The sequence below is a fragment of the Bubalus bubalis genome, chromosome X, assembly GCF_019923935.1.
Source record: "Bubalus bubalis isolate 160015118507 breed Murrah chromosome X, NDDB_SH_1, whole genome shotgun sequence".
NCBI classification, from domain to species: domain Eukaryota; kingdom Metazoa; phylum Chordata; class Mammalia; order Artiodactyla; family Bovidae; genus Bubalus; species Bubalus bubalis.
The window spans coordinates 122,300,052-122,372,140 of NC_059181.1; the positions used below are offsets into that span (position 1 = coordinate 122,300,052).

The following is a 72,089-nucleotide window of genomic DNA, read 5'->3' on the forward strand; positions in this document are numbered from 1 at the left end:
GCCCATATTCTCTGCAGATGTCTCTGCTGATAGCCCTATTCTGGAACCAGGTCTCTGAGTAAATTCTTTTAGGCACTTAGAGAGGAGGTTTTGAGTATTTGGGGCCTTGATTATTTTCAGCTCAAACCCCTGACACCTCACAACCGTATAACACCTCACAGCCAACTTCCTAGCCACCAAGCTCATGCGTCACTCCCTGCTGAGAAACTGAACGAAGCTCTGCTAAGCACCTTACCCTGGACTTGAGGGGCAAGCACCCACTTTCTTCCTAGGGAAGCAAGAAAAATAGTGCAGGTTTGATATTAATGCCAAATTCACACCAAATCCCTTACAGCAAAAGAAAATTCTTGCCTTTCCAAGCCTCAGACACTGATCCAATTATTTCAAGACCCATTAGAATTCATTGAATTCAACCCAATGGAAGAATTCAGACCTTTCTGTGAGGTTTCTTGGAATGATTTTGACTATCCTAGAACACCAGACCAGCTACCAACAGGGTGTGTGTGTATTTGTGTGTGTGTGTGTGTGTGTGTGTGTGCTCAGTCATGGCCAACTCTTTTGACTCCATGGACTGTAGCCTTCCAGGCTCCTCTGTCTGTTGGATTTCCTAGGCAAGAATACTGGAGTGGATTGCCATCTCCTTCTCCAGGGGATCTTCCCAATCCAGGGATCGAACCCATGTCCCCTGTATTGGCAGGCAGGTTCTTTACCTCTAGCACTACCTGGGAAGCCCCGCCAACAAGATAGAATTACAGAATACAATGTGTTTGAGACCAAATCCCAGTCACAGTAGGCCTACTTTTCAGGCGCTAGTGGAATGTTCTGGAAAAGAACTTTAAATAATCAAAGCAATGCCTCACACACAATGGATGCTTCCTACCTATGTGCCAAGCACAGGATAAGGCCATCCTCACAGACTAATTCATAAGGCCTCATGTAAAGACCTCAACTGGGGGCACCCTCATCTAAATTGTCAGCATGCTGGGGCTATTGCCAATCCAGTGACATCAGACTGTGGTTTGGATCAAAAGTTTCTGCTTCATTATGTGTCAGAATGATGTCATGGCTCTCTAAGAATTCACAGTTGGGGGAAAAAATCTCTCAGGGACTATTCTTTTTTTGCCAAAATGGTGCCATTCAGAGTTGTAGGAGATGTGGCTTCCCCAACCAGGTGCCCAAGTCACCTTGGCTCACTCCTTTGAGAAGCAAGGCAGGAAGACATCCCGTGGGCTCAGCTTTGCCCCTCTCTGACATCCGTTCAGAGAGTTGAAATCCGTTGGCTTTTCAGGGCAGTGGGTGACACTACCCACGGCCCTTACGTATCTTCAATAGGTTGACATTTCGCATCATTTGCATAAATCAAAGTGACGGAGGTGCATGAAGTTGCTGAGTTGGGGAGATGATCATAGAGAAGAGAAAAAGACATTTCATGTTCTTACTGATGAGTGAAATAAGTAAATTTTGAAAAGGAAATGAGAAGCTTTGTGGGAGGAACCTTCTCAGGGAGAGAGCTGCAGTGGTAACTCTGTCTTGTACCCCAGTAATAAACTGCTGGAGAAATGTTTCAAAACCACCCATTATGTGCACCCTAAAACTCAACATGTAGAATTCACATTCTCCCTGGAAACGAGAGTCTTGATTAGGTAAATCCTGATCTCAGAATACAAACTCTCTGTGTCACATGGAAAATTGAATCTGGTTTCCTCTAAATGAAACTTGAGTCTTGGTCCCCTATGGCTGTTGATCTTTATCCTTTCCTGCAAAAATAAAAAGTAGGTTTTTTTTCCCTTACTGTTGGTGTGCAGAAACGGCCTAAATCAGCTTCCAAGCTGCTTTGTTCAAAAGGAGTTTCAGTAGAAGTAACCTAAATGTCCACAGACAGAGGAAGGATGAAGGAGATGGGGTACATCTATACAATGGAATATTACTCAGCCACAAAAAAGAACAAGATAAATGTCATTTGCCGCCATATGGATGAACCTAAAGATTATCACACTGAGTGAAGTAACTCAGAGAAAGACACATATCCCATGATATCGCTTATATGTGGAATCTAAGAAAAATGATACAAACAGACTTATTTACAAAACAGAAATAGAGTTGCAGATGTAGAAAACTAACTTATCCTTCCAGGCTGTAAGGGGAGGGGGATAAATTGGGAGACTGAGATTAACATACACACATGACTATATATAAAAATAAATAACTACTAAAGACCCACTGCATAGCACAGGGAACTCTACTCAATACTCTGTAATGTCCTATATGGGAATAGACTCTTAAGTAAGTATATGTATACATCTAACTGATTCACTTTGCTGTACACCTGAACCTAACACAACTTTGTAAATCAACTATATTCCAATAAAAATTAAAGAAAAAAAAAAGGAGTTTCAAGAGTTCAGTGAGTGTCCCAGTTCTCAAGTGTTTCTTATGCGCACAATAAATCATTGTGAAATACAAAAAAAAAAAAAAAAAAAAGAGTTCAGTGAGTGGCTAGAAGAGGCAAGCAAGCAAGCAAACAAACAAAAACCCCAAGCGGTGCAGCAATTTGGGTCAGAAGTTGAAAAACACAATTGTTAGGCCTCATTCAGGAAGGAAGATCTTTTTCATGTTAATCAACTACTAATTATAAAATAGGCAAGAGCAGGCGCTGTGAGGGACTGAAAAGGCGGGGGCTGGGGCGGCGCTACTTCATAATTTAGTCACCCTGGACTGGAGAGTGGGCGTTGTAAGATTTGGCACCAAACCCCAGCGAGTCACTCTGTAGCGTGGGTTTCTCTCACTTTGGGCTTTCAGTTTGGATACCACGGGGTGGGGGAACTAAAGTCATTGTAAGACCAAATTATCACTTTGCTGATGTCCACTGCCCAGAACCAAGTCAAAGGGAGGGGATTTGTAGTCTAGGAAGTAAATGGAAGAAAAGTGATCTCAACGCTGCTTTTGTGTTAGAATTGCTTGGAGGGCTTTAAAAACTCTTGGTGTCCAGGCTGCACTGTGAATGAATTAAATCAGATTCTCTGGGAGGAAGATTCAGGAATCAGTTTTTTTAAGTTAATTAATTAATTAATATTAAGTTACTGTTGATTGATTGTTTCATTTATTTATAGGTATTGGTATTTTTAACAACAAAAACCTCCCTAGGTTGGCTTCCCTGGTGGCTCAGTGTAAAGAATCCACCTGCCAATGCAGGAGACAGGTGATTTCAAGGTGCGGTCAAGATTGAAAATCAAGAATTAAATAGCAATAAAGCATAGCTAAAATAATCAAGTATTCTAATATGTTCAGAGTCTGTATTTTCTCTTATAGTTGGCATGCAACATGTGCGATTAGCGTTGTTGCCTCATATTAGCATTGAGATACGTGTAAACTGAATACCTAATCAAGGGGCCAAGTATGGGGACTGACTTTGAGCAGACAGTAGGCTGGCAAAGCTGATGCCCTCCTCAGAGAGATGGGCCCCTGTGAACTCACGGGCTTGGCACTTGGTGTAGTTGGCCAATCAGTTGCTACCAAGTGATCAAGGTGGAGCAGAGATCCGAGAACCAGACATGCAGGTGGATCTGGGATTCTGAGGAAACAGCATGGAGAGGCATTAAATATGGAAGCCCCCAGACTTCCCTGGGGGTCCAGTGGTTAAGACTCTGCATTTCCAATGCAGGGGGTGAAGGTTCCATCCCTGGTCAGGGAACTAAGATTCCACATGCTGTGTGGTACGGCCAAAAACAAAAGAGAAACAAAAACCTATGGAGGCCCCCCGAGATGGGGTGGTGCACTGGAACAGCATCAGAGAGGAAAGGAGCTTCATTCTGCCCCACGCTATAGAGTTCTTGATTTAGGCACAGGCAGTAACCATCCTCCTCTTTGGTGGGGGTATTAGAGTTTGAGGGGATCTGCTAAGGCATCTGCTTCCTGGTAGGTCTGAGTTAGTTTCATGTTCAACGTGTTTGAGTCAAGAGCCACCTGTCAGATGGAGGACAAACTTTTGAGGTGCCTAAGACTTTCCTGGCTAGGAGAGCTGTGTGCTGCAGTAATGGGACTGGTACACCAGGCCATTCCTCCATGGCTGAAGTCCTTGTAGCCTTCAGGGTCTGCTTGTGAAGATGGCACCCAATAAATATTGTATTGCAGCTCATTTGAGGACATTCAAGGGCTTCCCTGGAGAAGGCAATGGCACCCCACTCCAGTACTCTTGCCTGGAAAATCCATGGACGGAGGAGCCTGGTGGGCTGCAGTCCATGGGATTGCTAAGAGTCAGACACAACTGAGGGACTTCCTTTTCACTTTTCACTTTCATGCATTGGAGAAGGAAATGGCAACCCACTCCAGTGTTCTTGCCTGGAGAATCCCAGGGACGGCAGAGCCTGGTGGGCTGCCGTCTCTGGGGTCGCACAGAGTCGGACACGACTGAAGCGACTTCGCAGCAGCAGCAGCAAGGGCTTCCCTGATAGCTCAGTTGGTAAAGAATCCGCCTGCAATGCAGGAGACCCCAGTTCGATTCCTGGGTCAGGAAGATCCACTGGAGAAGGGATAGGCTACCCACTCGAGTATTCTTGGGCTTCCCTTGTGGCTCAGCTGATAAAGAATCCACCTGCAATGCGAGAGACCTGGATTCGATCCCTGGGTTGGGAAGATCCCCTGAAGAAGGGAAAGGCTACCCACTCCAGTATTCTGGCCTGGAGAACTCCATGGACTCTATAGCCCATGGGGTCACAAAGAGTCGGACACAACTGAGCGACTTTCACTTTCGCTCACCTAACAACTCTTGATAGAGTGCCTGATAAATTTCAAGTGCTGGTGAGAGAGGACTTAGTGAGCTAAGCGGGGGTTGGGGTTGGGGATGGGGATGGGGTGTGTCCCAGCCTTTTGGGGGGAAAACTACTTCAACAGGGCTCAGAAAGCTCACAAAACAGGAGAGGCATGATACAGAAAGAGTTCCTAGAGGTACTGAATCTTAAAGAAGGACTAAGTGCTCCCTAGATGAAAAGAGCTGGGAAAGACATTCTAGGCAGACAAGACAGAGAAGGAAAAGCATGTTTCTATTGAAGACCATGTGCAGATCAGTATGGCTGGGGTGTTAAGTGTTTAGATGTGTGAACTGAAGGAGAGGGAGGGACCAAGAATGACTCCCAAAGAGGGACTTCCCTGGTGGTCTAGATCCCACATGCCCCAACTAAAAAAAGATCCTGTGTGCCACACCAAAGATCAAAGATCATGTGTGCCAAATAAATAAATGCTTTTTTTTTTTAAGAAAAAAAAAAAAGAATGACTCCCAAAGAAATTGACCATCACACATTGCTGGTGGGGTAGTAAAATGGCAGAGGGCATGGAGAGTGACTACTAATGAATACGAGTGTCATTAAATGATGCAGAGAAAACAGGTGGCAGAACACATTTAAGAGGGACTGGTGCCTATGGGACCTCCAGGTACGTATGTCCAGTAGCCAGGAAGGTGGTGTGTCTCAGGCTCCTAGGAGATGGCGACTTTGGAGTCATCAACTTGGTCATCAATGGTCACTGATGTTATGGGAAAGGATGCCATCACTTAGGAAGAAAGTGTAGTGTGTGAGGGCTCTGGGCCAAGGAAAAATCCCTGGAGAATACTGACATTTAGGGGATAGTAGAGAAAGAAGAGTTCATGCAGGAGCCAAAAGAAGAGCCTCAGGAAGATTTGAGGAGAAGCAGCCAAGTGGGAGGAGGGATTGTCATGAGATCCCAGGGCATTAAGATAAAAGATCCAATTTAAATACTATTATATAATTAAGTCTTTGCCCACATTCCTAGTACCATTCTATACCGACCCTGCTTTGCATGTATGGGTAAGATGAATTTCGTGCAATGATCAATTCTCTGTAATTAAAAAGTTCCCTTTAACAAGAGAATTTTTTCCAACAGGAACATTTTTTAATCCCCTCCCCAACCCTTTGCTACAAAATGCATTTACAGGCAGACCTTGGATATATTGTGGGTTTGACTGCAGACCATGATAATAAATCAAATCTCACAATAAAATGGGTCATGTGAATTTCTTGGTTTCCTGGCAGATGTAAAATTTATATTTACACTCTACCATAGTCTATTAAGTGTTCAATAACTGTATATCTGAAAAAACAATGTATATGCCTTAATTTTAAAGTACCTTGTTGCTAAAAATTGCTAACCATCATCTGAGCCTTCAGTGAGTCAGAGTATTAACATCAGAGACCACTGATCACAGTTCACCATAACAAATAGAATAACAATTAAAAAGTTTGAAATATTTCCAGAATTAACGAAATGTGACACTGAGACATGATGTGAGCAAATGCTGTTGGGAAAATGGTGCCGACAGACTTGTTCGATGCAGGCTGGTCACAAACTTTCAATTTGTAAAAAACCCAGTATCTTCAAAGCACAATAAAGTGAAGCCCAACGAATAGAGTTCTGCCTGTATTCTCCTATTGCATATACAGTACATATTATAACGTCCTCTTTGGATAACTGTCCTGCTAATAAGAGACATTTCTAATTATTAAAATGTATACCAATAAATAAGCCACAAAGATATATTGTACACCACACGAAATACAGCCAATATTTATAATAACTTTATTTTTCTTAATATATATATTTTATTGAAGTATAGTTTACTTACAGTGTTTCAGGTGCACAGCAAGGTGATTCAGTTATACATATACACATACATTATTTTTCAGATTATTTTCCATTATAGGTTATTATTATTAAGAAGATCTTCCCTGGTGGCTCAGATGGTAAAGCGTCCGCCCACAATGCAGGAGACCTGGGTTTGATCCCTGTGTTGGGAAGATTCCCTGGAGAAGGAAATGGCACCCCACTCCAGTATTCTTGCCTGGAGAATCCCATGGACAGAGGACCCTGATAGGCTACAGTCCATGGGGTCACAAAGAGTCAGACACGACTGAGGGAATTCACTTTCACTTTCACTTTCATAGGTTATTAACAAGATATTGACTATAGTTCCCTGTGCTATACAGTAATCTTTGTTGCTTGTTGCATATCAATTTTTTTAAATTAGAAATCTAGCATTCTTTTCATACCAAGTCAAACAACTGGAATCAAAACATCACAAATGTTTTAGCTAGGTAAAAATTCATAAGTTTTCTAAAATGCATATTATACGTACTTTTTATATATGTATATACAAAGGCTTTTGTACTACACTTAGAAAGAACATCAAAAAAAGCGAAACTGGAAAACATAAGTAAATGAAATTGGAACACTGAATATGAAATAGAAACAGTGAGACAAACTAGATAAAAGTAAAAGATCCTCATATAGTCCAGTTGTTTTTAAACATGGCTGCTGATTAGAAACATGTGCAGCTTTGAAGAAAAAAAGACATACTTGGGCATTTATATTTTATTTTATATTCCAAGATAATTCTGATACACATCTGGATTTGAAAAAGTGATTACAGATTTTTCTATTAAATGGTAGTTTTGGTGGTCTAGAATATAATAACGTTAAGTGGAGTAAAATGTATAAAAATTTTGAATCACTATGTTGTACACCTGAAACTAACATTATATTGTAACTTAACTAAACCTCAGTAACAATTTTTAAAAAATACACAACAAATAAGCATCTTAGTCTCTCAAAACATGATTTAATTAAACTGCTAATGTATAAGCCATATGTCTGGTCACTGATATGAGTGGTGTGACTCCAGAGGCTTATCAACACATCACTTGCAGATGAGATTGGTTTTCACAAGAACATTATAAGTTTCTCTTTGACAAGTCCCGGTCCCTGGGACAGTTTCCCTGCTGCCCCTACCCCTAGAAAGGCAGAGATCACCTCTCGAGAGCAGAATTAGTTCCTCCACACTCAGCAGCCCTGTTATTCCTGTAGGTAATCTTGGAAATAAGAGGAAGAGGCGTGGTCCCCAGAAAACTGAACAGTGACCTGTCACTGTGGACCTGGCACACATGCCCTAAGTTGCCTGACTCACGTTTTGACAGTGATATTGAACGCTGACATTTATTAAGTGCTAACTCTATGGCTGGCATAAGCCTTTAATCATCTCAGTTCAGTCGCTCAGCCGTGTCCGCCTCTTTGTGACCCCATGAATCACAGCACACCAGGCCTCCTTGTCCATCACCAACTCCTGGAGTTCACCCAAACTCATGTCCATCGAGTCGACAATGCCATCCAGCCATCTCATCCTCTGTCGTCCCCTTCTCCTCCTGCCCCCAATCCCTCCCAGCATCAGGGTCTTTTCCAATGAGTCAACTCTTCGCATGAGGTGGCCAAAGTATTGGAGTTTCAGCTTCAGCATCAGTCCTTCCGAAGAACACCCAGGACTGGTCTCCTTTAGGATGGACTGGTTGGACCTTCTTGCAGGCCAAGGGACTCTCAAGAGTCTTCTCCAACACCACAGTTCAAAAACATCAATTCTTTGGTGCTCAGCTTTCTTCACAGTCCAACTCTCACATCCATACATGACCACTGGAAAAACCATAGCCTTGACTAGACGGACCTTTGTGGGCAAAGTAATGTCTCTGCTTTTGAATATGCTATCTAGGTTGGTCATAACTTTCCTTCCAAGGAGTAAGCATCTTTTAATTTCATGGCTGCAATCACCATCTGCAGTGATTTTGGAGCCCCCCCAAAATAAAGTCTGACACTGTTTCCACTATTTCCCCATCTATTTCCCATGAAGTGATGGGACCTGATGCCATGATCTTCGTTTTCTGAATGTTGAGCTTTAAGCCAACTTTTTCACTCTCCTCTTTCACTTTCATCAAGAGGCTTTTTATTTCCTCTTCACTTTCTGCCATAAGGGTGCTGTCATCTACATATCTGACGTTATTGATATTTCTCCCATCAATCTTGATTCCAGCTTGTGCTTCTTCGAGCCCAGTGTATCTCATGAGGTACTCTGCATTTAAGTTAAATAAGCAGGGTGACAATATACAGCCTTGACATATTCCTTTTCCTATTTGGAACCAGTCTGTTGTTCCATGTCCAGTTCTAACTGTTGCTTCCTGACCTGCATATAGGTTTCTCAAGAGGCAGGTCAGGTGGTCTGGTATGCCCATCTCTTTCAGAATTTTCCACAGTTTATTGTGATCCACACAGTCAAAGGCTTTGGCATAGTCAATAAAGCAGAAATAGATGTTTTTCTGGAACTCTCTTGCTTTTTCCATGATCCAGCAGATTTTGGAAATTTGATCACTGGTTCCTCTGCCTATTCTAAAACCAGCTTGAACATTTGGAAGTTCACAGTTCACATATTGCTGAAACCTGGCTTGCAGAATTTGGAGCATTACTTTACTAGCGTGTGAGATGAGTGCAATTGTGCAGTAGTTTGAGCATTCTTTGGCATTGCCTTTCTTTGGGATTGGAATGAAAACTGACCTTTTCCAGTCCTGTGGCCACTGCTGAGTTTTCCAAATGTGCTGGCATATTGAGTGCAGCACTTTCACAGCATCATCTTTCAGGATTTGAAGTAGCTCAACTGGAATTCCATCACCTCCACTAGCTTTGCTCGTAGTGATGTTTTCTAAGGCCCACTTGACTTCACATTCCAGGACGTCTGGCTCTAGGTCAGTGATCACACCATCGGGATTATCTGGGTCGTGAAGATCTTTTTTGTACAGTTCTTCTGTGTATTCTTGCCACCTCTTCTTAATATCTTCTGCTTCTCTTAGGTCCATACCATTTCTGTCCTTTATCGAGCCCATCTTTGCATGAAGTGTTCCCTTGGTATCTCTAATTTTCTTGAAGAGATCTCTAGTCTTTCTCATTCTATTGTTTCCCTCTATTTCTTTGCATTGATCAGTGAGGAAGGCTTATCGCTCCATCATTTAGTGTTGAAAAATAACCTTATAAATAGGGTTATCCTTCCCATTTCAAAGATAGGGGAAACAAGGCAAAGAGAAGTAAAGTGACTTGCCTGCTGCTGTCTAGCTAGAGCCTAGTAAGACTGGCAGCACTTGGCCTTAACTGTGATCTACTGCCTTTCAGGAGGGGCTTCCCTGGTAGCTCAGTGGTAAAGAATCTGTATCAATGCAGGAGATGCAGGTTCGATCCCTGGGTTGGGAAGACCCCTGGAGTAGGAAATGGCAACCCACTCCAGTATTCTTGCCTGGAAAATCCCTTAGACAGAGGACTCTGGCGGGTTACAGCCCATAGGGTCACAAAATGTGACACAACTGAGTGTGCATGTGTGCACACACACACACACACACACATCTGCCTCTCAGGAAGCAGAAGCACGAAGCAGCGCCGTGCAGGAGTAAAGTGAGTGAATTTGAGGTCAGCTGGTTAAGTCCAAGCTCTGTATCCTAACAGCTGGCTGTGCTACATTTGGCAACTTACGCACCCTCTCTGAGCCTCGGTTTTCTAATCTATACCAGGAGGATATGAATACTCGCTCTGCGAACCTCACCCGTTTGTTGGGATGATCAAATGAGATGTATTCTAAACGAAGGCTTAAAACGACAAAGCTCTGTGCAAACGCGAGTAGGTGATTCTATTATTTTCACAGAACCTCACTTGGCAGTGGACGCAGAGTAGGAGCCTAGCACCGCTGATGAGGGGATCTCAGCGATCCCAGTCCATGCTCTGGCGACATGATCTGCACTTTATTGTAACTCTGCTTGGGAATCTGTCCGAGACTTGTTCGGGACTTGTCAACTCTGTCTCCACAGCATCTGGCTCAGTCCCTGGCCCTGAGAGAAGCCTAGGACATGGTACTAGTTTGTGGGGGTAACAGTGGGAGCGGCAAGAGGAGGAGAGGCCCTAACAGCAGCACTTTGAAGGAGTCCCTTTCTGGGCGGCTACAGCACCAACCTGTGGCCAGCAGAGGGCAGCAGAGACCCTTCCGAAGCCCAGACCGTCTCAGCGCAAGCCCTGGTACCCCGCCAGGAATCCGTGCATCTCGGACCTTGCTTGAAATTTAGCCTCTCTCTAGGGAGGCCTGGTGTGCTGCAGTCCATGGGGTCGCAAAGAGTCGGACGCGACTGAGCGACTAGATTGAACTGAACCAAGGGGTGGAAATTGCGCTCCGTTTGACTAAAATGTTTTCCGACCCTTTAGCAGTTTGCGAATTTCGGCCTGAAACTAGGGCAACAGGAGTCGTTTTAGTCACCACGGCCATCCCCAACGTTCGCTGAGCCACCGCATCCATGAGTTCTGAAACTCTCCGTGGAGAGACAGCGGTGCTGCCCGCTTCCTTGCCACAGAGCTCCATGCATTTGACAAAAGGTATTATCAAATTTGGAAAGAGTTCCTGGCTTTTGAAGACTGAGAACTGAAAACTTCTGTTTTGGTTTGGTTTTTTAATAGTGTATTCAAAGTCCCTTAGAGAGAGCTGCCATCTACTTATTATTTTGATGTTCTATAGTTAATAGAAAGGCTCATAAGTCCGCATTGGGAGTCACTTAAAGTGGTTGAATGGATGGTAATTATTTTAGCTAACAATGGAAAGAAGAGCCCAGCATACTGGTAAAGTGGCCTGCTTCTGCTAATTGATGGGCCAGCCTTATTATTTTTTCCATTTGACACCAAAAGGCTGCTGGGACTAATGGCCTTTCAAGAGAAGGCAAAAGCTTTCTATTTATTTACCTTATTCTCTGGCTTTTACAGGGTCCCATTTTAATACCCCTTAATTACTCTATAGCAGTTGAGTGAAGGGGTTAAGAGTAATGGGCTTTGGAGTCAGACAAAACCAGGCTTGAATCCTGGCTCTAACAGCTGCCTGGTCTGGGCCACTTAAGCTACCACTATGGGCTTTAATTTCCTTATCTGTAAAATGGCAACACTAATTCCTGCCTGGAAGGGTTACTGTAAAGATTCAATGAGATGATGCAGCTAAAGCACTTAGCCCAGAGCAGGGACCGATGAGTGCTCAGTAAATCATAGCCCTTGTTATTACTCAAATATTGTAAGAATGCTAAAACACATCCATACGCAATTATGAATTCACATTGAGGATAGTAAGTGGCCATGATAAAATGCTCAAATCAAACCCTCATAAAGTAATGAGGTTCAGAGGGATGAGGTAATGCCCCCAAAGTTGGTCAGAAACTGCTAGAGATGGACCTTAAGTCCTGTCTGAGGCTAGAACTAAGTTTTCCATGTCAACTTTCTTCTGGAATGGCAATCAACTCTTCCCTCCAGCCTGAGATGTCTCAGAGCCCTGGTGTAAGGGGCTGCCCTGAGTCCCCTTGGACATCCATCCTAGAGCCCATGGCTCTAATTGAGGCTGACTCCCAGGAAGCCGAGTTATTTGCCTAAAGTCACACAGTTGGCTGAGCAAGGAGACCTGGAGAAAGAGTGGGAAATCCATTGTTCCTTAGCCTTGGCCCTGTAGTTCTGGAACATAGAGTATAATTAATATTCAAGGCATCCAGTCATTCATAAATATGGCACCGGGGATACAGTGATGATCAGGACAGACCCAGTTCACTGTCTAGTGGGGAAGAAAGACAGGGGACAGTCACCTGGGATAAACATGGGGTGGCCAGTGCTCTGATGGCTCCCAGGGAGCCGTGGGAGCTCAGAGGACAGCTAATCCAGACTTAGGTGGAGGTGAGGGTGCGGCCAAGAGCAACATCAACTGGCCAGTGACACAGTGCTATTTGCATTCATTTTTTGACCAAACATTTACTGAATGAGGTCCCTGTGCCAGGCACTGTGCTAGACACGATAAAATACAGAGATTACTCAGGCCTGGGTATTGCCTTTCTGAAAATTGGCGCTTTCCATTAGGAAGTACGTGGTATGGTGCTTTTCAGTTTATACAGAATTATCAACTCCCTCACCTTCAGGAAACAGGTAACAATAAGTCTGAAAAATTTATTGGTTGGATTTCTGCCTGGTTAAAACATCTGTTGATTATTTGTTCTTTTTGCATCACAAAATGAGCTATTTGTGAGCAGGAAAGTGCACCCGAATTTCTGGAACTTCCTGCACAGTTATAGATTGTGATATTAACTAGTGGAGCCTTGAACACTGACCTTTGCCTTTTGAGGATGAAATCAAACTCAACATCAGTGATATTAAAGCAGACATGTTAGCACTGGGATTTGTCTTTTGGTTTTGGCTTCCATTTTTTAAATTCTAGTTTTATTCCATTTAGAACCATGACATTTTGCACCATAGGTTTGTTCTGAGTATATAAATTTTTTAACTGTATATAAATGGAATCTTGCTACTTCTTTTGGAATTCCAAAGTATTTCTCTTTTTGGTAAAAAAGGCAATATACTCTCAGGGTACCAAACTCATCTGACCTAGAGTTGGAAATGCTTCTAATTTTAATAATTCTAGAAGTTACTGACATTAAGTTAGTTAGAGTGGACAGATTACCATTGCAGCTAGGTTTGGGGATACAAAATCTTAGCAAAAGGGGTGGGAAATTCTGAAAAATGTATTTCAATTATCTTCCTCAAAGTCCCTTTTCTGTCATTAGTAACTTGGATGCAAACTAACAGAAAATGAGAGTGTTATGCTATTTTGGCCTATGTTATTTCAATGTATTTCACTTTCCAACTTCACAAAGAATATATTCAGAGTGTTTCCAATGAAATCCTCTGCTGTTGCCTTCACAACATGACCAAATCATAACCAAAAAACTAGGTTTTTGTGCCATCTTGCAGGATCTTACTTCCCTGACCAGGGATCAAATACGGGGCCCCAGCAATGAAAGCTTGAGTTCTAACCACTGGACCACCAGGGAATGCCCTATAAATATATTCTAAGTGAATGATTCTTTAAGAAAATCTCTGTGGATGCAGGTCATTGTAGATTGTTTCATAGAGAGATTTTAGGTGCAAGGAAATGGTCAGCTCCTGCATTCTGGTATTATGATGAGCTCTGTGGCTTGGTTTTCACCTTATCTGGAGAATTACAGATTCGGATCTGCAATCTGAAGATTCCAAATCTGCATTGACTATGGGGTTCGGGAGACAGCAACAAGTGTGCCCTGTTAGAGCATCAGTTCTCTCTTTCTTCTTTCTGGGACATCGTTTAAAAGCTCCCATGACTAAGAAAAATATTTTTTAGACTTTAAAATGTGATAGAAAGCCCATCACATGAAATTATCATCTTAACTGTTCTAAGTGTACAGTTCAGTGGTGTTAAGTATAGTCACAATGTTGTATTGCATATCTCCAGAACTTTCTATCTTGCAAAACTGAAATTGTGTCCATTAAACAACTCCCCATTCCTTCTCCCATCTCTAACAGGTTTTGTCAAGGGACCATCACCAATCCTTTATGGGTCAGTGTTCTCACTAAAGGGAGTAATTGTTGCAGAAACTGTTCTCTCCCTCTCCCTGCCCACTACTTGGGAACAAAAGAAAGATTCTGAAGTAGTGATGTTTTATCTTTTGTTAACTCAGATCTCAAAGCTGAGTTCTGTTTCCCACCATCATTGCCCACAAGAGCTAGGAGCAGAAGTTTTGAGACCTTGAAATGCAGGGGTTTTGTAAAAATAAAAAGTTAAAATTAATTCTTTTTAAAAAAATTGAAATGGCAACCCACCCCAGTATTCTTGCCTGAGAAATCCCATAGACAGAGGAGCCTGGTGAGTTACAGTCCATGGGGTCACAAGAGTTGGACATAACTTAGCCACTAAGCAATAACCAAGGGAAAAGTTGCAGAGATCCCCCTGGGCTAATAGAGCATTTTCCTTAAAAAGGGGAGAGCTGGTTTGGAATTCCAGCTCTGAAGAATTTCAGGCTGTGTGACTACTACAGACTGAATGTGTAGCCCCAAATTTATATGTTTTGACCTAACCCCCAATGTGGTATTAGGAGATGAAGCCTTTGAGAGATTAGGAGGTCATGAGGGTGGAGCACTCATGAATGAGATCAGTGCCCTTATGTAAGAGACCCCAGAAAACACCCTCACCCCTTCCCTTACCTGACAACACACCAAAAAGATGACTGTTCAACGCAGAGTACATCATGAGAAACGCTGGGCTGGAAGAAGCACAAGCTGGAATCAAGACTGCTCAGAGAAATATCAATAACCTCAGATATGCAGATGACACCACCCTTATGGCAGAAAGTGAAGAGGAACTAAAAAGCCTCTTGATGAAAGTGAAAGAGGAGAGTGAAAAAGTTGGCTTTAAAGCTCAACATTCAGAAAACTAAGATCATGGCATCTGGTCCCATCACTTCATGGGAAATAGATGGGGAAATAGTGGAAACAGTGTCAGACTTTATTTTGGGGGGCTCCAAAATCACTGCAGATGGTGATTGCAGCCATGAAATTAAAAGATGCTTACTCCTTGGAAGGAAAGTTATGACCAACCTAGATAGCATATTCAAAAGCAGAGAGATTACTTTGCCAACAAAGGTCTATCTAGTCAAGGCTGTGGTTTTCCCAGTGGTCATGTATGGATGTGAGAGTTGGACTGTGAAGAAGGCTGAGTGCCGAAGAATTGATGCTTTTGAACTGTGGTGATGGAGAAGACTCTTGAGAGTCCCTTGGACTGCAAGAAGGTCCAACCAGTCCATTCTAAAGGAGATCAGTCCTGGGTGTTCATTGGAAGGACTGATGCTAAAGCTGAAACTCCAATACTTTGGCCACCTCATGCGAAGAGTTGACTCATTGGAAAAGACCCTGATGCTGGGAGGGATTGGGGGCAGGAGGAGAAGGGGACGACAGAGGATGAGATGGCTGGATGGCATCACTGACTTGATGGACATGAATTTGAGTGAACTCTGGGAGTTGGTGATGGACAGGGAGGCCTGGCATGCTGCGATTCATGGGGTCGCAAAGAGTTGGACACGACTGAGCAAATGAACTGAACTGAACCAGGAAGCAGGTTCCCACCAGACACCAAATCTACCTGTACCTTGATCTTGGACTTCCCAGCTGTGAGAAATAACTGTTAAGCAACCTGTACGTGAGTGCTCAGTTGTGTCCGACTCTTTGTGACCCCATGGACTGTAGCCCACCAGGCTCCTCTGTCCATGAGATTCTCCAGGCAAGAATACTGGAGTGGGTTGCCATTTCCTACCCCAGGGGATCTTCACATTTTGAAAAAACAAATGGGTTACAAAATTATTTTCAATTATGTCAAACTAGAGAAACAGTTAAGGAAAGGGCAGAGATTATTGTTTATATGGGAGAAAGATGTGATCCAAAGATAGCTACTTAGTTTTATCTCTCGACGGGTTACTTTGTTTTCTGTGTTACACTTGATTTTTAGAATGGTAAACTGCTTCTACACAAGTCTCAACTGGCTTGGCAAACATCCTTATTTGGAATTCTTGAAAGAGTTTTTGCTTCCTGAAAAAAGGAAATTGTTACCTTCTGTTGCTTTTTTATTGGAGGTATCATTCAAGTGAGTTTCCAGCCCATTGGAAACAATTCCCATTCTTTCAGATCATAAAGTTCAGGAATGGGTGTGTTTGTGGGGGAGGGGTCGCAGCCAGTGAGTCAGAGTGGATCAAGCCATTTGTCAGTTTCTCAAAACTGTAGAGAAAAATGTGTTTATGGACTCTAGCCCTATTGGGCCCGACTTTCCAGTTTCAAACCTTGATCCACCTGATTCCACCCCTTCCCCAGCTAGCTAGCATCTCCTAAGATTATCAACTGGGAGTGTAGATTAAGCCCCACAGATAATACATGGGGCCAGCTTGTCTATGTGTATGCAGTCAGCAAGAGTGAAATGCCAAAGGTAGTCAAAGAAATGCTTTTCAAGTTAGCTTTTTGGAAGTGAGGGGGAAAGTAAGAAAGGATGGTTCTAGACAGATGATCTGGGCAGGGATTTACTTGTATCAGAAGAGCTGGGGTCTTTCAGAGACAGGAGGCCTTTTCTTTCCTCTTTGTTAATATGGGAAAATTGACTACTGCTTTCAGCTTTATACGAGAGAACTTCCAAGCTGAGGGATTTTGGGGGAAATAACATCAGATTACCCAGCTTACACCAAATGCCAGCCCTCTTGGATTCATTTCTTTTTTTCCCCTAAATAGCATAATTAAGAGTTCAATTCTGATGGTACATGTTACCTTCTAACAGACGACTCTTTCTACAGTGACCAAGATAAACACCCTTGTATAATGATGCATCGCAAGTGCTAGAGTCAGCCTCCACCCAGAATTTTCCCAACCATCACCTAAAAAAGAACAGCACTTTCGAAGGAAAATAACTTTGAAGGAAAATGTACTGGCTTTTTTTTTCTCTTAGTAAATCTCAGAAACGCATGTAACACATTGGAAAAACTGATTGAGACAAGAGAATTACTCTATTACTACCAAGGTTACTGATTCACTCATGTAAAAGCTGTGGTCTATTTACATGGCAGATGGGAGAACTAAATATCTAAGAGCCACCTTGATGGTAACCCTTGGTAAGTATTATGGAGAGAAAAGAGCCCTGAGATCAGACCTGGGATCCAGCCTGGGCTACGTGACCTTGGGCAGGTCATTGGCCAACTCTGAGCCTTGGTACCCACACATATTACGTAAAGGTAATCATGTCAATCGCAGAGTTGCTATCAAGTTTGCATGAGATCATGGATGTGAAAGAATTTAGAATTAAAAATAGCTTAATCCAGAATTTTCGCTTCATTATTAACCCTTTGAGCTATGGGAACAGGGAGTGTATGTGTGGGGAATGCTGAGGGCAGGGATACCGGGATTGTCAGAGCTAAGTACCAAGCTCATGCTGGACTGTGAGCTGTCTACCAGATTGGAGAGATGGAAGAATTTGGAGAAATTGGTCATTTCATCCAGAACAATCAGCAGGGAGGTCCTGCTGCCTGGTCTTGGACCCATGTGGGTTTCCACCCGGGTAGCTCCAGTGGTTCTCTGCTGAAAAGAAAGTTACTGTTTTCTCGATGTCACTGACAGGGGAAGAGTTACAGGAAAGACCCCGTGGTGACGGCAGTCAGGCGGGCCCCTGTGTAAGGCTGTCAGGTGCAGACGAGCACACGTGGGGTGCGGAGACCCAAGGTCCTCCTTGGAGTGAGGGCAGCCAAGAAGTCCTGGAGCTCATCTAAGAATGCTCTGGATACAGAACTTACTCTAGGCCTGGCTTGGGATGGGACAGTTTGCTTACTAATTTGCGAGTTACTTGTCAGATTGCTCAGTGATTAGAATCACTTTTTGGGAATTGAGTGATCAAATTTTCCAAGTGACAGTATTTCATTCATCAAGGCCAGCCAGAGACCTCTTCAGCTTCCCTTCAAACTTCAAGGATGCAGGAACCGTCCTGCCTCCCAGCCACTCTCTGTGGGTCTTGCCAATGCCATTAACAGGGAAGCTGGGCATCATCTGGTTAAGGCTAGAAAGTGTCAGGCTGTTTCTGGAATCTCTCTATTCAGTTGGAAGAGTGGGACAACCCCATCGGGTACCACGTGGTCAGTGTTGATGTGGGCAACCGTGCTGATGGAGGGCAAGTTGGCCAATTGCTAAGAAGGAGGGCAGTGAACAGAGGGTGAAATTTGTCATTTTATTGGGAACAATCTACAGGTTTGCTCCCCACCACTAAACAGCTCTTTTAACCATCTTATATGCTCAAGACTCACTTAACAAGTTAAAAAAAAATGCTGCGGGGCATAGGTGCCAAGAAAAAGTATAGAATTTCAGGGAGAACAGAAACTTGCTTTGAACCCAGTGCTCTTTGGTGGCAACAAGAAAAAAGGACGGTGATGTCTCCAGACCTTCTGGATTCACAGCAGAAAACCAGAAGCAGGTTCGGAAAAAGGAATTCTCTTCTTCAAACCCATGTTCAGTAAAAGAACAGATCTCTTCTTCTCTCTGGGGACTGGCTTCCTGAAAAATAGAATAAGCTTGATGAGGTAGCAGCTGGCTTGGTGCCCAAGGAACCCAGGTTTGAGTCTTGACCTCACCACTCCTAGCTGTGTGACCTCAGGCAAGTTACCTAGCCTATCTGAGCCCCCTTTCCTCATCTGGTAAATGGGAATACTAATGATACCTATCGCCTACATGAGTTAAACACACATAAAGCCCTTAGAACAGTGCCTGGCACAGATAGGCTCAGGAATATTTGTTAAAGAGGTAGTGTCCTTATATGGAGTAGAGTAGAATTATCGTGTGGTCACGCTGCAGCTAGCTTACTGGGTAAGACCAAGGACAGAAAACTGACCCTGGCACTTACCTTGACTCTGGGTAAGTTACTTAACCTCCCTAAAACTCCATGTTCCCATCTGTGAATGAGGATAAAACCGCACCCGTGGTGTAGTGAGCTATGGGTTCTTCTTTTACCTCATTTCTGTGGTTCTTGCCATTCTCTGCACCTTCTAATGACCTTTGGCTCATGGCGCCTCAGTCAGCCATTCGCCATGGTCACACACTAGACCTTGTCATCACGTACACAGGTGACACCCCACCATCTCAATTTCAAACCACCATCTCCCAATGTCATCAGCTTAAGCAGTCTTATCACCACATTTTTACATAATCTCATCCTCCAATCCATCAACCTCTACTACCCGGCACCTTCCATCTGCCTCCATTTCCTTCTTTGAGCAGCTTAGATACCATGATCCCGTGTTATGGTCCCTCATTCATCATGATCACTTGTCAAAATCTCAACCCTGGATGAGCCAGAGTTTGGCTTCTCTGTGCATTACATTAACCCAACAGCCCTGGTGAAAAAAAAAAAAATCACACAAGTCAGCCAACTGTTTCCACTTAAACTCATGATGTCAGCCTTTATAGCTGATTCAAAATCATTTGATTAGTATGTTTCCAACTCCCCACAACAAGCCTGCAAATCTAGTGGCATCTGTGTCCTTATTCCCCATCTTTTGTCTGCTTTCAATGGTAGAATGTCCCCTCCTCCTAAAAAATGCCAATGCCTCCCAACATCCTTGCAATTGTCTCTAGCCATGAAGTTATTGTCATCATCTTGTCATCCATCTCTTCATCTCTGTATAGGCTCTATTTTTTTTTTTTTCTTTCTGGTCACCTGAGTTTGTTTTTTTTTTTTTGAGGGGGGGGAGGCTAATTACTTTTCTGTATAGGCTCTAATATTTGCCCTCTTTAAAAAATAAGTAAATAAATAAAAGACCCTCTCCACCCCACTAATCTCTATAGCTGCTAGCTTACTTTTATTCACCTCCTTCAAGGCTAAGCTTCTCTAAGAAGCTACTGCCATTTACTATCTCCACTTTCTCAACTGCCATTCCCTCCTCAACCCACCCCATCCAGCTTTCATCCACATGCTATTAACGAAAACTGCTCTTAACTACGTTATCAAAATCTCTGATGCCACATCCAATTTCTCTGGCCTTCTCTTATCTGATCTCTCGGAAGCCTTTGACACAGGTGATCACTCTCTGTGTTTGGAAACTTTCTCTTCTAAGTTCGTGTAACACCACACTCTCTGGCGCTTCTCCCACCCAGGGGCTGCTCCTTCTCTGTATCGTCTGCTCGGTTCTCACGTCCCCCAACTTCTAAATATTGGCACACTCCAGGACTCTGTCCTCTGCCCTTTTCTCTGCCTGGGTGATCATTCAGTGGCTTGCAGTGTCGTTTTCATACCGAACAATCTCAAAACTTTACTCAGGCTCCCCCCACTTCTGAACTCCACTTACATACAACTGTTGGAGAGGGCCATCCGCTTGCATGTCTTACCATCACCTACAGTGAATGTGGCCAAGGCAAAGTTGTGTTCTCCTACAATCTGCCTACTCCACACATGTACCAGTATCTACAGAGTTGCTCATGCAGGCAAAGGAAAACCTAAACACCCCACATATTAATAGATCTCAAACACATTCACTTCATCCAGCGTCCACGACTGCCATCTGATTGGGGCCACCATCTTGTGCTTCTGGCCTCCTAACTAGTTCTTTCTCCAATGCATCCTCTGCACAATAGCTCTGTGGCCTTATTAAATGCAAATCGGATCTCACTTCAAACCCTGCCATGCCTCACTGAGTCACTTAGAAGAGAAAATCAACCTCCCACCATGATCCAGAAGGTGCCGTGTCACCTGGCCAGTTGACCTTTCCAGGGCTCCCTCTGCCCACACTCATGTTTCTCCCAGTCCTCACTCACTTCTGGTCTGGGCAGGGCAGCCTCCCCCATCTCCATCCCAGCTCTTCCTAAAGCTCCCAGTATCCCTCAGTCCATTTGGGTCCCTGCTCACACATCACTTCATCATAGAAGCCACCCTTGACCCCCTTTATCCAAAGCTGACCTCTGTTTTGCTCTGTTTCAACACTTGGTATGTTTCCTTCAGACTTACCATAACTTGCAAACATTTTATTTTGTCCTTTTTTTTTTTGGTGGAATCTACCTTCCCCACTAGACTAATAACTGTGAGAGCAGGGACCAAGAGAGTTTTATACACCATTATATATATATATATATATATATATATATATATGTGCACCATGTCTGGCAATATTTTCTGTAGACATTGAAGGAATGTACAATAAACCACTGTCTATTTCTACAGGTTAAAAAAATCAAATTCACTAAATATTTTGGCACCAGTTTTGGGGAATCCCTCCAACTATGCTTCCAGCAGATTGCTCGTCTCTTCATATGATCTCTGGCTCATGTGGGTTCTTCATATGATCTCTGGCTCATGTGGGTGTGTGGTACCCACTCGAGAGGACTAGACCATATTGGAGGGGCAGGAGGGAGTCTGTCTTCCTTCAACAAATATTTACCTGGGGCCTAACAGAGGAAATCTTTCAGACTACCAAAATCTTCCTGACAGTTTCATCTAGCTCACTTCAAAATCAGGTCAATATATGGTAACTCCCTGGTGGCCCCATGGTTAGGATTCAGCGTTTTCCCTGCAAGGGCCCAGGTTCAATCCCTGGTTGGGGAACTAAGATCCTGCAAGCCATTTGACATGGCCAAAACAAAACAAAAACCCCAAATCAGGTTAATATAAAATATATCAAACATAAAAAGAGGCTACTGAGTTCCATGCCAAAACCATTCAACCAGGAAGTGATGGCGCAGAATCTGGGTGTTTCACAAGCTCCCGTCTGGTTTTCAGCATCAGGCAAGATGGGGAAATGGGCGCTGTGCTCTCTTAAGAATGTGGGCTTTGAGGGGTGTTCCTGGTCCTTTTTTCATGTAGGAAGTCACCCTCTTCCCACTCTCCGTGTCCTGCTGCCTCCCTCTGCCCAGAGCCACGGTGGCAGAATAGCCAACAGGGGGCTGTTGGCATAGCCAGGTACCCATTCCACACTTCCTGTCAACTATTCTCCACATGGCCCTTTCTCAGGATAATACTGCTCCTTTGCATGCTTTCCAAGTTTCTGCACCCCCTCATCTTACTCAGGATACTGTCCTGGTCCACAGATGGACAGTGAGCCCATATACAGTGAAGCAATCATACCGGTTGCTATTCTTCACTGCTGTACACTTGATTTAAGTTGGAATTGTTTTTGATGATTTATGTTTAATGTAATTTATGATATTGATGATTATGACACTGTGAGAGCAGAGAAATAATTGTACCCCTGCCACTTGCTGTATGATCTTAAGCCAAGTCCTTTCACCTGTTTGAGACTCAGTTTACTCATCTATAAAATGGGTATATTCATTTCTTCACTCATTCAACCTCTATTTACTGCATGCCTCATGTAAGGCACCTAAGATGTCTTCATACATGAATCATAAGGTCATTGTGGGGACTGAGCTCATAGCTACCACCAATACATGGTGTTGCTGTTAATTTGGGCCTATGAGCAATTGAAAGCATCAGGCTTTTGGTAATTCTGAAGCTTACAATTTTTTAAATGTATAAGCTAACAAGTACTTAAGCGACTTGATAATCCTGATTTCATACATTAGAAAGTGAGCAGAGCTCATCCCTTCAGGAAGACTTCCATGAAGCCTGATGAAACTGCTAAGGCTCTTGGATCAGCCCTAAATCTATCTTGTCACGTGGGCACAACCAGTTCCTCATGGAGGGTGATTTGTGACTTGCTTGTTTCACACAACAGCATCAAAAAAATTTAATTTGTACTCTATCGGCAGATAGCTTTTTACCATTTCCTTTTTTGATGTTCTTTTATTGTTTCCAGCATCTGCTCACTCTTTCATTAGACACGTATGTTCTGACCTCCATGCCAGGCACTGCCACAGGTGCCAGGATGGGTTAGTACGCCTCTCAAAGACTTGGCCCTCAAGGACTGGACATTTTAGGGAGGTCTATATATTTTGCTCACCCCCACTCCACACCAAACTGTAAAGTGCCAGAGATCCGAGGCTGCGGTGGCAGCTCTTCCCTTGATGCCTCAGACACAGAGTGAGCACAGCTGCAGGCACACGGATGCCCTCCCTAAAGGCACTTTGTGCCGCCTTACTGTGTGCTGACTTACTAGAGTCTCATTTCCACTAGAATTTACATGTCAATACATATATGTAAATTAATCCTTATCACAAATCTGATGAGGTGGGCGTTATTTTAATCCTCCTTTTATAAATAAAGCTACTGAGGTATGGAGAGGTGAACAAATGTGGTTAAAGTTCCTGAAGCTAGTAACTAATGAAGGTGGATTCAAACCTGAGCCATGAAGGTCCTCATGTCAAACCAGAGATTGTCCTCATTGGGCAGTTCTTACTGACACCACTTTCAACTTGAATGTGGAGCCCAGAGTCCTAGCCTTTGGTATCAGGTGGCATTTTCTGACTGCAGAGTCCTGGGGTGGCCCTATGTTCTAGGCTGAAAACTGAACATCCGGGAAAGAGCAGGCTAACCTTCATGAATTTGTTCATTTTCCTGCATCACCTTGGTTACCTTGCTAAATCCAGCTCAGATAAAAGAACTTAATAGAATTGCTTTTACAGCCAAATTAGAAAACGGGCAAAACATTTTACAAGATACTAAGTGCATGGGCTCTTTGAGACCTAAAGGTAACTAATTCTAAGGGTAAAAACACTAAATAACAGAAATGAGGGTCATTTCAATTGCTGGAGATCCTGATTTTTCTGCTCTAAGTTTGTTCTCAGGATGCAGAGATAAGTATCAAAGACAGAAGCAGACACTCACTTTCAACTGCAAAGCTGGCACCGGCAGGTCCACCATCAGGGGGGAAATAGATTTTCTTAACTAGGAAAGAAGAAAATATGATTGGGAATGAAATCAGCGACTGGGTTAGAAAGTACAACAGTACCCCCTCAAGGAACCCCAAATCATGTGCTCCTCAATTTTGACGTTTGACATGTTTTATCAGATGCTACAAAAACAGAGACACTTCTGTTTTGTATGCCCTTGGGGTTTTGTTCCCATATTGTGGGCAGTGTTTCTGATCAAGGGTTGCTGACTTCCTCAACAGATCCTGGACTGTCAGCCACTGATTTATCCAGTGGATATCAGCATTAGTTGGAGAGTGTAAAGAGTTGGCAACAGTTGAGACTTTGGTGATGAATATTTGTTTGAAAATGCATCTAGAACTTTCGGGACTATGATAATGCCTGCATTGTGGCTTTGCTATGATGTGCCTGGCATATACTAGATGCTTGCTAAATCTTTGCTAAATTTGATTTGAACTGCATGGCTTGTTTTGTTTGGGACGCGATGATTTGAGCTGTTCTAACCATCCATCGAGACAGGGTTCCGCTGTGTGTGTGCACAAGGATATACACACAGTTGGCCTCATTTTTCCCTCTGAATCCAGCAGGAACAGATTTTTGAAAAAGAGTACAAGAGTGGGAATTCTCATAGGTTTCCCAAGCTTGACATTTTTATGATTTACTCTTTAAGTATATTGCTAATCAAACTCTGCAAATGATGGAATGGTGTTTTAACAGAAAATTTGTTTTTGACATTAGCATGGAACACAGCATCTGACTTTAGGCCTCGGTGTAACATAAATATACTTAGTTCAGAAGTAAAAGCAGCTTCTGGCAATTTCTTTCAGGCACAAACCAGGGAGCTGTAAAAGAAAACTCATCCAATGTGCAGAAAGCCAAAGATGGGGACTCAGCCCCAAGAAACTATGAAGCATCTACTATTACCAATATTTCATGTGAAGGGCAAATCTTGTAGGAGAGTCACTTGTTTTTTTTGGTCCAAGTAAGGATTTAGGCCAATCCTTTCCCATCCTTTTACAAAGAAGGGAGTCTTGTTTCTCGATGAGTGTTTTGCATTTGCTGCTGCTGCTGCTAAGTCGCTTCAGTAGTGTTTGACTGTGTGACCCCAGAGACAGCAGCCCACCAGGCTCCCCCGTCCCTGGGATTCTCCAGGCAAGATTTTGCATCTAGTAGGTGCTAATTAAATGTCAGATGAGTGAGTAAATGGAATAAAACAGTGAATAAGCGTTAAGGAGGTTTTCACTTCAGGGAGGAGTAGGGGTCAGAGAGCAAAAGCCCCAGACAGCCAGGCACCATGACGGTCTCCAGGCAGCAAGGGGGCGGCCTCCACTGTCACTTTGAATTTTAATGTGTGGAGCAGATGGTTGGTATAGACAGCCCTTGTTTCTACCCAGGAGTCTGGCATTATTGCAAGTTGCCAACCTGTTTGGAGGATAGTTTTGAGCCTGTAGGTGTATCACTGAGTTCTGTTTTACACATGGGTTATCTGGCAGTTCACAGTGAGGTGAATGCAAGACCCTAAGATTTTAGGCAGCAGCCCATCATTTTTCTAGGCCAAGTCCGAGTCAGCAGACCAGGGTGAATATTCTGGGCCAACTGCATCTGGCTGGCTATCTATGCAACCCTTTAGTCATTAAATAGTGACTATTGATACAGCCTAGTGAAGATAGATGTTTTGTCCCTCAGAAGCCCCACAGCTGGAGAGGCAGCAATTAGTCTTCCCATCCCATCTCATGCCAACGCATTCTCAACCACAACCAATCAGAAGCAACCCTCCAACCGTACTTGGAGGCATTTCCTTACAGTGGGCTGAGCTGGGAGGCAGGTTGAAGAGCAATCCTGTGCTTCCGGCAGAGTTGCTATCCTCCCACGAGGCAGATTCCTGAGGATGGGTTAGGCATCTCTCTGGCTGGAGGAGACTTAGGAGGGGCTCATACTTCCCCTCAGGCTGGGGCTCCGGAACCAACTGCCCAGTGGAAAGAGCATGAGGGTAGCCAGGCTCTGGGAAGCTGGGACTGGCAAGGGAGGAGAAATGCCACAGCTCGCCAGGCTGAACAGAGGGGCCCCCAGTCAGGGACAGTGGGTATTGATCCACAGGCATGAGACCAGATCCATTAAAGCTGCAGCTGGCGGCGCCATTTGCAAAAGATACTTCCGGCTGTGGCTTTGTCCACGGAGCAGAGAAACGCCACTGATTTGGAGGCATGTCACTATCTGGGAAGGAAAGATTTAGAAGACAGGTTTGTTTATTGTTTTCAAAATGGAATTAGCTTTTTTTATGGTTAACACAGGGGCTTCCCAGGTGGCTCAGTTGTAAAGAATCCATCTGCCAATGCAGGAGATTCAGGAGATAGATGTCTGGGTTGGGAAGTCCCCTGAAGGAGGAAATGGCAACCCACTCCAGTATTCTTGCTGAAAAATCCCATGGACTTACAGTCCAAAGGGTTGCAAAGAGTCAGACATGACTGAGCCACTGAGCACGCACATACCTACTATGTATGGTTAATATAATGTATTTTTTAATGTGAAAAATGTAGAGAAGGTTAAAAAAATCACTCTAAGCATAATATCAGAGACTATCAGTGTCTATCTTTAGGTGTACTTCTTTCCAGGATGTTTCTATATATGTACACATTGTTTGCTCTCATGTTATTAAAACATCACAAACATCCTGTTATAGCAACAAACAGAACCAACAGCAGCTTTTCAAATCACTGCATAGCATGCCATCAGAAGGCAGTAACATGACTAACAAACACAATAGTTGGGCAGCTCAGTTATTCCATTTTTTCAATTAACAACATTGGGATAAGCATCTTCATATATACATCTCTATATACTTGTCCAACTAGCCCCTCAAGGAAACTTTTCTAGAAGTAGAATTACTTGATTAAAGGTGATTTATGTTGTTTGTTGCCATTGTTTGACTTTTATTTTATAGCTGGTGTTTTGAATACACTGAAGAGAAGAACCCTCCGTAAAGTTTTGTGAAGCCTTTCCTCTTCAATGTATTCCAAACACTGGTTTGCCGGTATCATACAAGTCTGGGGTTGAAATTTCATTTTCAAGAAAGGTCTGTGCCATGGGGATGTTAAGAGACTGGACCAAGTTAGCAAAGCAGATTAGCCAAGTAGAGATCGGAGCTGGAGGGGATCAGTGATGGGTAGGAAAGTGGTTGCTTCATGTGCTCAGTCATGTCTGACTCTTTGTGACCCTGTGGACTGTGGCCCACCAGGCTCCTCTGTCCATGGGGATTTCTCCAGGCAAGAATACTGGAGTGGTTTGCCATGCCCTCCTCCAGGGGATCTTCCCAACCCAGGAATCGAACCCAGGTTTCCCACATTGCAGGCTGATTCTTTACCATCTGAGCCACCAGGGAAGCCCAGTTTCTTGGAATTCTTCCTCTAAAAGCAAAATGTTCAAGGTCAAGTGGTGACTCAGGTTCTTCTTGTAAAATTCTTGTGGACTAGCTAATGGGGATGGAATCTCCTGTGGTCTCAGAGACACTTCAAATTGTGCCTCTAACAGCAGCTGAATTGGAGTTCTCAAAGAGTCTTGGGCAGCTTGACATGGACGGATGTTTTCCCCATTCTCAACACCCACTCAGACAAGAAGGGAGGCGGGAGAGAGCCCTGGCAGATGGTGCTTAAAGCCTGGAGGTTCTCATCTATCCAAGATAATGAAGGGGGCGTGGGTGTGGAGACAAAGGGAGACTGGAGAGCTGGAGAGGCTGTCTGGCCCCCTTGCCTTCCTCGTGCACCTCACCCAGCGCTCCTGAATGTTCAGTTTGCCTGGATCTTTTCTGATAGGTCTGCCCAGTGATGTTGGAGTGTCTCACCCACCAGCACAGCTTTTCATGTAATATAGATGGTAAGGGCAAAACAAGCCCTAACCTACAGAGCACAGATATTCTGCTCAACTTTTCATATTGTTCATGAGCGATGGGCAACGGTTGGCTTCTTTTAATGAGGTCAAGGGCAATGAAACAATTACCAAGATTTGTTCCTGAGGATGACTGCTACTTTTGAAAACTGGTATCTGCTGGGTAGTAGCAATTGGAGGCAGTTATCTATGTGGGGTAGTAGCAATTCAGGGCCACTGTGTAGCACAAATAGAATGATTAAGCTGACTTAGGCTAATCACTGTTCCTGCTTCATATTGAATGAGGGTACTGCATGTCCTAAGCACAAATGAGAAACAATGTTTAGCCTCTGACAACTGGGCAGTTTCCATCTGAACTGGCCTTCCAGATCTCATACATAGGACCAAGGTTTGGAAGGCTTGAAATGTGGAAGGCAGGGCCCCAGCGTGTTTTGAATATTTTCTTTAACTGCTTCCCTTCCAGAATTGTCTGACTGAAAGGTTAAGGGGAGTGGATGGATGTGCCTGTCCAAGGTCCCACTTGGTCGGTCACTGAGTGCACCAGAGCACAGTTTGGATGGGAGTATGTGGGAAGACATAGAGTCCCAATCCTGAATTCACAGTAACCCAATTGTAGGCCTTGGGGGGCCCAGAAAAAGTCATGGGTATGGTGTCCCATGGAGTGGACACCCTGGACTTTGGTGGTCTCTTTCTCAGGCTTCTTGGACAAACTGCTCCAGTAACCACACCCATCTAGTCGGAGAACCACTGGACTGGCTCATGGTGACCAGTGAAAATAAGTGGCCCTAGTGACACTTCCTTAACCGAGTTTCCCCTCTTAGAGCCCCAGGCAAGACTCCACTGCCTTCTCAAACCCCAGCCTACACTAATGAATGGAGAGCAAGCAAGGAACAATTTGGGGACATTTAGGGAAGGCTAGGTTTCTCATATTCTATTTTTTTCCTTCAGATGTGAGTCCATACTAGGCAGTGTTTACGAAATATTAACCACCCCATATCTTATGATGTCTTACAGTGGATGCAGCTTTAGTCTTTTTTAAAATTGAAATAGAATTGGCTTACAATATTATTTTAGTTTCAGGTGTACAACAGAGTAAGTATTTTTAGAGATTATACTCCATTTATAGTTATTCTAAAATATTAACTATAGTCCCTGAACTACACATTACATCCTTGTAACTTCTGTCCATAGTAGCTTGTACTTCTTAATCCCCTTCCCCTATTTTGCTCCTCCCCGCACCGCCCCCCCCCCGAGGCTGGATCTTTCTTTCAGTAGGAATACCAAAGGCTTCCAACCCCTGGACTTCTACTCTGAGCATCTAGCCCCTGCCTCTTAGTTCCATCCATGCCTCTAGCATTCACGAAGCTCCTGGTTCTAAGACCAGGTCTTGTTCAGAGAGCACAAGTCCCCATTTCCTCCCTATCCCTTTAGGACGAAAATGTCAAGCTACTCTCCCACCTGTTAAGCAAACCCAGAGACATCACCCATGCCCACCCATAGATGCTTGAGAGCCCAGAACCTTCTAGAAAGCACCTCTAGGCATCAAGGAGTTTGCTTCTACCCCAGAGGAGCCTCCCTACACTCTGTCTTTGCATGGTGGCCCTGACACCCTGTTCCAGGCTGGCTTCTGGACACACCAACTTCAATGTCAACCCCTCAGAGAAGCTTCCCCTTAACAGCCAATGACACCGAGCATGTCCCCTCCCATGGATGGAAGGGGACAATCCATGTGAAAGGTTTAACATGGTGCCCAGGACCTTATAGGCACTCAAGAAGTGAGAGCTGCTGCTGTGGTTAATATTATTAATTATTATTTTAGTTTAGAAATGCAGCGTAGGCTCACATTCACAGGTTTCTCTCCTGGCTTGCAACACTCTACAGGATCAACCAGGAAAAAGCCAAATGGTAACGCAGGGGGCCTGAGGAAGTCTCTCTGCCCTCACTCATCACAGAAGGGAGGGGAGGAAAGGCCAGAGCCAAGGAGCCTGGGAAGCAGCGGTGCTTCAGGGCTGATATGGAGGATGGAGTAGATACTGGCTATAAAAGAGAGCTTTCCGGGATTTCCCTGCTGGTCCAGTGGCTAAGACCCGCGTTCCCAATGCAGGGGTCCAGGGTTCCATCCCTCGTCAGGGAACTAGATCCCACATGCCACAACTAAAGATCTTGCCTGCTGCAACAAAGATTGAAGATCTGTGTGTCAACTAAAACCCGGTGGAGCCAAATAAATAAAAATTAAGGGAGATTTCAGAAGCCTTTGCTCCGTGTGTCAATTCCCAGAAATAATCCATCAAAGGTGGGCAGGAAAGATTGTAAATCTAGAGGCGCTTTTGTTTACTATGCATTACTATAGCATTCTGGATGCATCTCAGGTGAGCTTCACAAGGGTCCAGATGAGAAAATAGAGACTCAAAGTGGTTAATGTAACTCGCCTAAGGCCACAGAACTAGCAGGTGGAGAGCTGGCTGAGTCTCAGCTTCACGCTTGGCCAGCTCTGCCTCCTATTATCTTGAGAATGCACCCACTCCCGCAGCTGGAAAGTTGGCAGATGAGCATAACGGGCATAACATTTCTGGCAGCAATTTATCAGCAGATATCAAAACCCTAAAATCTGACAGGACTTTTTGATGTAGTCATTCTACCCACAACAATATATTTTAAGAATATAATCAATGATGCATGTAAAAGTTGAGCTGCAAGGATTTCAATGTGATATTTACATATAGTGAAAGATTGGCAACAATCTAAATGTCCAAAAATTTTAACAGATTTGAAATAGCTATAAAAAAGGATACTCTTGAGGCATAAAATGATGTCTTAGTAGAACATGAAATGGCAGTAAAGATATATATGGTTTATTACCCGTTAAAAAGCCAAGTGACATTTGGTTGTAAAACTTAGTATGGGCGCCTAGATGTGCAGGTGGTTTTGTGTCTTGAATGCTTCTCTGTGTTTTGTAAAGTTTCAAAACTTAACACAGTATTTTTGTGATTAGAAAAAGTTAGTTTTGCTTTTTTCCCCCCCGAAAAAATTAGTTTTAAAGTAAAAACTTAAGAACCCACTTGACTCAGTGAACCTGAGTCACAGCTGTGAATGGCCAGTGCATAACTGCCTGGTTGCCTTCCATCTATCTTTCCTTCCTTCCTTCTTTGTCCCCTGCCTCCACCTTTAATATAAATGCTGCTTTATGATGAAGTGGAAGCCGAGAACCCTCTTAACACACACACACACACACACATCTTGCCCCTTGAAGTTCCCAACTTTGGCCTGACCTATGTGCACACACTGACATTCCCCTCTCTGCCATTTTGGCTGGTGGCACTTGTCTCTGATGTACTCCAGAAACAAAGAAAATATTATTTGTATTAGCTGAGGTTGAAATAACAGTAGAGACAGAGAGACAGCTTGTGGGGGACAGCTCTGTTTCAGGGCATCCTGTGTGTGTGTGTGTTGGGGGGGAGAGTTTCCTATTCAGTCTCACTCCCTCCTTCACAACCACCTGTCTAGGTCCTTTGCTGATTAGCCAGGTTCCCTTTCCCAACTGAAAATGGAGATGAAATACAGAACATGTGCTTGTATTTTGAAAAGGGCTAAGAGCTCTGTGCATGCGTGTTCAATTATGTCCGACTTTTTTGCTACCCCATGGGTTGTATGTAGCTCACCAGGCTCCACTGTTTGTGGGATTTTCCAGGTAAGAATACTGGAGTGGGTTGACATTTCCCCCTCCAAGGGATCTTCCTGACCCAGGGACCGAACCCAGATCTCCTGCACCGGCAGGTGGATTCTTTCCCACTGAGCCACCTGGAAAGCCCAGTAAGAGCTCAGTATCTAGAATCGAATGATCTGGTTATGAACAGCTGCCCCTTATGAGCTGTAGGATCTTGAACAAGTCACTTGATTCTCTGAGCTTCAGTTTTCTTATCAGGAAATGAGCATGGTGAGAGTTAACTAAAAGGTTACTGTGAAGATTCACTAAGATAATTCATGTGCCAGCCCCTGGGAAAGGGCCTGGAACATAGGAAGCACTCAATAAATGTTGGCCATTAGAAACATTATTAGTGAGAGTGCTAATGGGCAACAGTGTGGATGACCTAGAGATTGTCCTAATGAGTGAAGTAAGCCAGAGAAAGACAAATATCATTATGATATTGCTTATATGTGGAACCTAAAAAGAACTTATTTATAAAACACAGACCCACAGACACAGAAAACAAAGTTATAGTTACCAAAGGGGAAAGAGGAAATGTAAATTATGAGTTTGGGATTAACAGATACACTCTCACAGGGAACTATATTCAGTATCTTGGAAGAATCTGGAAGGGAAAAGAATCTGAAAAAGAATAGATACATATTATATACTTAGGTATAACTGAATCATTTTGCTGTACACCTGAAACTAACTCAACACTGTAAATCAACTATACTTCAATTTTTTAAATTGAAAAAATAAATACAAAAGAAAAAAAGAAACCCAGCATTTCTTCCCCAACCCCACTGGATTCTGGAGGAGAGGAGAGAAGGAGACTGGGTATAAAAGACCTCGGAGGGCTCAGGCTGTACGAATACCTTCTCTCAGCAGCCCTTGAGTGAAGGGAGCCAGCCCTGGGGCTGGGCTCGTGGCTGGGACAGGAAGAATACAGGGTGGGTTGTGCACCAAGACAAGCCCCTAGAAATGGAAATTTATGAAGCTTCTCCAAGTTACCTACTCTGAAATCGCCCATGTCCTTTTAAAAGGGAAATAATTCAGCTACTTTCAACATGTGTTTTCTTTCCTACCAGTAGGGCCAGTATAAATTATACCTAAGTAAATAAAAAAAAAACTTGGATTTGAAAAAAGCAGCCAGGAAATTCAATGGCATTTCCTAGCCACATGGGCCTGTCAGAGCACCCTTAAAATGTGGGTGAGCCCGCCATGGGAGCCCATGAATGGGAGCCTGTTCTCAGCTTAGCCGGGGCCTCGCTGAGGCCAGGCAGCCTGGGGCAGGCCTGCAGGGGCTGAGAGGATGCTAAGTGTCGGTGATGAAGAGCTGCTTTATGGATTTCCCGCCATTTTCGAAGCTGCGTGCAGTTTATAGAACACCTCCAGTGAGAACCATTGGGGACACGTCTTCTTTCAGGGGACCCTCCCTGGAGGCAACAGAGTTTATGAGAAATTTGACTCCTAACTGATAAGAGAAGCCTTGAAGAAAAGAGGCTTTCTCCTTCATTTGTTCAGTCAGCAGGACAAACACAAGCCTAACCCACAACACGTGCTGCAAGGGAGATCTCGTCACAGTCAGGGGATCTGTGAGACTATCACACGGAAACTGTGACAACAGAGAAGGTAGGTAGAGAAGAAAGCCGCCTCTGTTTGGCCAGAGAAGCCTATCTTGGGCCAGATACAAGACCATGTCCAAGCTCCCTTGGTGGGCAGGGGCTTCATAGAATACAAAGTGAAGTCAGGAGAGTTAAGAAACAGGGCAGCGGCCACCCAGCAGAAGCCAGTGGACAACTTGGAGGCTGAGGGGAGGGTCCTGCTGTCTTGCAATCCTGATGGTTTGAAGGCAGGCCCTCACATCCACTGTAGACATTCAAAAAACCTGCCTCAAGCCTTTACACACCACAAATATTAACTACCACCTACATGGCACTTACTACGTGCCACTTGACATGAGTAATCTCACTGATTCCTCCTTTAGTTCAATAATACTCAGTTTTACAGATGAGGAAACAGGCCCAGAGAGATGAAGTGATATGCCCTGAGGTCACATGGTTAAACAACAGTAAAGCTGACCCGGCCTCAGGGTGCCTGGGTCTAAAGCCATATACCAAATGATACTGTCTCTCCAGTAACCCCATCAACGACAGACATCAGCACCCTGTGATCCAAATCACAATTTCATTCATTCACTAAATATTTATTGAGTACCTTCCATGCGTTGGACATTAGGGTGGGTACTTGGAAAACAGCACTTAACAGACCGACAGCGTCTAGGGGGTAGGAAGAGATAAGAAACCCATAAAATACACAATATGCCCCATGGTGACGCATGCTAAGAGAAATAAAACAGGGTAAGACAGTGACAGGGTGGGGACGTCTATGTTTTAAATAGATTGTTCAGGAAGGCCTGTCTGAAAGACGACATTCTAACAGAGATTTCAATGAAGGGAAGTCTTGCAGTTACCTGGGAAAGAGCGTTTCAGGAAGAGGGGAGAGAGGAAGTGCAAAAGGCCTGAGGCAGTACTGTACCTGTCACAGGCTACGAAGAGCAAGGAGGCTATGCTGGACTGAGAGGATAATGAGATCAGAAAGATGACAGGGGCTCAGGCAAGTGAGGGCCCCCGGAAGACCTTGGATTTGATTCCAAGTAAGATGAGAAGTTACTGGAGGATTTCGAACAGAGAAGTAATATGGTACAACTTTCTGACTGCTACTTTGAGAACAGACTGAAGTAGAGCGACGGAAGAAGCAGAAAGACTGATGAGGAGGCAAAAATCCAGTGGGGAGAGGATGGCTTTTCAGACTAAGGGGACAGGAGTGGAGGTGGAGAGACAAACTTTGAAGGTAGAACTTATAGAATTGTTCAAAGGGTTGGATGCGGGGTATGAGATAAAGAGAGGAGTTAAAGATGACTGCAATTAATTGAAAGGATGCAGCTGCCATTTATTGAGACTATGGACAGAGCAGGGTGAGGGGACGATCAAGAGTTCAACTTGGGGGACGTCCCTGGTGGTCCAGTGGTTAACACTTAGACTTCCAGTGCAGGGAGTGCAGGTTTGATCCCTGGAAGGGGAGCTCAGATCCCACATGCTTCTCAGTCAAAAAACCAAAACATAAACAGAAGCAATACTGTAACACATTCAATAGACTTTTGGTCCACATCAAAAGAAATCTTAAAAAAAAAATTCAGCTTGGGACCTGTTTGGTTTAGATTCCTATTAGCTATGTGAAGTGAAGATATCAACTAGGCAGCTGCGTAGATAAGTCTGAAATCCAGTCTGGGTAAAGATATGATATTTCATCAGCACATAGGTGGTGTTTATGTAGATGGTATTTAAGACAAAGAGACTAGAACTGATCCCCCAGGGCGTGAATGTAGAGAGAGAAATTGAGATCAAAGTCCTAGGGCCCTCAAATGTTTAAGAGATGAAGCCTTGAAGAGAAGAGGACATTCAGCAAAGGAGACTGAGAAGGAGGGGTAACCAGGGAGACAGGTGGAAAACCATGAGAGTGTGATATTATGGAATCCAAGTGAAGGAGGTTACTTCCAAGAGGAGGGAGCAATCATCTGCAGCAAATGCTGCTGCCGAGTCAGCTAAGATGAGGACAGAGAAAGACCATTTGCTTTGGAAAGTGGAAGTCTCCCACGAGCCTGGATAAGACTGGTTTCAAAGAGTGATGAGGATGACAGCCTGAGTGGAGCAGATCCGAGAGCAGGAGAGGTAGAGGAAAGAGCATGCATGGACACCTCTTAGGAGTCTGGCTGCGAAATGAAACCAAGAAATGGGACAATAAGCAACCAAGAATTGGTTATATCCCGTCTGTGGGGTCGCACAGAGTTGGACACGACTGAAGCGACTTAGCAGCAGCAGCAGCAGCAGCAGGTTGGATTTACCAGGCAAGCAGAAGAGAGAAAATGAGGGATGATGAATTGCTGGTGCTGACAAAGAAAAGATTGTCATATATTCAAGGCAATGTGTTTAGAATTAACTCAGAGTCAAATAGCCAAAGTGGACAGACTTAGCTATGCATGAAGAGCCTAGGGTTTTGACCTTTCCTAGGAGCCAGATAGAGCCTCTGAATCCCATTGACCACATGGATGGGCTTTTACCCACCCATCAATTCCCCAAACGACTCAAGAGCAGCCATTCCTGCAGCTGCTCTGAAGTACTCAGCACACCCTTAGACAGCACCTCCATGCTCTCCACCCAGCCCCTGGTCCCCAGTGTTAGCTTTAGTACCTGCTCCTACTATGCTCCCCCTTCCACATGTTTCCTGAACTCCAAAGAGTCTCTGAGAAAACCATCTCACATAGCTGGAAAAGTTATTTCTAAGAGAGAAGAAAATTCTGAAAGGCTAAAGAGGCTAATACACCAATTCCCTATCCAGACCCAGAGTCTGGCCAGTCAGAGTGATGGCTTCGGAAAACTGGTGAGCTCTTCACCCACAAGGCAGAGGCCCCCTCCTGGGAGGCATGTCCATCCTCCAACGGGAGCAGGGCATTCAATGCATAAGCTCGGCACCTTTTGGCATAGCTCTTTTGAAGTAAGTGTTTTGAGATGAGACAATGCTTTAAAAAAAAAAAAATCACCCAATAGTGTGTGCAATAGACACCCCCAGTACTGTTAAGGGTGGGAAGAGGGATGTGGAGAGACAACCATTTTATCCGCCTCCCTCTGGCCCCACCCCACCCACTATTAACTGAGAGAAGGCTGGGTGTTTCTACAGGGGACACATATGTCCAAGTCCTTTGGTGTTCTTTCCCTGTCAGACCAAGGTAGCAATAATAATAATAATGGTGCTCTCATCGCATACTGAGTGTGAACCCAGAATTTAACATAATTGAGGACACAATGAAATCCGTATATTAATTTGATTAAAGTGTCCTTTTTTTCCCTTTTTTTGCCCACGCCATGTGGCTTGTGGAATCTCAGTTCCCCAACCAGGAATGGAACCCATGCCCCCTGCTGTGGAAGCATGGAGTCTTAACCACTAGCCCACTAGGGAATTCCATAAACAGTGTCCATTTTCAAGCAAAACTTCTGAGAAATGGGTGTGACTTCTCACTAAACAGAATGATGTGCCTTTAGCAAATATACACACGTCTCAGAACATCAGAACTGTCCTTTGATGATAGCCCGATAGGGAATTCCAGCCCCTCCCTCCCAACATGCTCACCATTCCTCAGCAGCACATCTCCGCTCGGGCTGGAAGGGTTCTGTCCCTGGGGGCTCTTGACATTGCCCAGAGCTCTGGAGAAGTGTTCATCCACCACACTGCTAATGTCCCCTTGGAAATAGGTGAAAAGGACACAGCGGGAATTCCATTCAGTTTTAATAGGGCTCTGTGTGTGGACGGTGGTCTTCGTCACGTCTTCCATGGTGACTCAGGGGAGGGCTGCAGAGCAAAACGCAAAATGTTACTGGCACTCTTTTCCCAAGCGGTTGGGCTAAGTTGGCAAAAGTGGCTTCCTTGAGGACAAGCAGTTTGTGCCTAAGGTTCAGGTTCTCTCACTGGGGCTCCCAGGAGCTGCGCAGCTGCTGAGCAGTCATCAGGAAATAAGATAAAGTGCTGAAGGGGTCGTCTCTTATAAATGCGAAAGAGTGCCTGGGAACATGATTAGAAGAGCATCAGGAAATGGAAGAAAAAAAGGGAAAGAAAAAGGACACTGAAGCCAAAGACTGCAGTAATTTGCCAGCTGGGGAAGTGCCTGCCTCCTACTAGATTCCCCTGAACAAGGGCACGAGTACTCCAGTAGACCTTGACTAAGCAATCATTGGATACTGACAATTTGTTTCCCTAGCAAGCCTTGATTTCTACCTTGCCCACTTCTGTGCAGGAGCACCAAACACACCAAATTCTCCTGCTCTCCCTGACATGGTGATTCGTATGGGATGGGGTCCTGCACCCACCCCCACCCCATCTTAGAATTAGCAATTACAATCAAGGCCTCCAGACAGACATACTCTGCCCAGAATCACTTAGAAAATGTCAGAGCTTTAAATCCAGGTCCATATTGTTTTATTTTTTTTTTCGGCTGCACAGCGTGGCTTGCAGGATCTCAGTTCCCCAGTGAGGGACTGAACCCGGACCATGGCAGTGAAAGCCTGGAATCCTAATTACCAGGCCACCAGGGAATCCCCAGACAGATATACTGGGCACCCAATGCAGCTAACATTTTTCACACTGGTACTCTGTTAGGAAAGAGCACTCTGTTCACCAGGCTTCCTGTGCGCCTAGAGCAGTGCCTGCCACCTAGCTCAATATTGAGCAAATGCCCCAACAGTCATTTGCTGAATTGCCTTCAACTTGGCCTCAATGGGTCCTACCTGTGAACTCCTTGAGGGCAGAGGCTGTCCTTTTTTGCACCCAGGCAGGGACCAGGCACGCAGACGGCACTGCAGAGAGAAGCCGCGGCCTTCCTTTACCAGGGAAATAATAGTTCTGGGTGCTTTGTCACTTCTGGCCATCCAATGCAACTTGCCCAGAGTTCTGGCTAAAGACATTTTGAATCTAGTCATTCTGATGCATGTAATGCAAATGACTAGAGTTGAATAGCCCTCCTCCGGGTCTAGTCTCTGAGATCCAGGAGGATGGGGGCCATTTCTTATTCCTTTCTTTATCTCTAGCACCTCACACTAGGTAACAATGGCTGAGTGATGAAATGCCATTTCGTGCAGAGAAAGCACAAAGCAAGGAAATCACACCAATTAGGGCTCAGAGGACCTGGGCTTGCCCTTGACTGGGTGTGTGTGCCTTTGGGGAAATCACAGGGCCTCTCTGGCCTTTACATTCCTCTAGGGTAAAATGAAGAGGTTGGGGTATGTGAATTCTGCAGCCTATTTTATTTTTCTGCCAGAAGTGTCAGTCGATTATCATGGGAACATTAGGAGGGAATCTGGGAGTAAGCAGAGGACCCTTATTTAAAAGTTCTCCTTTCAGAATCTTAGCCCCAGTCACAGCTGGATTCTGTTGTCTCTAGAAGCCTTTGACTGAGCACGTCAATCTGTTTCCCCCTGGGTGACAGACACGTTAAGCATCACCAGGCACTACCCTAAAAAAAAAATGAATCCACTGTATCCTTATTTCAAAAAACATGGGAACCACCATGCTGAAAAACCATCCAGCAGTGTCTTCTCAAGTTTACTGTACGCTTACCATAAGACCCAGCAATCCCGCTTCTAGGCACATATAACCAAGAGAAACGAAAACAGATGTGTGCACAAAGACTTCTACATGAGTGTTCGTAGTGGCTTTGTTTATAAAAGTGAAAACAGCCCAAATGTCCATCACCAGGAGAACAAATAAACGAACTGTGACATTTTCATACAATGGAATGTTCTTCAGCCATAAAAAGGCACAAACTACATCCACCCAACAACATAGATGAATCACAAAAACATTAACCTGAGTGACAAAAGCCAGACACGAAAAGACGCATATTGTATGACTTCACTTACATGAAACAGGCACAAATAATCTATGGTGATAAAAATCAGGACAGCAGTTGCCTTGAGGTAGAGCTTGGAAAAGGGTGAGAGTGGACTCACAGGGGTGCTGGAAATGTCTTACATCCTGAAGAGGGTGAGGGTTACATATGGATGCAGATGTGTCAAAACTCATCAAACTGTGCAGTTCAGATCTGCAAGTTTCACTGAAGGCAAATTATTCCTCAGTGAAAAAGCACATGGTATCTTCAGATATTTGGGACTTTGAGCAATAAAACAAAGGTGTAATCCTTGAGCATGTTATGGCATAAGTCAAAGTATAATCTCACCTATCTGTGGAATTTTCAAGAGCCAAACTACAGAATAAAATGGTCATTTCCAGGGGCTGGGGGGACAGAACCAATGTTGTTTAAGGGAGAAAATGTGCAACAAGCAGTGAACAAGCCCTAGAAATCTACCACACAGTGCAGTGAATCTAGACAATACTGCATTCTAATCATCAAACTTGCTAAAAGACTAGAATTTAATTATTTGAGCCAATAAAAAGAAAGGGTAATGATGCATCATGATAGAGGTGTTAATTATGGCCACGGTGGTAATTGTACGACAATATATAAATGTATCACATTAACATGTTGTACATGTTAAATCTACAATGTTATCTATCAACTATATTTCCAAAAAATAGCAAATCAAATGAATAATAAAGCGATGGTATTATGAATGGCCAAGTAATGATAAGCATGGACGCAGCCTTTTTGCTAAAGCTGCAGTTCACGGAAGACCTATTCTGTCCCAGAGGCTCCAAATATACTTTCTCCAATCTTCACAACCCTCAAACTAGGTGCTATTATCCCCATTTTAAAGATGAGCAAATCTGGGCTTAGAGAAAGAGGAAATCAAGGGCCCAGGCCATGCAGCTAGGTGGTGGCTGAGCTGAGGTTTGAACCCAAAGCCTCCCTGGCTTCGGTGTCTGGCCTTTTCTCACCATCCCTTTCTACCTGTCGGGGCAAACAGTCCCTTCCCCTCCATGGGACCCTCATCCTGATCCAGTCCTCTGGCTCCCAGTCAGGCCGGCAGACGGTCTGTCCGTGCATTCTCATGGCGTCTCCTGGAAGCCTTCATCTACAAGGGCAGCTTAGCACCTTTGTGGGTCTTGCCCTCTTACCCTCTTGCCAGTGGCTGGTGCTCTAGCTCAGGTATGATCCAGCCTGCCACCTCTCCTTGCTAAGTCTCCCTGAAGCCATGAGAAGCAGCTGGCTGGACCCCAGAGACATCAATGCTGTGAAGCATGCTCCTAGCCTCCCTGGGCAAAGACCACAGGCTAGTTCCATAGAAATTGAGCAGATCTGCAAACACCGTCTCGGTCCCCCTCACCTGGGGAGCTCAGACCTCACACAACTGCGGATCCTCAATAAATCTTAAAGTCCTACGCATGCCCCTCATTTCCTTGCCAAACACATGGACACATACTCTAAAGGAAAGCCCTGGAGTACATCTCTGGATCACATCTCACGAGCAGTTCCCCGGCTGTAGTCAGACCTCAGGGGATGAGGGTCTGTATTCGAGGGCTATTCAAATCTGTGAGCTGTTACTTTGTTTAATTCTTTACAGAATCGCATCCCACTGGACCTCTGCAGTGACTTGAGCAGTTTCATCCCCACACGAACCCTCCTTGAAGGGTCTCTTTCTTCGGGAAGTGAATTGGTGGAGTGGGTCTGGCTTAGAAGGAGGTGCCGCAAAGCTGGAACCGAGGGTAGGACTTTCCTGGCCAAGATGCTGCTGTATTGGCGCCTGGCTTTGTAGCGAAAGCCTCTTGCAGACAAAACCCTTGGCCTTGGCCAAGCTTTGCCAGCTGTGTAGTTCAAATAGTGTAATTACAATATTCTCCAGTGCTCAGAAATTGAAGACACCAAGTAGGCATCGAAATACTGCCTGGTTTTCGGCCCAAATATTTTGGGCCAAGAGGAAAGCAAGAGCAACAGTTTGGCCTCCATTCTACCAGCATGCCTACCTGCACACGCTTACCACCCTTCTGAGAAATGGTACCCAGCACCCCTGGGCTTGGGATGGGGAGTCTGAGAGGTTGTCACAGTGATCACTTGGAACAAAGCCTCAAAGGCACCGGAAGGCATCTCCTTAAGCAAAGCATGTGATGCCCCCTACCACCACCACCTCCCCCAAGCCCCAGTTCCTTCTCAGTCGAATTCCCATCCCTCCTGCCTCCCCCAGAGTTCCTACCTTCTCTCACCTTAATTCTTGACCATCGGCGGCAGAGACACAGCAAGATGCTATGGCCAGGCGAAGGTGTGTTTTGCTGGCCAGAGCTGCCTGGCCTGCTTTAGAGCAGCTCAGTACTGGTCCGAGCAGGGCCTGGCGATCTTGTGCCCTCCCCTCGCTAACTTTCTACCCCTCTAGCTGAGCCTATACGAAGCATTTCCTGCTAGCTATCTATTAAGAATGCAGAAAATGTACTCCAACAAGTCAATCGGGTTGGGCACCTGCAGGAATGAGGAAAATAGGTAGTTCCTTTTTTATTTCTTTCTTTTTGCATTAAAAAAAAAGTGCTTAGCGATATTGTCTCTTAAAGTGGGCAGCCAATTGTTTGCCCGGAAACCACACACAGAGTAGTAGCATCTCCAGCATCAGTGCTGGGGCTGGGATCCAACAGATGGGACTTTCAGTCTCTGGAACCGAGAGAAAGCTTGGCTCGTCACTAGTTTCTTCCTCTCTTCCTGTGGGAAGAGAAAGGGAGCCCAGCCCTCTAGGATTCTGGAGTTTCTCAGGCCTCCCTGGGCCCAGAGGGATCGAGGACTTCTCCAAACCTACAATAGATGAAGCAGTTCAGGACTCCAGCTTCAGGCTCATAGCAAAGGAGTCCCAGTCCACATTCTGAAAAATCTTCAATAGCACCATCATTCAGACCCCAAAGCCTGGAGCTGTTCTTTGCTTCTCCCATTCTCTGTTTCAACCATATTAATTTAACACATATTTATTATACACTTACTATATGCCAGGCACCATTCTGGGAGTTTTGTTCCATAGTGAACAAAACAGACCAAATCCCTGCCTTTGGGGAATAATAAATACGTAACATGTTTTATGTTTGCCTATAGTATATGGACTTGTCAGGTGTCAGTAAGTACTATAAAGAGAAATTAATCAGCCAGGGAATAGAAGTGTCTCATTTATCTAGGATGTTCACGAAAAAATTTTCTGATGAGGTGACATTTGATCAGAACCCCAGGTAGTGGGGGGAAGCATGTCAATACCTGCTTGCCTGATATCTGGGGGAACATCTAATACAAAAGATGGGATCACACCCAACCTGTTCACAAAAGGGTGAGGAGGCCAGCATGGCTGGAGAGGAGGGGAGAGGAGAGATGGGGCCATGGCACAGAAAGCCTCCTTGGCCATGCTTAGGCTGTAGACTCTTCCTGTAAGTGAGAAGGAAACCGCTGAAGAGGTTGGAGGAAACCATCAACAAATCTTGACACACACAGTGTCAAAACACATTCCAATCCCGTCCTTTTCTTGGTCACCTCCGTCCTTTGTCACCACCTCGGCCCTGCTCACTCTCCTGCAAACCCCCATCATTTCTCTGCAGGACCACAGCTTCAGAACTCAGTACTTCCAGCTTTCACCTTTCTAATTCTTCACCCCAGACAGCCACAGTGATCATTTGAGGATGTGCATGAAACACTGTCATTCCTTGTTGAAAAGCTTCTAGTGGTGGTTTTTTCCTGACCTTGCCCCAACCTTGCTTCACTCCAGCCCCACTCACTGCTGACTGGTCCTTGACCCAGGATGCTTATCCTCCAGACCACCTCCTGACTTGCCCTCCTCTTCAATGAAACCTGGGCTCCGTCACTGCCTCTGAGAAGCCTTCCCTCACCATCCTATCCAAGCCAGCAGCCTCTCATACTCTCTGTCCTCTTCTCCCACTTCCTATTTCTTCAGGGTACTTTTCACCTCTGGATGTCATATTGCAGAGCTCTTTGTTTATAGTTGGTGGCCCCTTCTAAAATCATGCCTGGTATATGTATTACTAGGATTTCAGTAAATATTTGCTAAGTGAATGAGTGAGTAGTGAGGGGAGAGAGAAATTATTCAGGTATTCACACAAATAAATAGATGACCACAAAGGTAATGAATCAGTATCTGGTGCCAGGCAAGGCTGTGATAAGGATGCCTGAATTCATCAGCGAAGGCCAAGTCGTCTTCCCTGTGCAAATAAGGCTCGAGCTGAGATCCCAGAGGCTGAGAAGGAGTTAACTACGCGAAGAGGGAGAGATGACTGGTCCAAGCAGAGGAAACAGTATGTTCAGCAGCCCTGTGGCGGGAGGGGCCTGGCAAATATGAGTCACAGGGAAAAAGGTAGGGAGACAGTGGCAGGGAGTGCCTTGCAAGGTGAGCTGGAAAAGTAAGCAGGAGCCAGAGCCAGCAGGGCTTTTTGAGCCCTATGGAATAACTCTATCTCTTTCCTAAGAAGAAGAAGAAGAAGCTATTAAATGGTTTTATGGAGATGTGTGTTGAAAATGGGGAAGAGGAGGGAGTCAGAAGTGAATCAAACCCATGCCCCTGATAGTGAAAGCACAGAGCCCTAACCACTAGACTGCCAGGGACGTCCCCAGACACGCATTTTGAAAACCTTGGTCTGACTGCAATATCAAGAAAGAATGGAGGGAGCACGTGGCCGTGAAGAGATCACTTTGTGGTCTAGGGTAGAGAGGATGGTAGCTGCATCTGGGAGTTGAGGTGAAAGCAGAGAAAAGTGGATGGATTCAAGATGTCTTTAGAAAACAAATTTGATACTGGATTGGATACAGGGTCTCAACGATAACTCCTAGGTTTGGAGGGTGCATAACTTCATTGATTAGTGTGCCTTTCAGAGCTATGAAATATCGCTAGTGTGTCTTCTTTAGGAGAGGAAATCAAAGATTTCTGTTTGAACATGTTGATTTTGAGGAATTTTTGAGCTGTCCAAGAAAGGATGACAGTAGTCCATAGGCAGATAGGTCTGAGTTGGGGACAGAAACATGGAAGCTAATGTTATATAAGCCGTCATTAAAGCCTTAGACTCTAACTCACCCAGGGAGAGTAGAGACTCAAACACAGAAAAGAACTAAAGCACTCTAAAAAAAATAAGGGAAAATAAAAGAAGCAAGACCTGTTCATGTAACCGCAACCTTTACCAGTCAGGTGGAAGTGATGAGCCAACAGACATTACAGAGAAAGAATGGCAAAGGAGAGAGGATAAACATCACAAGTGTCAGGACCCTACAGCCCAAAGAGGACCATGTTTCAAGATGGTGGAACCCATCACCTGGGTCCCATCTGCTGAGATGTGGGAGAATCTGATGCCTGAAAATTGGATTTAGTAGCATGGAAGTCACAAGTGATTTTAGTGAGAGATGCTTGCTGGAGTGATAAGGCCAGAGGCAGGCTCCAGTGGGATGGGAGAAGAAGAAAGTACCCACAATGTGAAGAGGAGTTTGCAGGAGTTTGGAGGTGAAAGAGAGTGGAAAGATAGAGCAGAATCCAGGAGTGGGAGCATCAGGGCTTGGATGACTTGGGATAGATTTCAACATGATTAAAGACCAGTGGAAAGGATTAAAGACCAGTTCAGAGCAAGAGATTGAATCTACCACAAAAAGAAGGTATTGTTAATAATAAGAAAATATTAGAGAAAGCAGGAGGAGAGAATGGGATCAAAATCCAGGTGGAAAGAGGGGCTTTAAATACAAGGAAGGACTGTTCTGTTTTCAGAGGAGAAAAGGGACATAGAATGGTCCCAGACATACATCGTTTATAACTTTGGTACCTATGGTAAGTATTTATCTACTTATTTTCAGTAAGAGAGGAATTGGACTAAGATGCAAGAGATCTTGACTTTTGTACAAGTTCTTCCCCTAAATAGACTTATAGCCTTGGAGAAGTTCTTTCTCATTTCTTTGCCCATTTTTAAAAGGAGAGTGCTCTATTAGATGATCTCTAGGATTTCTTATAACTATACTTACTCTAAGTAAATCAAGGGAATGTGAAATTCAAATAGCACAGTGCTAAAGAATCCACCTGCTAAGGCAGGAGACACAAGAGATGGGGGTCAGGAAGATCCCTTGGGGAAGGAACTGGCAACCCACTCCAGTATTCTTCCCTAGGAAATCCGATAGACAGAGGAACCTGGCAGGTGACAGTCCATGGGGTCACAAAGAGACAGGACTGAGCACAGCACACACACATACATTCAGCACTTCCAGTGGGCCAGCTACCGCACTAAACAATTCATGTGTATTAAACCACTTAAATAATTCTGCAAGGTTGGCACTATTATTATCCAACTTAAAAACGAGTAAACAGAGCCACAGAGAGGTTAAGAGCTTATTGGAGCCAGGCCGTCCGATTCTATAGGACTGTACACTAAACCACTGTTATCTGACCTTTCAGAAACAATAGGAAATTTCTGGAAATTATACTCTGGAACCCACATCCTGCTCACACAGGAATGGAAGAAGGATATTGGAGAAATGATTATGAAGCTTCCAAATAGAGCCCCTGAAAAGCTCAGAATTCACAGGGCTTAGGAGCTAGAGTGAGTCATGAAACAGAAAGTAGAGAAGATAGGTAAAGGTCTGCCAAAGTGGCTGGGCCATTCTCCAACTCTGTGCACAGTGTCTTGCTGTAGTGTTTAGCCCTGGCCATGGCCAGTGAGAGCAGCTTTCTAAATAAAGCCCTTCTTGTGCACAGAAAGGGAGCCCAGCATTGACTCAGTGGTTGGAGAGATAAGTGGGGATTGTCCAGGTAATTTGTAGACCACCATAAGGCTGTAGAGAACAAAGGACATGTTGGAATAGCAGTTAAATCCTCTAAACCCTGATACATCCACTAAGACACTTTCCCCACCTCTGATTGCCACCTGTTCCCCACGCATGCCTCATAAACAGGAATCCTCCTGTCGGCACATCCTAACTGTTCACCTGCACAGCTCTGTCACATTTCCAGAGAAAACCTGTCCGGTGAAGAGTGATTCACAACTGCTGAAGACTACAAATCAGTTTACCAAAATGTAGCCATCTCAGTCCTTCATACAAATGGCCTGTAAGTAGACGTTTCAGGAAAACCAACAGCACAATGGAGAAACACTAGAATGAACAAGAAAATAATTGACTTCTGAGGGGAAAGTTCATGTGGAAAATGTTTTAAAAATTCTACCTTGCATCCTGAGAGATGTCCAAGAGAATACTGCATTGCTAGAACAAAATTAGTCTGCTAAGAACAACTGCTGAGATAAAACAGGTCAATCACAATGGGCATAACTTGAAAATGGTCTTAGTATGGAAGCCAAATCATGGAAGAACAGTAGGACAGACTATGGAATACAAAGGAGTATTTCATATTTTTTAAGGTTCCAAATCAGCAGGGAACAAATGGATGAATCAGTTGATGGTATCAAGACAACGGGTTATTCATTTGGAAACAAATTAACTTAGAGGCCTATGTTAAACTTCAGTTATCCCCTTTCTCTCCCACTTGAGTTTCTCAATCTCTATTGGATCATTTCCATCATTATTCAGATATGCCCATGTATCTCCCATTTTTAACACCTCACCCATCTCCATTTCCATTCTTTTGTTCTCCTTCGAAGCAACATTTCTTAGACTTGTGGTCCATGATTAGTCACTATCTCTACTTCTTACCTTTCCTTTCCCTCCTAAACTCAGTCCAAGGGGGTGTCCATTCTTACTGCTCCAACATATCTGCTCTTGTTGAGGTCACCAATCATCTCAACATTACTAAATTCAGAGACATCTCTCTGTCCTTGTCCTACTTGATCTCTTACAGGTGTTTAGCAGGGTTGATCACTTGCGTTCTTCAAACATCCTCCTCTGGGTTTCCATGGCACCACTCTTTCTTGTTTTCCTCTGACTTCACTGCCTCTTTTTTCCCAATCTCCTTTGTTCAACGGGATTGCTTAGTTTGGGGCTCTCTCCTTTGATTCTATAATCTCTTGTTTGATAATCCCACCTCCAGAGTCATAAATATCTTCTATGTAACAATGACATTACATTACTTTGCCAACAAAGGTCTGTCTAGTCAAGGCTATGGTTTTTCCAGTGGTCATGTATGGATGTGAGAGTTGGACTATAAAGAAAGCTGAGCACAGAAGAATTGATGCTTTTGAAGTGTGGTGTTGGAAAAGACTCTTGAGAGTCCCTTGGACTGTAAGGAGATCAAACCAGTCCATCCTAAAGGAAATCAGTCCTGAATATTCATTGGAAGGACTGATGCTGAAGCTGAAACTCCAATACTTTGGCCACCTGATGCAAAGAGCTGACTCATTGGAGAAGACCCTGATGCTGGGAAAGATTGAAGGCGGGAGGAGAGGGGACGACAGAGGATGAGATGGTTGGATGGCATCACTGACTCGATGGACATGAGTTTGAATAAATTCCAGGAGTTGGTGATGGACAGGGAAGCCTGGCATGCTGCAGTCCATGGGGTCGCAGAGTCGGACATGACTGAGTGGCTGAACTGAACTGAACTGACACAAATTTACATCCCTAGCCCAGACCTCTCCTCTAATATGCACTTCAAACATCGTTATGTTGAAAACTGAGCTTACTTGTGCTCCAACTGTTTCTTATGTTTTATGAAAAGTAAATACTAGAAGAGTTAAAGATAGAAACATAAAAATTAAACTATTAAACTACAAAAAGAATATGTAGAAACGTATATAGGGGAAATATATTACAGTAAGTATCATTTGAGATGGGGGAGGTCTTTCAAGCATGCCACAAAGCTCAGGAGGTATAAAAGGAAAGATTTTTCCATTGACACACAGAAAACTCCTGCATACCTAAAACCAACATAGAGTTACAAGACCAAGGGCAGAGAGAAACTTCTTGCAGCACTTATCACAAATGGCTACAATTTAGAATAGAAAAAGAACTACAAATCTTTGAGAAAAGCCAAGTGAGTCAATAGAAAACTTGACAAAGGATATGAAGAAGCAAATACAAGAGGAAGAAACATTAAGAGCCAACAAAAGAGAACAGATGTTTCAGTTCCCTAGTTATTAGGGAAATATACATTAAAATGAGATCCCACTTTCAACTATCAGATTGGCAAACATTTTAAAGATTAACAACACTTAGTAATTAACAAAAATATGGGGAAACCGCACACTTTCACACACCATTGTACTGAGTGGTAGTGTGAGCTCAACATTTTTGGAGTGCAATTTGGCAAAATTTTAAATATGTACATGATTTATGATGCAGCATCCCTCCTTTATGAAATATATTTTAAAGAAATACTAAAAGGCATTTAAAACTCAACTGGAATTTCACACAGTGTTCTGATTTATAACAAGATAACTACAGGTCAACTGTGATCGTTTGAATGTGAACACTGTTCATCTGTGTAAACCTCCGGAGAGACTGATAATAACTGTTGGTCTTTGCTTAATTTAAAAACAAAACAAAACTAAAGTGAACTAAAGAATGTCAATCTACAGAGAAGTACAGTAAAAATTCCCTTTTTATCAGATGGGTAGAGCCTGCAGCTATTAGATAAGCAATGGTATTCTGCGGGTGTGGGGGAGGGGAGACAGTGGATATTTATCTAAAGTATTTCTTAAAAATTTATTTTAGTTTATGGTGGGAAATGAAACACATTTGTGTCACCCCTCTTTTCCTCTTTTATAAGTGAATTGCTTCCCATAATCTAAATTCACAGTTTAGAAATGGTCAAGTGTTATTCAAATAGTTTCCTACCATATTTATTTAGTAAAGCTAACACCTCATGAAGACTGCATTATCTAAAATCAGTGTTTCTTTGTAATGCTTGGCAGCACAGTGGATATGTTCATTACAGCTGTGTTAACAATCAATGTCGATCGCCACGTGACCTATATAGTTTCTCCTGACACCACCAGCAGAAGTGCCCTCCCTCTCCTTCTGTTCTTGGTGTGCCTGACTTAACGCATCTTTGCAGCTCACATGCTTTCCTTACGAAGCTTTTCCTGACTCCTGCCGCCTCCCCTACCATGGAGCTGGGATCAGTGTTTCTTTGTGGCCCCACTGCTTCCAGGCCAGCCTTGTATCAAGACTGGCTGCAGCAGCAGCACAGGGAGCTTGTTAGAAATGCAGAATCTCAGGCTCTACTCCAGACTTCGGGAATCACACTCTCTGGGGGGTGGGGTCCAGTGTTTTGACTAGTTTTTCAGGTTTTGCATATTAAAGTTTAAGAAGCACTGACCTAGGGGTACTTGACCAGAACCTCATCAATCTCTGGGTACAAATGAAGTCACACTGACATCACTGCCCAAATGACACTAGCTCCCTTGGCCACCCACATTTGCGGGACTCTCAAATCCTTTCCAGGTCTGCTCCCTTCCCCCCCAAATATTTCTGGGAGTCCCTAGGGTGTGTTCACAAATGTGCCAGAGTTGATCAGGATGGCTGCTCACCCCTGCTGTGCCTGATCTTCACTGCTGCTCAATAGGAAACTTTTTGGAAAAAATAAATTCGTTTATTTATTTGTGGCTGTGCTGGGTCTTCGTTGCTGTGCGGGCTTGCGGCCAGTGGGGGCTCCTCTCCAGTTGGGCTGCACGGGATACTCACTGCAGTGGCTTCTCTTGTTGTGGAGCACCGGCTATAGGGCACGTAGGCTTCCGTAGTTGTGGCACCTGGTCTCAGCAGTTGCAGCTCAGAGATTCTAGAGCACAGGCTCAATAGTTGTGATGCATGGGCTTAGTTGCTCTGAAGTATGTGGGATCTTCCCGGATCAGGGATTGAACTCATGTCTCCTGCATTGGCAGGCAGATTCTTTACCACTGAGCCACAAGGGAAGCTCAACAGGCATCTTTTAAGCTGATAGTTCTACACAATCCACCTAAGAGCTAGTTCAGTTCCTCAAGTGAGCAAAAGTATAACTGTGTTTTGGCCTGGTGGAGTTAGATGTGGGTAACTGCTGGTCACAACATAAGGCTAAATGTGTTATCTGCCCCATAACTTGCATGGAGCAATTGAATTGCCCAGGTAACTTGCTTGCATCTCTCCAATTGAAACATCCTACTGAAGTGTTTCGACCTGTAAGTACCCCCTCCTCTCTTGCACATCTATTTCTCTGCAGCATACCATCTGCATAATGTCACACACACTGTGTGTGTGTGTGTGTGTGTATGTGCTCATTAAAAAAAAGACTTCCAGTTCTGGTCTGACCTGTTAGAAACTTGAAAGTCACCAATGCAATCTAACAATAAGTAAAAAGCTACAAACTTAAAAATCAATAACTCTTCTTAGATTCATAAGACCAGTGAGGTCACAGGGCAAACTGCTGCCCCCAAATAGAAGAGACTGACAGGGGAATACAGAGAACCACAATTTACTGGAGCAGAAACCACTGAGGAAAGTGGTGCTCGGGCAGGAAAACCTGAACTGTAATCAACAAATTGCTGGAGGGTCAGTATGGGCAAGTCTGAGAGATTAGATACTCCAGGGGGACCTCGTCAGCAGTGAGTGTCCACATTTTATGAGTTTTACCTCCAGGAACTCGACCAGGTTCTCATAGTAAATATTCGAGAAAAATTCCCTTGTGCTTCCAAAAGGGGGAGGGGAAAAGGAACCATTTTGAAAAACACTGGAGCACTCTTTTTTTTGTTTTTTTAACAAGATCTACTATTCCAGTACTTTGGCCACCTCATGCGAAGAGTTGACCCATTGGAAAAGACTCTGATGCTGGGAGGGATTGGGGGCAGGAGGAGAAGGGGATGACAGAGGATGAGATGGCTGGATGGCATCACTGATTCGATGGACATGAGTCTGAGTGAACTCCGGGAGTTGGTGATGGACAGGGAGGCCTGGCGTGCTGCGATTCATGGGGTCGCAAAGAGTCTGACATGACTGAGCGACTGAACTGAACTGAACCCTCAAGAGAGACTAGTTAACCAGAGCCTAACCTACTAAGGTTTTTAGTGGAGCCTAACTGACCTGAGAGAAGGGAAATACTCAACTCTAGCCCCCTCTAGCCTTCCTCTCCCACCTAAGGAGGGAGAAAAAGCTGAGAAACACTTGTGAGTTCATATTCCAGAGGCAAAGGTTCACTAAAAGACTGAGACCTAATCCTAGGACTGTAGAATGCCTCCCCTTTCCCAACACCTTATCTGCATATCACTAAAGTTCTGTGTATCAGAGTTCCTTTCATCTCATACATCATGTCTAAATTTCATGAAAAAATTCCAAGGCATACTACAAGACCAAACACATATTTTGTTGTTTTTAAATGATCCTTTCAGCACAGAAAAAAATTTAATAAATTTCAACACATATTCATACACATTCATTCTGAAGCTTTTATAACTTCAGGAAACTCAGAATGGAAAAGAACTCCCTTAATTTGATAAAGGGCATCTGTAAAACACTGACATAATAATAAATAATACATCAAAACACAAATTTGAAGAAACAGAGCAACCATCGGAACCAGATGTTGGAATTATCAGACCAGGAATTTAAAGTGACTATGACTATGTTGATAAGAGTGCTAATGGATAAAGTAGACATTGTGTCAGAACAGATGGGTTCAGTAAGTAGATAGATGGAAATTCTAAGAAAGAATCATAAAGAAATGCTGGAGACCAAAAGTTCTGTAACAGAAATGAAGAATGCCTTTGGTGGGCTTATTCATAGACTGAATACAACTAAGGAAAGAGCCTCTGAGCTTGAGGATATCTCGGTAGAAACCTCTAAAGAAAACAGGAAAAAAAGAGTGGGAAAAAACCCCAGCAAAATATCCAAGGACTGTGGGACACCTACAAAAAGGGTAATAATACACAAATGATGGGAATATCAGGAGAAACAAAGGAACTGAAGGATTATTTGAAACAATGATGATGTCCCCAAATTAATGTCAGACACCAACCTACGCATCCAGAAAGCTGAGACAACGCCAGGCAGAATAAATGCTGACAAAACCACATCCAGGTGTATTAGTTTCAAAGGACAGAAAATCTAAGATAAAGAAAAATTCCTGAAAGAAGCCAGAGGGAAAAAACACCTTACCTGCAAGAGGTACAAAGATAAGAATGATATCTGATTTCTCAGAAACCATGCAAACAAGAAGAAAGTGGAGTGAAATATTTAGTGCTGAGGATAAAATTCTACCAACCTAGAATTCCATAGCCTGTGAAATTATCTTCCAAAAGTGAAAGCACAGTTCCTTCACTTTTTGTTTGTCTAAGAAGGTCTTCACTTCTTTTTCACTTTTGGATAAGTCATTCTTGATTCTTCTCTTGCCCTCAATCCCCACTCTATCAGCAAATGCTATCATCTCTCCCAGAGAATTATATCCAGAGTGAATGCAATCATTTCTCACCATCTTTATTGCTATTCTCCTAATCGGAACCACCATCACCTCTCACCTGGACCAGAGCAATAGCCTCTCGGGGCATTGTTTGTCCTCTCAGCAGTCAGCAGGATCCTTCTGAAGCAGCAATCAGATCACATCACTCCTTTGCGTAAAAGCTCCAAAAGCTTTCTTTTGTATAGCCTCTTTCTGACAGTGTGTCTTTGTGTGTTGGAAATTACTTAATAAGTAATAAGGGACTGATATTGGGATAACACAGAAATTGTGCTGGTTAACACACTGTTTTTCTAGTGCATTAACATTTTAAAGTGATCTGTGGCAAACATCCTCACTATTACAAAGGCCTGGGCAATGTACAAAGACCCTAAGCAAAAAGCCGGAAATCTACAGAGAGACTTTCTATGAGTACTAGTGTGCCTGGTTTAGTGCTCTGCATAGAGGCTGTGGTCTCTTCTGTGGTAAGCTATCTGTCCAAGCAATGAGTACAGATGAAGATGCTGCAAAGGCATTTCTCGCATGGTAAAATAACAAATAAAAAGGCTATGCCCTGGATTTCACTGGTGGTACAGTGGATAGGAATCTGCCTGCCAATGCAGGAGACATGGGTTCGAACCCTGGTCTGGGAAGATCCTACATGCCGTGGAGCAACTAAGCCTGTGTGCCACAACTATTGAGCCCACGAGCTGCAACAACGGAAGCTCGTGCACCTAGAGCCCATGCTCTGCAGCAAGAGAAGCCACTGCAAGGAGAAGCCTGCACACTGCAGTAGAGAGTAGCCCCCGCTCGTTGCAACTAGAGAAAGTCCACGCACAGCAAAGAAGACTACGTTCTGATTCATTTTATTTCATTTCACTGTGTGTATGTGTGCTTAATTATGTCTGACTCTTTCTGGCCCCATGGACTGTAGCCTGCCAGGCTCTTCTGTCCATGGGATTCTCCAGGCAAGAATATTGGAATGGATTGCCATTTCCTTCTCTAGGGGATCTTCCCGACCCAGGGATTAAAGCTGTGTCTCCTTTGTCTCCTGTATTGCAGGCGGATTCTTTACCATTAGAGCCACCTGGAAACCTGAGGATGGTCTTTATTAGAAGTGAATGCCCTCAAGAACTCATGTCTTGGAGAAAGAAGCTGACTCAGGGATTAAGACTGTGAAGGATTAACTGGCTGGGCTACAAAGCATAAATGCCATCAAGGCATAACTCTACTATTACTATAACTGGAATTCTGTGTGTTAGTCGTTCAGTCATGTCCGACTCTTTGCAATCCCATGGACTGTAGCCCACCAGGCTCCTCTGTCCATGGAATTCTCTAGGCAAGAATATTGGCATGGATTGCCATTCCCTTCTCCAGAGTGTCTTCCCGACCCTGGGATGGAATCTCAATCTCAATCTACAATCTACAATCTACAATCTCCCGCATTGTAGGCAGATTCTTTACCATCTTAGCCACCAGGGGAGCCCATTAGAATTGGTATTGCTTTTTAAATGTTCTGGTTACCATGTTCCTTGGGTTTTGAGTGGTTTGCCCTAACGTTACATTTCCCATTGTTGATTGTTCAGTCGCTCAGTCATATCCTATTCTGTGACCCTATGGACTGCAGCACACTGGACCTCCCTGTCCTTCACCATCTCCTGGAGTTTGCTCAAACTCAAATTCATTGAGTTGGTGATACCATCCAACCATCTTATCCTCTATTGTCCCCTTCTCCTCCTCCCTTCAATCTTTCCCAGCATCAGGGTCTTTTCTAATGAGTCAGCTCTTCCCATCTGGTGGCCAAAGTATCGGCCCTATTATTTTAGCACACATTTTCTGCAGAATGTGAAGTTTTTCAGAGGCATTGTTATAACATTAATAGAAACATCTGTATTTATATAATCAAAACTTCTTACCACCTTCATCCCGTGTTAGATCTACCTCAAAACATGTCCTGAATCCAATCACTTCTCACCTCTTCCACAGCTACGACCCAGTTCAAACCACCATCTTTGCTTGCCCAGACTACTGAAATAGGCTCCTTTCTTCTCTCTTCCTTCTAGTTCATTCTCTACGTAGAGTAGAGGTCTCTAAAGATATCCCTTTAAAACACAAATCAGGTGTCACTAACACTCTGTTTAAAAATCAACTCTCTGGGTGGGGGGGTGGGGGGATAAATTAGGAGTATGGGATTAACAGATGTACAACATTGTATATAAAATAGATAACCAACAAGGACCTACTGCATAGTACAGGGAACTATATTCAATATCTTGTAATAAACTATAATAGAAAAGGAGAAAAGAATATACATATATATGTAGAACCAATCACTTTGCTCTATACCTGAAACTAACACATTATTGTAAATTCACTATACCTAAATCAAAACCAAGTCCAAAAAAAGTAAAAGAAAACATCAACTCTCTAATGGCCTCCCATTATATTCCAAATAAAACCCATTCCCTTTCCTTGGCTCTCAAACCATGCTTTAGAGTCTTTCTGTTTGTTACTCCCTCTTCCTGGAGCTGTCTTCTCCAACTCTTCATCTGGCAGGTTTTCTTATCATTCAGGTACTGGCTTAGATGTCATCTTTCCAGTGACCTTCCCTCTTTACCACACTAAAGAATTTTCTCCCCACCAAATCAACTCTAGCACATCATCTTGGTTTTACTTGCTCCCAGTATCTACCATCTGAATTTCTCTTTTAAAAATATATGCATTGTCTATCTACCCTCCAGATTCCCCTTGTTCACTTCTGTATTCTCAGACCTAAAACAATGTTTGGGCCATAGTCTCCATCCACTGAATGAACAGATTAACTAGTACTTTTGAAAGTTGTATAAGCAAACTCCTGATTACATGGGACTTAGACATAAAAAGTTCTAAGACTTACAGACCTGTTCTTGTATTCCATGGATATACTTGAATTCTCCTACTAATTCATTTGAAGAGGTTCCTTGCTTCACCATTGTCTCTGTCATCATTCTGGGCGATTTCAACATTGAAGTGCAACTGGAAATGAAGCTCAGTATCTTGGTATTAAGGCAGTGAGCAGAAATATTGGTATATATGGAAATGAAATAGAGTTTTCCCACCAACTTGCCCAAACCCCTACTCTCTTGCAGTGATACTGGCCTTTGCATTTGAATCTGGCTCTTGTTTCTTCATTTTCATTAAAGATGGAGCTACTTCTACTGGTTGGTGATGATGTGCATAGTCAGATTGGAAGAGATTTAGTTTGTAAAGAACAACATTTTGGTAAAGTTTCCAGTTGTCTGCAGAGCTGGTAGAGAGAATAAAATGACAGGGAAGAAGAGTGTCAGGAAGTCAGAGAATGAGATGAAATGGATTTTACAATGGAAATATTCCACTGTTCATTTGCAAAAGACACTTTCTACCCAGTAAGATTTCCAGAAATGAGGAGTCCATAAGCTCCCTAGTGAGAGTTCCTAGTGATTAACTGTCAGAATGCTTAACCTATCTTAGCAAGGCCTTTTGCTATAATTCAAATCCACTTTTGTATGAAGAAAAACAATGTGATAAAACTGTAATAATGAAATTTTTCATGTTCCCCAATAGAGATTAACTGTAACCATGAACCTTGTGTTTTCAAAATCTTATCTCATTGGTGTTACATTACAGATAACTGTTGCCCTACTTGAAGTTCTTCACATTTTTCTAAAAATGTGGAGATTCTCACAGAACACAACATTCTTGATTATGATTCCCAGCCCTGAAAAAATATTTGATTGTCTACTATGTGGGAGAAAGCTGTGTCTGTTACTGAGTGTGCAGGCAGCTGGGTCTGGCGGCGGTGGCAGATGGGAGGAGGGGGATAGGGAAGGCAAGTAAACAAATAATCTGTTGCTATGAAAGGGGTTCAACAACAATAGTATCAAGGGACAGAGGAGGGTAGGTTACAGAGGGTCAGGATTTCTAAGCAAGTGATACCTGATGGGAAGGGCAAACTCACTGAGAAAGACCCTGATGCTGGGAAAGATCAATGGCAAAAGGAGAAGGAGGCAACAGAGGATGCGATGGTTGGATGGCATCATTGACTCAATGGACGTGAGTTTGAGCAAACTCCAGGAGACAGTGAAGGGCAGGGAAGCCTGGTGAGCTGCAGTGCACAGGGTCACAGAGTCAGACATGACTGAGGGACTGAACAATACTTAGGCAGCCTGAAGGATGAGATCCAAATTGGCCGGGGAGAGAGCATCCCAGGCTGAGGCATGTGCAGAGGTCCTGGGATAGGAATAAGAACCCAAGGTGATGGCAGTGTGAACATGAGTCTGGAGAGGGCAAGATCACTCAGAGCTTTGTGCACAGGCCACAGTAAGCAGTTTGAACTTAAGTGTGACTGGAGCATTTTAATAGAGACCCATCAGGGCACTGTGGGCAGTAAATGTGGTGGAAGTAGACATGGGATGAAGTGTTCAAATGTTGGGTATATTTGGAGTTAGAGCCAACATGGCTTGGACGTGGGAGGTGGAGAGAGAAATCAAAGATGTTTCCTAGATGTGGAATTTGGAGAGTTGGGCTGCTGAGGTGGAAGGACCAGGGGGAGAACAGGATAATTTATTTTGATGTTGAAAATCACCAAGAATGATAATGAGGTAGTGGAAAAGCCAACAAACCTCTTCAAATGAATGAATGAGAGTGTGCAAGTGTATCCATAGAATAAATTCATTCATTCAACAAATATTTATTTGAGCCCTTTTTAAGGGCAAGGCTAGTGTCTCAGCAGTAAAAGAATCCGCCTGCCAATGCAGGAGATGTGGGTTTGATCCCTGGGTCAGAAGATCCCCTGGAGAAGGAAATGACAACCCACTCCAGTATTCTTGCCTGGAAAATCCCATGGACAGAGGAGCAAGAGTCAGACATGACTTAAGTGACTAAACAACTGTGCAAGGCTCTAGAAATGGTACTGATGGATCACTGCAACATTTGCTTTTCTCCTCCACACTGCAGGGCATGTGGGATCTTAGTCCCCTCAACTAGGGATCAAACCCGTGTCCCCTGCATTTGGAGCTGAGTCTTAACTACTGGGCCACCAGGGAAGTCCTGACTGTCACATTGGTTTTTTACTGTCTTAGCTCAACATAGATTACAGCTGCCTATTGAGGGTTCATGCCTAATGCTGCCTTTATTCACACTGCCCCTTTTGTCCCACTTCATCTAGTATATTAATAGATACACATTGGCCCACTTATTAATGGACTGAATCAAATGAAATAGATGCTACAGTGAGTGTAAATACACCAAAACAACAGTCTAAATTTCTTGTATCTTAATATGGTAAACAATATATCCCTAGTAAAAAGCATTAAAATGATATACAAATTTTTATTACCCTAATCTATAATTTCTTAAGAATTTCCTGAAAACCAAAGCTTATTTTATTGGAGCATAATTGTTTTACAATATTGTGTTAGTTTCAGCTGTACAACAAAGTGAATGTTATACGTATATATATTTTCTCTCTTAAACCTCCCTCACACCCCACCCCCAGCCCACCTCTCTAGGTCGTCACAGAACACCGAGCTCAGTTCCCTGCAGCTTTCCACTAGCTATCTACTTTACACGTGGCAGTGTATATATGTCAGTGTTACCCTCCTAATTCATCCCACCCTACCCCATTTTGTTTATGTAAAAGATAGTTTTGTGAGATCAGTAATATTCTAACCTTCTAACATGAATTTTCAAGCTTGTTCCTATATAAAGTAGTTGAAGACTCAGAGGGCATGGTGTTCAAGCCTTTCAAAGGCATTCCTGAAGCAACTTTTGGTTCATGCACTCAGAGTCGAATTATACTTATACTTAAGAAGCACTACTCCTTAGAAATTGTCAGGGAATTGTTGAGCATTGCTGTGCTTACCACTCACCCTTACATTTTAATTTTCTTTTGATAACAGCATGTACTGCTGCTTAACAATAAATTCTGTTTTCAGGACCAGTAAGATCCGATTACTTGGAAAACAGGTGGGTGCTTCATGACTCTTAATGTCTGCTCACCAGTATCACCTCATAATTTACCACTTTACAGCTGTTGGTGACTTTTGCTTCCAGAATGTTTATGTGAAAATAGTATGAGTATTTGATATAAACCAAATTAATTGAGCAGGGGAAAGAAGTTAGAATGAAAATGGCCTCCTTCTAACAGTCTTAGAGCTAATGTATATTGTAGTTATGTGTTCCATTGTGTACAGAAAATAAAGCATTCTTTCCTTTTTGTTTAGAAAAACAATTCTCCAACAAATTACTATAAACTGTGAACAGAAAGTGAAATCATTCAGTCTTGTCAGACTCTTTGTGACCCCTGGATTGTACACTCCATGGAACTCTCCAGGCCAGAATACTGGAGTGGGTAGCCTTTCCCTTCTCCAGGGGATCTTCCCAACCCAGGGATCGAACCCAGGTCTCCTGCATTGCAGGTGGATTTTTTACCAGCTGAGCCACAAGGGAAACCCATAAACTGTAGTAAAACACAATAAATAAAGTGTTTAAATACTTCTGGCTTATCTTTAAAAGGAACACTATTTTAGTTTGCAATTTTTCTGTTTATCTTTCTTCACCTCTTTCACTGATTTGTCCCTGGTGAAGAGCCTGAAGATTTTTAACAGATCCCAGACATGAACTAAGACATTCTCAGAAAGTTGGCTTGAAGTACAAGTCTTTTCTGTCTGAAGAGGGTAATGATTACACTGACAGACGGTATAATGAAAATGCACCAATGCAGTTTATTTTAATTCTAACTTATGAGAATAACTTCTTAAGTGCAACATCAGAAGTCAATTCATCAATACTGAATTTGGAAAGCGCAATCAAGAAAAGAGCCACATTTTTTTATTGGAACTACACAATTTCCATAGTATTGGGTACCACGATTCTAGAACAAAATCAGAAACAAAAATCTGAAATAAGCATGACAAAAGTTCTTAAACTCCAGGAGATCCACATGAACTGCCCCAAACTGGATACAGAAGGTTGTGTAGTGTACGCACAGGTTTTTCTGGGGAAAAGGTCCTGTAACTTGAATCAACTTCTAGAGGTGTCCAAACAGTAAATGGTAGAATTCTAATCTCCTCCATATTTTCAATAACGGAAGCTGTGGACTTTGGGAAGTTCACCTTTGCACATTTAAGAGTGAATTTTCATGAGAAGAGGGTAGAAAAAAGTAACTTGTGAGGACTGGGGAGCAAAAAACTCTGAAGAGTTCTTTACCTCATAAGTTTTAGTAACGTTCTGGTTTAGAGAGGGGAAATGGGGATATCAGTGGTAACATCATAAAGTGGAAGCAAGGAGACACCTACAGGGATTTTTCAAGTCCTTAAAAAAAAACAAACGTTAGTATGAATAAAGCAATAGCAAGAATTAAAAATGCAATTTAGCTCAAGTACAATTTTCCGCTTCTGCATATCAACAACTTTCTTTATTTCTGAATGTCACAAACTTCAATCAGAATACCTTAAAAAATATTATTTTGCATGCACTTAAGAAATCTGACAAAGGACAAGGAGCAAGTTAACTTGCATTATGCTATGGAGTTTGAACTGAACAGCCAATGAACACATATTTAAAATGATTAGGTACAAGTAACCATGAACACTTCACTGCATTAATCAGATGGCATCCTACCTCTATGCACACGTTCATGTAACACTACGAGTAATTACCCTGCAGCAGAGGCAAAATGGAGATGGAATCTCCCTAAAAAGCAAGTTTAAGGGATTAAATAGTGTCGTCATCATCATCATCATCACTACTGAGAACAAAGCTGCTGCCTGTGGACAAGGGCCCTTCTTCCTTAACATTCCCTAAACCGCCCACAGTTCCTCTCTCATCAGAATCTTCAAACAATTTGTCACTGGAATCATCATCAAACAACTTCTCGTTGGAATCATCATCTTCAAACACCTTTTCATCTATGTCTTCATCTTCCTTTACATCTCCATCTTCCTCATCTTCTTTTCCATCCGAATCTTCAAATACCTTTTCATCTGCATCATCTTCTTCGTCCTTTTCATCAGCATCTTCAAGTTCCTTTTCTTCTGCATCTTCTTCGTCTTCTTTCTCATCTGATTCATCATCAAATACCTTTTCATATGCATCTTCCTCTTCTTCCTTTTCATCTGACTCTTCGTCAAACTCTTTCTCAGAGCCTTCTTCATCAAACACTTTTTCAGAGTTGTCATCTTCGAATTCTGATTTTTCAGACTCATTTTCGTCTAACTCTTTTTCCGGAATGTTTTCATTAAATTCCTTGTCAGAGGCATCTTCTTCAAAACCTTTCTCAAGGCCATTTTCTTCTAACTCTTTTTCAGAGCCATCGTCAAACTGCTTTTCTGAGCAGTCTTCAGACTCTTGTTCTGAGTCGTCATCTTCAGAAGCCACCTTTTGGGGGCTGGCCTCCCCCTCAGACTCCTTGCTGGGGCCTTCTTCTTCAGACTCCTTCTCACGGCCGTTCTTGTCAGGATCCGTTTTGAGTTTCTTCTTTTTGGATTCTCTTTCAGGGACAGTCTCTTTTGACTCTTTGTTAGGATTACCCTCTTCACGCTCTTTCTCAGGGCTGCCTTCTCCAGACTCTCTCTCGGGGAAGTCTTCTTCACGCTCTCTTTTGGGACAGCCTTCCTTAGACTCTCTTTCAAGGCAGCTCTCTTCAGATTCTTCTTGGGCACCTTCAGCTTCTTTTTCAGGGCCACTTTCTTTAGCATCTTTTTCAGAAGCAGCTTCTTCAACTTCTCCCCCATCTTCCATTTTTTCAAACTTCTTTTCATCTATAGGTTCTTCAAATGCCATTTCAGTTGCGGCTGCTTGAACATTTGCTTGAGATGTGCCAGGGTGCTCAGAAAAATGCCTAACTCTAGAAGGCCCTGCCCTTTCTGGAGCACGGATGGAATTTGAACGCTGCAGGCCTCTGTTGGCCTCAGGAGCATTGAGGAAAGCCTCCCATCCTCTCAGCCTTTCCTCCCTTTCTCTTGTGGTCTCCTCCACCTGTGTACACATGGAAACTGCTGTTAAGAGATGTTTTAGGCCAAAAGAAGTAACAACCGTCTTGGAACATTTGTACTCTGATTTTATAAGGTATCACTTTTGGGAAATGAAAGCAATTCCCCATCTTCACTTTCCAAACTTTACAGCTTAATTTACTAGCGCTGACCATAAGATCGTTTAAATAAATGCCCAGTGCCACAGCACTGCAGAAATGTCTCATCAATTAAAAAGTTAATCATTGAACTGTCTGTACTTTATAAGACAGAAAAGAAGAGAAACACTTTAGCTTAATGCCTTCTTTCCCATTGCTGTTCTGAGCAAGCTCAACACTTCAGACTTATAAACTGAAAGAATGAAACATTTTTCTTTCTATACTCTCAATGTAAAGGATTATTTAAAAGTACGGTTACATTAAACAGATTACACATAACTGAAAACTTACATGAAAAACTGCTAGATCAGTATCTGTTGGAATGAAATAATTCACGTGCCTTAGACAGTTGCAGAACTCACCTGATAATCCGTAGTTCCATCCCACGCTTGGGCAGTGATTTGACGCCCACCAAACCACCTTCCATTGAGGGTTTGAATACAATAATCAGCTTCCTCTGGATCCCTAAAGGACACAGAGGCCACACCATCGGGGTGTCTCTAAAAAATACAAGGAAGATAAAAGAAGGAATGAATGAGAAAACTGAAAGAGAAATATACACATGTGGCAAGGTAGGGCAGTAGTATTCTTTCTGATCATTTAAGCTAAAGATTTTATGTATGAAGTCTTTCTTTCCATTTACTCCAGCCAGTGACACGCAGCTAGCTACTTCTTTAGCCTAATTTTATCAAGCAAAAACCAAGCATGATATACTTGGAAATGTTCCTGCTCATAACAGTGTCAAAGGAGAAGCAGAATAGCATGGTTGTTAAGAATGTGGACTCTGAAGCTGAACAGCCTTGGGATTAAATCCTGGCTCTGCCATTTACCAGCTAAATGACCTTGGGCAAGGTGCTCAATCTCTAAACTCCCTCATCTGTAAAATGGGTAAATAAATAAAAATAGGTAAAATAGCATGTACCTATCTCAGAGGATTGGGAGGATTAAATGAGAGAATATATAAAGTAATTGTAGTTTGCAATCAATAAATGTTGACTCTTTTATACTTTCACCTGGCCATACACTCACTCAAGAGTGATGATAAAGGAAAATAACCAAGGCATAAGCAAGTCTATCGAAGTCTTGGCTTGTAATCCATGTTCATCTAATTACGCTAATACTGCTAACAGACCACCACCACTAGAGAGCAGACCTACTACATAAAAACATTAATATGAAAAACTTGGAGGCATACTGACACTTGGTAATAACTTACTAAAATGGAAAAAAATTGCTTTAGGAATCATTTGTTCAAGCCACGAACTTACATCAAAGAGAAGGAGCTTCCTAATTTGTCCAAACTTTGAACACTCTACTCGAAGGTCTTCTCTGATTTCATTCAACACCAGTGGATCATCCTACAAAAACACACTCAGTTAAAAGGGGTTTTCCCCTTTATAAATCCTGAGAATGAAATTTATTGCTTTGACAAACCAACAAACAAAAGTTTTGCTTAAGGTTATTAGCTATGTTTACCTGCAGTCTACAAAATTAAAAAGAGTCAAAGTCTAAAGAAGTTAAGACTATCACATCTGCTGCTATTACTACTGGTCTGCCTGGCTTTAAGATGGGGGAATGGACAAGTATGGTAGGCAGCAATGGGAACGTGCAGTGGCAAAGGAGAGGGAAGGAACATGTCAGTGAAAATCCCAAATAATAGCAGCTGTAGCAGGTGAAGTCCTGTGGCACATATTAAGTCAGAGACTAATAATTCTTATGTTCTGCATCAGCATCACAATGACTGTGAAGATGAAAAACCTTTGCTTTGTGCTTTGCATAGATTCCTATTTACCAAAATGTTGCAAGGGGGAGACATACATCCTTTTCATTGACTGAAGTGAAGTGAGAGTTGCTCAGTCGTGTCCAATTCTTTGCGACCCCATGGACTATACAGTCCATGGGAATCTCCAGGCCAGAATACTGGAGAGGGTAGCCTTTCCCTTCTCCAGGGGATCTTCCCAACCCAGGGATTGAACTGGGATCTCCTGCATTGCAGGCAGATTCTTTACCAACTGAGCTATGAGGGAAGCCCTTCATTGACTGAGTGTCCTACAATTATTCTTTGTGCTTCTGAGATTCTATTTTAACTCATAGGGTAAAACTCTCTTATAAGGATTCCTGTCATCTTGCCTCCTATGCTATGCTATGCTAAGTCACTTCAGTCGTGTCCGACTCTGTGCGACCCCACAGATGGCAGCCCACAAGGCTCCCCCGTCTCCGGGATTCTCCAGGCAAGAACACTGGAGTGGGCTGCCATTTCCTCCTCCAATGCATGAAAGTGAAAAGTGAAAGTGAAGTCGCTCAGTCGTGTCCGACTCTTAGCGACCCCATGGACTGCAGCCTAACAGGCTCCTCCATCCATGGGATTTTCCAAGCAAGAGTACTGGAGTGGGGTGCAATTGCCTTCTCCAATCTTGCCTCCTACCACACTGCAACTGAAACACACAAATAAGGAGCTGCTGTTAACCACACAATAAAAACACGCATTTAACTACTGCTTTCTTGCAACTATGAGTCTATTAAGAATACTCAAACACTGCTGCTTCTAGTGGTCTTGAGTCTCCCTCTCCCAACAACAAAAGGATTTAAGATTTCTTGTGGGAATTAAATTTTCTTCAAGTTCCAAAGCATGAAAAAGGTTCATAAAAAGTTATATTATCAACTTGAATTTCAACTACATAAAAACATATACAAGGGTATCCTATCTACTAATTTCTATTGAAGCAGACCTAAACACTTTTTAGGAAACATTTGAATCCTCACCAACTAAAGAGAACAGCAAAAAATGACAAGTAGCTTCTCCTTCCTAAAGTTTGTCAAAAGGCAAAAATAAACAACTGGTAGGCAGTTACTGAAGTCAAATTTAAAATTAAAACTGTAAGAATCCTATAAATCTGAGGCTTCTAAAACTATAGCTGGCAGGACTCTGGATTTCTCCCACTTATAAAATCTAACTTTGGAGAATATACCAATTTGTTTTATATAAAATTCTCAAACCTGAGAGGAATGGGGAATGGAGCATAAACTCTATACTCATTTGGTAAAGCCATGGAGTGGCTTCTAGGGATGTGTGTGTGGCGGGTAGCTCCTACCAGATTGGGTGCTTTCTGCAAGCAGGAATCTCCCTTGACTGAATTTCAAATACCTCACAAAACACAGCACAGTCTTTTCACACAATGAACAGTCGATAAAAACTTTTTCAGTTTGATAAACTGTTCCTAATAACTCTATTTTCTTTACCAAAGGAAATCAGGATTATATTAAAAACAAAAACTGTTTCAAAGTATTTGACGAATTTAAGCATGATTCCACAGTTCTACTGTGGAAGGGAGGGGTGCATTACTGTCTTTTATTTCTTTTTTAAAAACTTTTTTATTGTTATTTGTGGCTGTGTCAGGTCTTCGTTGCAGCATGCAGGCTTAGTTGCCTGGTGGCATGTGGGATTTCAGTTCCCCAACCAGGGACTGAACCAGTGTCCCTTGCATTGGAAGGCGACTGTCAACCACTGAAACGCCAGCCAAGTCCCTGTCTTTATTTCTTCATCGAAGCCTCAGTGCCCTTCCCCAAAGAACATCAAATTTCAGCCAAAGACTTCCCAGACTTCTGTTTTCATTTTTACCAGCTTGAAAAACAAATGTGTCTCTACAGCTATAGTATCATGAGACTTAAAGATAATAACCCCTTCCCCTGGTTAAGTGTCTTTAACTTAGCTAAGCATGAAAATTTTCCAAAGACAGCTCTTTGCAAGCAACAGACCTGAGACTAAACTTAGACTGTTAAGCTGAAACATTCCGCATTCGACACTCATAATTTTTTTCCAGGGTGGTGCTTTGTTTTCCCAGGAATAAACCGTATTTCTCATCCCTTTCCAATCTAAACCCATTCAAGACAGTAGCCAATAACCCCATGTGGCTACTGAGCCCTTGAAACATGGCTTGTCCAAATTGATGTGGGCTGCAGGTGTGAGGTAAATACCAGATTTTGAAAATTTAGTACCAAAGGAGGGGGGGGAATGAAACATAGCTTATTAACATTTTTATGGTATATGCTACAATTATAATTCTTGGATATACTGGGTTAAATAAAATTCATTATTAAAATTTACTTCCCCCGTTTCATGTTGTATTTATACTGTGGCTGCTAGAAAAATGTAAGTTACACATGTGGCTCAGATTAGACCTCCATTGAACAGCCCTGGTATACACAATGAGAAACCCACCTCTGCATCTGAGTTTTGGTTTTCCATCTCTTAGTACTCAAATTTGCCAGGCATGATTTTTTAAAATAAGGCTTTGAATTAAACACTGAAAACCCCCTAAAATTACATTTAAAATACTAGCCTTCACTGTTCTCCCTGATACCAAAAAGTATTTCTAGGTATTTTGCTTCTAACTCTAATCAACTGTTTGGAATAAAGACATACAGGCATACCTTGGAGATACTGCAGGTTCAGTTCCAGACCAGCACAATAAAGCAAATATTGCAATAAGGCAAGTCACACGAACTTTTTTGGTTTTCCAGTTATGTTACACTATACTGTAGTCTATTAAGTGTACAAAAGCATATCTAAAAAGGATATGCCTTAATTAAAAAAATACTGCTAAAAAATGCTAACCATCACCTGAACCTCCAGCAAGTTATCATAGTAACAAAGTTTACTGATCACAAATCACCATAACAAATATAGTAATAATGAAAAAGTATGAACTACTGTGACAAATACCAAAATGTGACAGAGAGAACGAGAGTGAGCAAATGCTACTGGAAAGATGGTGCTAACAGGCTTGCTCCACACAGGGTTGCCACAAAAACTTCGTTGTTTTTTTTTTTAAAAAAAAAGGTTCAACCCCTGGTCAGAGATCTAAGATCCCACAAGCTACATGGTATGGCCAAAAAGGAAAAATAATAATAATAAAATAAATAAACTGAAATAATTACATGTGGCTATAGTCTACCATTCTGGACAATCTACTAAAGTGGACAGACCTATACTGATACACTTTTACATTCAGGCCTACAAAACACTGAGCAAAAAAACAAAAACTGCTGACAGGCTCTCATCAAGCTCGGTAGACCACACAAGCCCAGGTAGATGGGCAAACAAAGACAGCACCAAGGGTTTCTCTGCCCAAGAACTCTGAACCCCATCACTGCCTCCCCAGCCTCTGTGGCACAGCTGTCTGAAAACTTTCCCTCATTTGCAAAGATGCTAAAGAGAAAATATTGTATTCATTGAGTGAATGAAAACACTCTGCCTTGTGAGTAAAAGGGGTTTCATTCATTCTTTCACGTTTTCAGATAAATATTGAGGGCCTTCTGTGTGCTAAGCACTGGGAATATAACAGCAAAGCAGGTAGACAGAGCCCTGACTCTCACGGAGCTCATATTCTAACAGATAAGATCCAATAATTTCAGATAATAAATGCTATGAATAAAATAAAACCGGCTAATATAAAGGCTCTATAATTCCAAAGTTTATACTAAACCAATAAAGATTTTCTTTTTTAAACAATCAAGAACTTACAAGCATAAAATTTCTATCCTTTAAAACATCCACTGGAGGGAATTTGTAGGAGTCAAGGAAGAATAAATGTGGCTTTTGGGAGGAAAGATTATTTGTTAAGCTAGGAAAAATTAAGTCTGCCCAGGGTGATAGCTAGACTTAAGTGTCTCAATGAGCAAGGCAGGAGGCAGAAAACAGGTTAAAGGTAATTACTCAACAGACTTCAACTTGCAAAGAGCCTGGATACTTAATAAATTAAATATACATTTATGTTCATGTTCAAGTGTTAGAAGTATAGAATGTTGTGAATCTAAGGTCTCCAGTCACAGAAATTAAAAGGTCACCTAACTAAAAAAAAAAACAATTATCTGCCAAGGAAATAAAATGTAGATGAATCACAGAGAATTCTGGAGTTGTACCAAGTAGACTAGATACCATGATCCATCTATACATGCCTTTCAAAGCCCCAGCTGGGAGGGACAGCATTTTCAAAAAGCATTTAGTGTGCATGTGAACATGTGTGGGGTTTTTTTGGCCATCCTTGCAGCTTGAGGGATCTTAGTTCCCTGACCAGGGACTGAACTTGGGGCCCCCAGCAGTGGAAGCTCAGAGTCTTAACCATTGGACCGCCAGGAAAGTCCCTATGTGCATAAAAAAAAAACAACATAGTTCATTATCACTGCAAGTCTAAACTGGCTCTGTCGTATTTCAAGATTCTTCAGGATTCGAGTCAGAAGAGACACCACACTGTACTAATAGACCACATGTATCTTCTCGATTACCTCAAAAGATACAGGCTCCATAGATGCACAGTAAACCCTATCACCTCACTATTTGCAGAGATGGATTTCACAGACCATTCTGGAGCTCTCTTAAAGGGGCTAAAATGATATTGCCAGTCTGACTCTGTTTCAGTGCACAGAAGGAACAAGAGTGGGCTTTGGTAGGAACAAGAACATATGCAAACTGTCTGGAATTTTACATTACGAACACTGTTTTCTTATGTGTAACTTGTTATCACTAATTTCAGAATCCAGGCAGAGAATAAAGAATTGTTCTTCCATGAATGATCCCATAAGTCTAGGCCAAAACACACAGATAAGAACAAGATGCAGAATGTAACACAAGGTATCCTGATGGCAACTAATATTCCTTAAACCTCTCTAGTAGCTCTTCTTCCTTTATTCACTTTTATTTGCTGTCCATGGACATTAAGTATTACAAAGTCCTCCTAATAGCCATTAAAGGGTTTTGTGAAAATTAGATTCTGAAAAACAACCTCCACTACTCAAATGTCAGGGACTGTATTTCACTTGGAGAAGGAAATGGCAACCCACTCCAGTACTCTTGCCTGGAGAATTCCGTGGACAGAGGAGCCTGGTGGGCTGCTGTCCATGGGGTCGCACAGAGTTGAACACAACTGAAGCAACTTAGCATGCATGCATGCATTGGGGAAGGAAATGGCAACCCACTCCAGTGTTCTTGCCTGGAGAATACCAGACAGAGGAGCCTGTGGGCTGCCGTCTATGGGGTCGCACAGAGTCAGACACGACTGAAGTGACTAGCAGCAGCAGCAGCACTAGTTCACTAACCTAAGGTTTTTTAAGGATCAAACTTTTAGCACCAAAGTGAGGTTTTCATTTCCAACTGTGAAACTGATCTTCCCCACCAAAGTAAGCCTGTATTGTTGAACTGTACTTAACATCCACAAGTGACTCACAGAAATCTTTTCAAGACTGTACTTTTAATACAGCAGCTGCCATTTGGGGCCACAGTATGGGTATTAGCCTGGTTTACTTGGGATATGACTAAAAGAACACTGGGCTAAACCTGGGAAAATCTGAAACCTTCAATTGATTCTTGGTTCCATTTTCCAACCATGACAACTCATGAACATGCAGGATATGACATGAGAAAGATGCACTGAGGCAAGCTTTGGGTTCTCTTGAAAGAAAGAATATCTGTGTTTCTAACCCTAAGAATACTTCCTCCTACCTCAAAATCCATTGGATGAAACATGTTTTTGATGATGACAACTCGCTCATGGCGCATTCGGGATGGGCCAGCCCGTCTCTCAGGTCTCCAATCCAACTGCCTAATGCGAGAAAGTAGGAACAGGAAGTTGTGAATTTCATTTCAGACTTGTTGCAGAGAGAAAAAAACAAGCTATAAATATAATCCTTTACTGAATGCTTAATAATGATAATTATTTGATTTCAAAACAACAATGTGTATTTTAGTCACAGTTACTGCACAGCTTTCTGAAATAAAAACAATCAGCAGTGAAAGATGGACCCAGTGTCTGAAATGCCCAGAGGAAGTATATTTTTCAGAACTGCTGTCTGGTTACAAACATTCCAATGAGACTCCTGGAAAATTGGTAATTATTTAGTATCTATGACTACCTAGGAAGAGACACTTCGAGGCCAAGGAAATGTTCAAATTGTATTAGTTTCTAGGTATTTTATAATTACAAAGAACAAACAACTGCACTGAAATATGTAAAACTACTCTGTTACAATCTTAAATCTTACTGGTTTGTCTATAAAATGCTTAGGTATCTACTTTATTCCTATAAAAACTATTGGCATCAAAACTAAATGCTTTTATAACCATTTTACCATTAGTTTAAGCATAGTGTTAGAAGCTTTATTAGAATTCAACCTGATGTAAGTGCTCATCATTTTGGCCCATTTCTTAAAAACAGCATATTTCAAAAAAACATTAAATAAATTAATAGAAACTTGATGACATGTATATATTATATACAACCACATAGTACATGAAAAATGATAAAGCTTATAATTTCTAACTCCTACTAACTAGTATGAATGTAAAAATTTAGCTCCTGGTACGCTGATTCCATCCACATTAAAAATGAACTAATGGCTCTCATATATAAACCTAAACCATCCTATCTAATTTGATAGTCAACATTTTCTGTAGAGATAGCTTTAGTTTATTTAAGTTCCTATTGTATTAAAAATGAACACGCCAGAAAATGAAAAACACCATCACTGCCAAACATCCTATTACACAGATTATTGAAGGTTTCTGAGGATCTAATAAAAGTTTAAAAAATTTTTGTTTTTTATTGGCATATAGTTGATTTTAATGTGTTATTTTCAGGTGTATAGTAAATGAAATTCTTTAAAAATAATCTGTAGGCATATTTGATGGAACAAAACTATGCAATTATTACCAAAAACATACTCTAGAATATTTATACAAAATCTTTCAAAACAGAAAAAAAAAAACAAACAAAACACCAACTTTTGTTGCATAGACAGCTTTTTCTTGTAGTCTTTGCACTTCTTCTTCTTCTTTGAGGCGTCATATTCTCCCTTCAACTGAAATTTTGCCACCTCCACATGTAATTTGTAGCCTCTAATTTCATCTTCATCCAAAAGTTTTAATGCCAGATCCACAGATTCTCTCTTTGTAAAGCGAAAACAAGTTACAATCAATAAGTTACACACTGAAACGAAACTTTAGGAGTGTTTTAGATGAACGATGACTATACATAAAATAAAAATTTAAATGTAACTACCTACACGGGAATAAAGAACTCCAGAACGCCTATCAGGAAACTTGTATTTAAGTCACAACTGTCCCCAACCGGTTATATGAAGCTAGGCAAGTTATTCAAGCTCCCTGAGCCCCAATTTCTTCATCTATAAAATGGGAATGGAAATGCGTTCTTTGCAGAGTTCTTGACAAAATTAAAGTTATACCGTTACTGGAATAGCAGTTTTGCCTTTGGGAGTCTCGATTTCTCATCTGTACAAAGAGGCAAATGGACTTGCGTGATTTCTAAGGTGCGTTCCAGTTTTAAAATTCGAGAAGTTTCCTACTTAAAAGACTAGACGACTCAAGAAACTGGGAATAGTTTGGTCAGCCTTTTAATTTTTTTTGTTCATCAATTAAAATGTAGGTCTGTGATATACTAGGAAGATGATTATCTGACAGCTTGAACATTACACACATGTGTGGATTCTGGGTCCGATACAAAGGGGGCAGTTGTCAGCTCTGCACTGATTCAAAGATCTAAGGAAAACTCAAAAGGACAACTGAATTCAGCCACACAATCAAATATGGATCCTGGAACAATTAACTATGTTATTCTGGAACTCAATTCACTGGTTTGGTAATCTTGTAATTTAATGGGTCGTAAATTTTATAAAGTTTATCAAAACCCTACCTCTCTCTTTAAAAATTTTAAAACCCAATGAAACCCCCTAAGAGACTCTTCACAGATTTTTAGTAAACCCTGAAGAACTTATTAAGTGTTCAAGCCCCTTACCTTTGAAAATTACATAAATATCTTCCTATAATGGTCATAGTCTTGTATGATCCCCATTATGTTCAAGAACGAGGTCAAAAACCTATCTTTTCCCAAAGCTGTGGGCTTACTCTTAGTCCCCTCTGATTTCACTGAAATGCTGTATACTCGCAACCCACTCGTGACACTGGTACTGTTGTTTTAACACTTTGATTTCACTTTGTAATTATTTTCAGGTTCCATGACATATGTAATATGCCATCATTGTGCCCATTTCTTCTGTACCCTGCAATAATGCATAGTAACACATGCTCCTAATGTGATAGGTGTTCCAAAAATAATGGCTTCCTTGACACTGAGCTTTCCCCTGTGCAATTTATGGTAGCATGAATACATAAAGTTCTGCAAATGTCTGTTAATACCACTCTCTCTTCTCTCTCATTCAAAATATATTTCAAAGCACTAAGCCTAAGTTATCACTTCCTTTATGGTTTAATTCAGGGGTCAGAAAACTTCTTTTGTAAAGGGCTGGTGAGTAAATATTTTAGGCTATGTGGGCCATGTGGTCTGTGTTGCAACTACTCAACTTTGCTGTTGCACTGTGAAAAGAGGTACAGACAAATGCACAAACGAAACAATGTGGGAATATTACAATAAAACTTCATTCACAAAGACAGGCAGTGGGCAAAAGTTTGCTAAACCCTGGTCTAACTCATTCCAATGGGGGAATAAAATGTTACAGACTTTGTTTTCTTTGTGGCTTTTTGAAT

The 72,089-nt window shown here is 42.8% G+C and overlaps 2 protein-coding genes across 3 annotated transcripts in view; both read right to left on the bottom strand.

Annotated features, from left to right (window-relative positions):
* Positions 1-18,618: 18,618 nt before the first annotated feature.
* On the bottom strand, positions 18,619-41,464 carry VGLL1 (vestigial like family member 1). 2 transcript variants are annotated; one of them, XM_025276401.2, is made up of 5 exons: positions 41,287-41,464; positions 36,776-36,994; positions 25,822-26,232; positions 23,975-24,034; positions 18,619-18,759 (listed from the first exon to the last, which is right to left on the bottom strand). In XM_025276401.2, the coding sequence occupies exons 2-5, from the start codon at positions 36,975-36,977 to the stop codon at positions 18,716-18,718; spliced, it is 717 nt and encodes a 238-aa protein (XP_025132186.1). In that variant the 5' UTR covers positions 36,978-36,994; positions 41,287-41,464; the 3' UTR covers positions 18,619-18,715. The 2 variants fall into 2 exon arrangements, with proteins under 2 accessions (XP_025132186.1, XP_006049533.1); XM_006049471.3 differs by having other exon boundaries at positions 41,297-41,463.
* A 17,642-nt stretch (positions 41,465-59,106) lies between these two features.
* HTATSF1 (HIV-1 Tat specific factor 1) overlaps positions 59,107-72,089 on the bottom strand; it is a 17,505-nt gene continuing 4,522 nt past the window's right edge. Inside the window, exons 6-10 of the mRNA XM_025277112.2 lie at positions 70,311-70,474; positions 69,033-69,132; positions 62,803-62,892; positions 61,897-62,034; positions 59,107-61,383 (exon numbers count right to left, since the gene is read on the bottom strand). Of these exons, the coding sequence (XP_025132897.1) occupies positions 60,121-61,383; positions 61,897-62,034; positions 62,803-62,892; positions 69,033-69,132; positions 70,311-70,474 (1,755 nt within the window). The 3' untranslated portion in view covers positions 59,107-60,120. The remainder of the gene's footprint in view (positions 61,384-61,896; positions 62,035-62,802; positions 62,893-69,032; positions 69,133-70,310; positions 70,475-72,089) is intronic.

What these genes read in the sequence shown, in the direction of transcription:
- VGLL1 (XM_025276401.2), bottom strand. Translation starts at nt 36,977, where the DNA reads ATGGAAGACGTGACGAAGACCACCGTCCACACACAGAGCCCTATTAAA. An exon ending in AGATGTGCTGCTGAGGAATG is followed by an intron (nt 26,233 to 36,775) that starts GTGAGCATGTTG and finishes TTTCCTTCCCAG; the next exon opens with ATAGTGACATGCCTCCAAAT. An exon ending in GCCTCCCAGCTCAGCCCACT is followed by an intron (nt 24,035 to 25,821) that starts GTAAGGAAATGC and finishes CTTCTTTCCTAG; the next exon opens with TTAAGAAAATCTATTTCCCC.